We start from the raw sequence: 54,500 nt of genomic DNA, 5'->3' as shown, positions 1-54,500 counted from the left end.
TATTAAATTAAAGAAGTAGGACAAAAAATAAAAGTAAAGAAACTAATTATACATTTTTAAAATTTTTAAAAAAAAACCTCTCCCAACGAAATTTAGCTAGCACAGGTCTATGCCTGTGAAATTTCCCGGATTAAATTTTCTTTTTCAAAAGTATAGCCGATTGGCTATACTATTTACATATTTTTTTAAAAAGTGGGGCCCAACGCCTAGGTGCCACGTGTCAAAACCGTAAAGCCGCACGGCTATACAATTTTTTAAAACAAATTCGGAAAAAACTACGTATAGCCGTGCGAATATACCATTTTTTAAAATATATATTATTTTTATTCAATAATATGTGAGAATTATGTGTATAATACGTGAATTTTGTGTGTCTTATGCAATTTTTGTAAAAAATACGTGTAAACATGATAAATACGTGCGTACGTGTATAATACATTATTAAACATGAAAGCACTAAAATCTTTATACAGGTAATAACTCTGAAAAAGTAAAAAATCAAAAAGGGAAAATAGATACTCTAGTAATGGCCTAAAAGTAACAAATAGGGCTCTTGGGCTATGTAAAAATTTAATTAAGACGCCCAAACAAAAGACTTAATAAATAGAAATGGATTATTTTGTGGACATTTTCTTTAATTTTTAAATATTAAATAATAATTAAAATATAATTACTAATTAAAGTAATTCAAAAAGGCTAGGATATTACTTAATTCCATATATTAAATTACAGAAGTTGGCCAAAACCTCTCCCGTCGAAATTTCATCGGCATAGGTCTATGCCGGCAAAATTTCCCGGATTAAATTTTCTTTTTAAACTGTATAGCCCTTCGGCTATACTATTTATATATTAAAAAAAGGAGGCGCCTAGAGATTAGGTGCCACATATTTAGAAACACTAAAGCCGCACGGCTATACTATTTAAAAAAAAAAATTAGAAAAACTGAGTATAGCCGTTCTGCTGTACCATTTTTTTAAAATATATATATTATTATCATTCAATAATATGTGAGAATTATGTGTATAATGCGTGAATTTTGTGTGTCTTATTGAAATTTTTGTAAAAAATACGTGTATTAAACATGAGAAATACGTTCATACATGTATAATATATTATTAAACGTGAAAGCGCTAAAATTTTTATACGGGTAATAACACTGGAAAAGTAAAAAATAAAAAAAGAGACAATAGATACTCGAATAATGGCCTAATAGTAACGGTTAGCCCTTGATTTCCCACTCAAGTTGAGAGCTGAAGCCTCTTTCGGACTCAAGCTTGACGTCGAAGTACTACCCAGACTCAACTCCTGAGAATTCTCATGGGAATGTGAAGCAATATTGGAGTCCTCTCCTGAGCAGTAACTACTTGAGCTCTGTCTGTTGGGGCCTGCTTTGCCATCTTCTTCATTGTACTTTATAGATATTAATTTGCTGGCTTAAACATATCCAGAGTAGATATTAATCGACCACTATATAATATTTTAGTATAATTTTTATAGAAAATTTGGCATAAGTCCAATTTATGAGGAGAGATTTTGGGTGCAATCCACGCAGAAATTGTTGTTGATCCAAGTCCTTTAACTTTTGCGCCACATAAGATTACATGCCTATTTCAATTTATTGATATTTACTTTTTTTTATTTTTTGTTTTTTGTTCCAGTTATGCACCTAAAACATAAATAAGGTAAATTATGAATTCCTAAAACTGGTAAGTTATTGATTTGTAGGATATTAATTATCATATTTGATTTGAATTTAATTACAAATCTATTTATTGAATTCTGAAATTTTCCCAAGGTATACCGACATCAAATTTTTTAATAAGAGTTCATAAAAACTTCATAACTTAACAATAGGTAAGGTACCTATGCATGCACCTCGTATGCAGTATACAGGTAATTAAACCCATAAATTACCTCCGTTCCAGGTAATTAAATCCATAAATTACCTCTATTCTAGGTAGTTATACCCTTTAGTCCAGCTAATTGAACTCATATAATATCTTGGTATGGATCTTTAAACTCAACTGAGATAAAAATCCATACAAAATTTCTTTGGAAAACAAAATATATACTATTACATGGAAGACATGTACGTATGTATATAAATATGAACCTCCAGACAAAATTGCTTAAGAAAACTCAAGAAAAAAACACTTACCTGTAAGGTAGGTACATATATACTTGTATGTATTAACATTATTTACCTGTATGTCAGGTATATAATTTAATGTGGGTGCTTGTCTGATCGATTGGTATAATATGTGAGTCTTTACTTTTTATTGATTAAATTATATTTTATCTATATATTAGGAATATTATCAAGGAAAAAAAATTCAAAATTCAAAATTTGGAATTCAATTTCAAGGAAATAATGCATTAAATTTAGATTTTCAATGTATTTTCCTTATTTACCTTAAAAGGTAAAATCGACACAACAAAAAAGTAATAAATGTCAAAGGACCTACATCTAAAACCAAAAACACGAGGACTAGACCCAATGACAGCTAATATTTTAGTATAATTTTTATAACATATATTATTCTTATTCAATAATATGTGAGAATTATTTGTATACGTGAACTTTGTGTGTCTTACTGAAAATGTTGTAAAAAATATGTGTATTAAGCATTAGAAATACGTAAGTACATGTAGAATACGACCATTGTACGTTTGCTTTTTAAAAAACGGTAGACGTGTATAGAATACAAATGCATTATTGAAAAATACGTACATGTATATATATAAGACTATAGCCGTTGTTGGGCTATGGGGAAATTTAATTAAGACACCCAAACAAAAATAAGTAAAGAAACTAATATTATATTTTAAAAAAAATTTAAAAAATAACATAAACACTTCTCCCGACGAAATTTCGTCGGCACAAGTCTATGCCGACAAAAATTTGTCGGATTAGGTTTCTCCCGACGAAATAATCTCTGCCGACGAAATTTCGTCGGGAGAGGTCTTTAAAAAAAAAAATATATATATATATATATAAACTTAGGATGTTTATATTTATTAACCATTAGGATGTTTATATTTTTTAACCATTAGATTAGGCTACAATGAATGGTTAAGATTAAACAAACTAATTCTTTTTCTTTAAATAATTATTTGTTGAAATTAATTTTAATTAACTTACTATAAAATTTTATCTCTCTTCATTTATGTTTCCCAACTTCCTAAAAGAAGTAACATTTTCTCTCCCGTCATCTTCTTCTTCATGTCTTTACTTCTGTTTTTTCTTCTTCTTCCGATTCTTCTTTCTGGCTTTGACAATTTCTCTATCATTACCACCACTAAACAACAAGTAGTTCTTCTCCCTCCCATATTTCACATGTTGGCCATTCTTTTTTTTACCCTAAGATTTCAATCAATATAATAAATGATCTAATTCTCTGAGTATGATTTTTTTTTTTTTTTTTCTGAACCTCTTTTTTTTATTTTCGTTTGGGGTTGGTTCAACTACTGTCTCTCTCTATCTAGCAGCAAAATTTGGAGAGGTTAATCTTGCAGTCTTGTATGTTGATTCTTTTGTTATTTTCTTGAGCTTTGAGTCTCTAAATCCTTGGATTACTTTCTGTTCGAATTTCTTTTTCCTCTTACATTTGTGGATTTCTTAATGTCTTTTACCATGAGAAGTTCAAGTTCATTCTCAAACAGTTTAGCATCTAACTACAGCAAAAAGTATCCATTGCGTGTTTGGAGATCAACTCAGAACTTTGTTTCCAGATAAAGGAAAAAAAATTAAATTAGAAAAAACTTCAAACGAGAATAAATGAGATTGGAGGAGATGGAGAGATTTTAGCCTACATTTATGTTACCTTGAAAGGTGGTGAGTTTAATATTTTATTTTATTTGTTATGTTATCGAAATAAAATAAATAAATAATAAAATCACATTTAATCTTAACCCTTGAAAGTGCTTGCATCTAAAGGCTATAAAATTGTGTCAAAACTTGTGTCAAATTTGTGGTGCCACGGATTCGCCCCCTAGGATGTTTAGGTTAATTAATTTTTAAAAATTATACTTTTAGTAATTAAATAATATATTTTCCTGATTGAATTAGTTAAATTAGTAATTATATTTTAATTATTATTTATTTAGTGAATAATTAGTATTAAATATTATAATTAACTTCATGAATTATATTACTTAGTAAATTGTAATTCAATCTTTCGTTTTTTTTTTTCCCTTTAGTATTCACTAAGTAAATAAGAACTAAAACATAACTACTAATCAAAGTAATTAAAAAAGAGAAATACATGTTATGCTACTTTAAAGGGTGTGTGAAATAGTATAGCCGTACGGCTGTACTATTTTTATATATAAAAAAGGAGGACCCCTTGCATTAGCCTCCACGTGTCAAGACAATTCTGCTTTTTTAAAATAATTATAAACACAGAGTGTAGCCGATCGGCTGTACCATTTTTTTTTTTAAAAGGGACCCTCCAGCGATTAGACGCCACGTGTCACTGTACTATTTTTGAAAAAAGATCGTAGTATAGCCGGCTATACTATTCTAAAAGGTCTATCTATACTATTTAATAAATTAATTAAAAAAAGAAAAAAGGACCCTCCAAGTTTCATTAGTTTGTACTTTAAAGATATTAATTTGCTAGCTTAATCGTATCCAGAGTAGATATTAATCGGCCACTATATAATATTTTAGAATAATTTTTATAACATATATTATTCTTATTCAATAATATGTGAGAATTATTTGTATAATACGTGAACTTTGTGTGTCTTACTGAAAACTTTGTAAAAAAATATGTGTATTAAGCATTGGAAATACGTACGTACATGTACAATACGACTATTGTACGTTTACTTTTAAAAAAATGGTAGACGTGTATAGAATATGATTGTATTATTGAAAAATACATACGTGTGTGTGTATATATATATAGGCTTTTTATCACAAAACGTCCATGACGTTTGCGAATCTATCAAATTGCATCCTTAAAGTTTTTTTGTATCACTCTTAAATAGTCCCTCTATCAAAAAAACTGTTAAATTCAGGGATATAATCGTCAAATCAATCCAAAATTATAAGATATATATATATATTTTTATTTCCATCCTTCTCTCTTTCTTTCTTTCTTCTTATTCTTTCTCTCTTTCTTTTCTTCGTTCTTTAAGAATATCTTTTGTTAACAAAACGACTTGAAAATTTCTTTCCAACTCTATTATGCTGTCCCTGAATTTCATTAAATGCAAGCACCGACTGTTCTGACCTTTTCTTTGGTCTCGGAGAGATTAATAATTCATAGCAGCAAAAGTAGCAGCCATTAGTGTACAAGGAGGAAGGGAAGGAGATGCAGCCTTCTACCTCCAAACTCAACTTTATATCATTCTGCATTAGTTTCTAACGATTTTTCCTTCCAAATTTTAGAATTTAAACAGATTACAGTGAAAATAAATTGGACCTCATGTTTTCCAGTGGAGACCTTGACATGCTCATGATACAAACTGGGCCACGGCACCGCCCATATCTGCCTAATCCAACATCTTACCTCTGCATCAAGGACTTAAGCAAAAAGAAAAAACAGATTTGCAATCAAAACATGTACATGTATCCTTAAAGTTCCATCTAGTCAAATCGAAAATGTATTGAATGAAATGCATTAAGAATGGCCCAAAAAGGTAGCTAGCGAAAGCACTTCTTTCAAATCCAAGTTGCATCAAGAAACATAATACAGATTCATGTTATACCTGTCTCTGGCCAAGGTAAATGAAACACAATTGTGAAATCAAAACCAAATGAAAAAGAATAATACGTGAATGGTCAATGACCAAAGCAAATATGATAGAGTGGTCACAGACAATTTCTCCTCAATTTTCCATCGAAGACAATTCCCACGGGAGCCACCACACATAGTGATCATGGCGATCTGCAAATTGCAGATCTACATGTGAGTGTGGCGGTCCGACTGTGCCAGAGACGGAGAAACATAGAAAACAGAGAATAAGAGAAACAAAGAAACTAAAAAACTGAAACAGCACTTCGATTCATCTCCGTATATTGACGTTCTTAATCAAAGTTGCGATACTAAAACCCAAAACCAAAAGGTGGAATAGTTCTGCAGTTGGTGGAATTGGGAAGGCAATGGGTGGTTCCCGAGAGGATAAGTCTGTGTCGAAACTTCTTTGGGTTATCTGTTGTTGTTCGGAAATCTTCTTTAAAAGTTAAATCTTTGAACACACTGTCACTCATATTGTTAATATTACTGAATAAATGGCCTAGGCGGACGCTAGGCGGGCTAGGCAGTCTAGGCGGGCGCTAGGCGGGCTAGGCGGGCTAGGAGGGTCTAGGCGGTCGCTAGGCGTTCTAGGCGGTTGCTAGGCGGCCTAAAGAAAAAAAAAGCCATTTTGGAATCTCCAAGGTCAGGGACGAGATGACGATGGTGCTTTGAGCGAGAGAGAGAGAGAGAGAGAGAGAGAGAGAGAGAGATGAGGATTGAAGAAGAGAGGTCGCCGGTTATGTCTGAGCGAGAAAAAGGGGCTAGAAGACGGCTCGCTTTAGGGTTAGGGTTTGAGAAGGAAAATTGCATTTATATGCACATAACTATTCAAATACCTGCCTTTTTCCTCTTATATATGTAGTAGGTATTAGAAATCAATTTATTATATACAGATGTATTTTTCTAGGATCCTTTTATAGAAAACTTATTTGTAGAAATATTTATGGTGATAAATAAAAAGAAAATATTAATGTAAGAGATGTGATAATATAATTATTGGAAATTCGTTCAAGTCGATTGCCATCAACTGCAGCCTAGGGTTGCCCCACGATCAACTTCCCCAGGGTTTGGTTTTCATTTCCATTTGGCCATCTAACGGTTCTAGTCCATTGCCATCTAGTGAGCTCAAGGCAACAATAGGGGATGCTTACCCCCAACCTAGGAAATGGGTGTTACCACACGATGCGCTAACCATCTCAGGCAACACCTACCACCAACGGCAATAGGGCCATGACAAATACTTTATTCAAACCATCTAATGGTGCAAATGCCAGTTTTGAATACCAATATACCAGATTTAAGTTTCATTGGAGAAGCCTATCCTATCAAGTTAGAAGAACCAAGAGGCAGTACTATGGTCTAGCTAGAAGACAAATGGAAGTGGGGCAGAGTTCAAACTCTGCATCATCAGCCAAATGCAAAGAGGTTGTTGTTTCCTATGAAAAGGGCAAGGGGCATGAAAGCACTGCTCAAAATGGCCAAGACAGGAAACAAAGTGAAGATCAAGGAACCAGCAACCATCAAGAGCCCGTCATGGAAAATTATAGGTATTGGTTTGTACCAGACCATTGGCATGGGGTGTAAACCTTCCAGCTCATCTGGTCATTATTAAGGCAAGGCAAAATTTGTACCAGACCTCTGCCCTCCATACTGCACATAAAGGTACTCTTTTGGAGATGAGGATGGGGGCAGGAATTTGTAAGATTTTAGGTATGTCTGATGTTGGGGGTGAAGGCATGTCTTTTTTTTATATAGAGAATAGTAAACATCAGCTATAAGAAGCCAAATAATATCAAGGTCGATAGATGCAAGACCTTGAAAGGCATTTACAAATGCATCACGAAGACCTTGAAGGGCTTTAAATATATTTTCACATTGCACCAACAATAAAAAATATAGATTTCTCTGTAGGCCTATCTTTTGAGGTGCCCTTTGTGAAAATCCCACATTAAAAATCCACACTCCTATAAAGGTGTTTATAAACAAAGCACTATGATGGTTAGGTAAGTGTGGTTAACATTGGAGAGTTGGGCCAATTGGCTTGGCTATAGACTTGGTTTGGAAAATCAGGGAGAAAAAATTTAAAATACAAAAAGGCACCCATTAGATATTTAAAGAGTATAGGTGCGTGGCTATACTATTTATTTTATTTAAAAGGACCCTCATAGCGCCTAGGAGGCCCAATTTATTTATTTATTTATTTATTTATTTAACGAGTATAGCCGGGCGGCTATACTCTACAAATAGAGTATTTTAAAGGTACAACCACGCGGCTATACGCTATAACCATTATCTGAAATTCTCTTTTGTAATTAGTTTAATTATTACTTATGTTTTAATTATTGTTTACTTAGTCAATAATTAGTATTTAAGAATTTTATCAAATTCAAAAATTTTAAAGACTAAATACTATTTATTGAGTACTATCATTTATGATGTTAATTAAAATATTTAATACTAATTATTCACTAGAGAAATAATAGTTAGAACATAATTAAGAATGAAAGGAATTAAATTAGGCTAAGATATTATTTAATTACTGAAAAGAAATTTTTTATAAAAAAAAAATATATTGTTGACTTAAAGAATACATGTAATTATAATTTTAAATTTCCTCGGGAGAGGTTGTTTTGCTTTCTTTTTTTAATTTTTAATTTTAAATATTTTAATTTTAAAATTTTAAAATATAAAATTACTTTCTGTACTTTTTTTTTTTGGCAAACTTCTTTAATTTAATACATGTAATTAAGTAATACCTTAGCCTTTTTTTAATTACTTTAATTAGTAATTATTTTTTAATTATTATTTCTTTAGTGAATATTTATATATTTTACTGATTTCGTAAATTACTTGGTAAATAGTAATTAATTGTTTTGAATTATTTTGTGGACTTTGTTTTTTGTTCTTTGATATTAAATAATCATTAAAATACGTGTATTATACGTTTGCTTTCATTCTACCGAGTCTTTAAGACATATACAAAAAACGGAAGTATTATTGAAAAATACGTATGTAAGTGTATAATATGAGTATTAAATGGGAAAATGCTAAATTCTTTATACAGGTAATAACTCTGGAGAAGTAAAAAATCAAAAGGGGACAATAGCTATGCCTTGGTAATGGCCTAAACATAATGGATAATGCTCTACACTAGTCTTATCTACAAAGGAAAATCAGGGAGAAAATATTTAAAATACAAAAAGGCACCCATTAGATATTTAAAGAGTATAGGCACGTGGCTATACTATTTATTTTATTTAAAAGGACCCACATATCACCTAGGAGGCCCAATTTATTTATTTATTTATTTAAAAGGGTATAGCCGCTCGGCAATACTCTACAAAAAAAATATTTTAAAAGTACATCCGAGCGGCTATATTCTATAAACACCATTATCTGAATTTCTCTGTTGTAATTACTTTAATTATTACTTATGTTTTAATTATTGTTTACTTAGTGAATAATTAGTATTTAAGAATTTTATTAAATTCAAAAATTTTAAAGACTAAATACTATTTATTAAGTAATATCATTTATGATGTTAATTAAAATATTTAATACTAATTATTCACTAGAGAAATAATAGTTACAACATAATTACTAATGAAAGTAATTAAATCATGCTAAGATATTATTGAATTACTGAAAAGAAATTTATAAAATAAAAAAAAAATATTGACCTAAAAATACTAAGTTTATATTCAATTTTTTAAAAAAGCTCTGTGTCAAATAAGTAAAGCCGTTCGGCTATACTTTTTTAAAATAAAAATTAGGAAAAAACTGAGTATAGCCGTTCGGCTGTACCACTTTTTACAATATATATTATTTTTATTCAATAATATGTGAGAATTATGTGTATAATATGTGAATTTTTTGTATCTTATTGAAATTTTTGTAAAAAATACATGTATTAAACATGAGAAATATGTGCATACGTGTATAATACATTATTAAACGTGAAAGCGCTAAAATCTTTATATGGGTAATAACTCTAGAAAAGTAAAAAATCAAAAAGGGATAGTAGATGCTCGAGTAATGGCCTAATAGTTTGAGCAAAAAAAAATAAAAGGCCTAATAGTAACGGATAGGGCTCTCGGGCTACGGAGAAATTTAATTATGACACCCAAATGATTTCACAAAAGACTTAATAAATAGAAATGAAATATTTTGTGGACTTTTCCTTTAATTTTTTATATATTAAATAATAATTAAAATATAATTACTAATTAAATTAATTTAAAAATGCTAAGATATTACATAATTCCATATATTAAATTAAAGAAGTAGGACAAAAAACAAAAGTAAAGAAACTAATTATACATTTTTAAAATTTAAAAAAAAAACCACTCCGGACAAAATTTAGCTACCACAAGTCTATGCCCGTGAATTTTTCCAGATTAAATTTTCTTTTTAAAAAGTATAGTTGATTGGCTATACTATTTACATATTAAAAAAAAAAAGAGGGGCCCAGCGCCTAGGTGCCATGTGTCGAAACCGTAAAACCGCACGGCTATACAATTTTTTTAAAAAAATTAGGAAAAAATTGCGTATAACCGTGCGAATATACCATTTTTTAAAATATAAATTATTTTTATTCAATAATATGTGAGAATTATGTGTATAATAAGTAAATTTTGTGTGTCTTATTGCAATTTTTGTAAAAAATACGTGTAAACAAGAGAAATACGTGCGTACGTGTATAATACATTATTAAACGTGAAAGCACTAAAATCTTTATACGGGTAATAACTCTGAAAAAGTAAAAAATCAAAAAGGGAAAATAGATACTCTAGTAATGGCCTAATAGTAACGGATAGGGCTCTTGGGCTATGTAAAAATTTAATTAAGACGCCCAAACAATTTACAAAAGACTTAATAAATAGAAATGAATTATTTTGTGGACTTTTTCTTTCATTTTTATACATTAAATAATAATTAAAATATAATTACGAATTAAAGTAATTCAAAAAGGCTAGGATATTACTTAATTCCATATATTAAATTACAGAAGTGGGCCAAAACCTCTCCCAATGAAATTTCGCCGGCATAGGTCTATGCTGGCAAAATTTCTCATATTAAATTTTCTTTTTAAACTGTATAGCCCTTCGGCTATACTATTTGTATATTAAAAAAAGGAGGCGCCTAGCAATTAGGTGCCACGTATTTAAAAACACTAAAGCCGCACAGCTATACTATTTTAAAAAAAAATTAGAAAAACGGAGTATAGCCGTTCTGCTGTACCATTTTTAAAAAATATATATTGTTTTCATTCAATAATATGTGAGAATTATGTGTATAATGTGTGAATTTTGTGTGTCTTATGGAAATTTTTGTAAAAAATATGTGTATTAAACATGAGAAATACGTTCGTACGTGTATAATATATTAATAAACGTGAAAGCGCTAAAATCTTTATACGGGTAATAACTCTGGAAAAGTAAAAAATAAAAAAAAGACAATAGATACTCGAATAATGGCCTAATAGTAACAGTTAGGGCTCTTGGGATATGGAGAAATTTAATTAAGACACCCAAACAATTTCACAAAAGACTTGATAAATAGAAATTAATTATTTTGTGGACTTTTTCTTTAATTATTTTATATTAAAATATAATTACTAATTAAAGTAATTCAAAAAGGCGAAGATGTTACTTAATTTCATATATTAAATTAAAGAAGTAGGTCAAAAAAATAAAAGTGAAGAAACTAATTATATATTTTTTAAAATTATAAATAAATATATATTAAAAAAACTTCTCCCAAAGAAAGTTTGCTAGCACAGGTCTATGCTGGCGAAATTTCCCGAATTAAATTTTCTTTTTAAAAGTACAACCGCTCGGCTATACTATTTATATATTAAAAAAGGGAGGCGCCTAGCGCCTAGGTTCCATGTATAGAAACCGTAAAGCCGTTCAGCTATACTATTTTTAAAAAATTTAAGAAAAAACAGTATAGCGAACGGCTATACTATTTCTCAAAAAAAAAAAATCAAAAGAAATGCGGCTATACTATATATATATAACCGAAAGGCCGTGCGGCTATACTATTTTTAATTATTTTTTGAAAAAAGAGTATAGCCGCTCGGCTATACAAAGTTTTTTAATTGTTTTTAAAAAACTGAGAGTAGCCGTGCGGCTATACATTTTTTAATATTATAAATATATATTATTTTTATTCAATAATATGTGATAATTATGTGTATAATACGTGAATTTTGTGTGTCTCATTGAAATTTTTGTAAAAAATGGGTATTAAACATGAGAAATACGTGCGTACGTGTATAATACATTATTAAACGTGAAAGTGCTAAAATCTTTGTACGGGTAATCATCGATTCGATCAATTTTGTTGACCATATCGGTCATGTTGATATCCTTTTGTAAGTAGCGTGTTTCATCAAAAACTGAATAGGGACATATGCTATGAAAAACTAAGAACAAGAGCATTTACAAGCAATTGAAATTGCAATGCATTGCCACCCATAGTTGGGGCCCATCCAGGACCACCTCATGGTTTAGACCAAAAAAAAAATTGCAATGCATTATGATTTGAGGAGAAGTCTGGATGTGAATGTGAGATCTCAATAACACCCTATTTATATAGAATTCTTAGGAAATATGCTAGAACATGGGGTGTGTTTGCGGATTGGCAATGACACATCAATGAAACACCAAACATTTGTCCATGTGTCACTTTTAGACAATTGTCAAATTCGAATAGGGACTAACACTCAAAGTTACTAGTTTTCATTGACAAATGTCGTTACTGGATTGGGTTTTACACATCGATTTATAACAAATTAAAATTGTTTTCCTTGGGTGTTAGGTACCAACTTACTTGATCCAAACATCATGTTTATTCATCAATATTCATTCTGAAGTACAAGAATATAAACTGCAGAAAGGGAACAAATTTTTTACATGTTTAAGACAGGCGACAAGCAGGATCTATAGCCTATAGGAACTTACCCTTGCATAGAGGCTTTGGGGATCAGTGGCTGACCCCCTTCTAGCCCTTGATTTCCCCTCAAGTTGAGAGCTGAAGCCTCTTTCGGACTCAAGCTTGACGTCGAAGTACTACCCGGACTCAGCTCCTGAGAATTCTCATGGGAATGTGAAGCAATAATGGAGTCATCTTCATTGTTTCTGTTATGATCTGCAGGCTCTTTTTCGACTTTATGTTCCTCCTATTCATCTGAACCCACATTGAATTTATGATCAGAGAAAGAACATAAACATTCTGTAACCAAGTAAAAAGTTTGAGTGAAGGATAAGAAAAATATGCTTATGCATCTACTCACATTTTCTGAAATTTGAGTTCCTTTCATAGAATTCTTGGAGGGGTTACTTTTATCATCCATGTCTGGTTCTTGTACTGTCATATCATATTTCCTCTTCCCCAGAACCACAGCTTCAGGCTGGTTGCCACCATACTCTTCTGCATTTCCTTCACTAGTGTTTGATTTACCTCATTGCCATGATTCTTACAAAATGTGTTCATGATCATGTGTTGCAGGTTTTGGTGATTGCATCTATGCTTGAGTCTGAACAAACGGAAAATGGTATTTGAATTTACTCATGAATGGGATGGAGTGGAAGAGTTATAAAAACCAACTTGATCGTTCTGTAAGAAAACAAATCTAATTTTTATGCAAGAAACCTCAACTGGTGCAACAGAAACAGGGAAACGTTAGATGTCTTTAAAAAGGAAGAAAAGTTTGGATGTCTTCACATCTCTTTCCACCAACTCTCCAACTTTTCTCAGAATCCAAGGTTGACAGTTACAACCTCCCAAAAAAAATTAATGGAGAATTCTGACCAAAGAAAGCTCAAGCCCAGACACAGAAAAGTGTTACACTCTCTGAAATTTCTGTTTAACTTGAATTTGGAATTATATGACAGGGAAGACTGGAATTAATTGAACCTTGGTTGTAAGTTATAACCAACCAAAGAAGCTGAGGATATTCAAAGGATAGTTTTGATAATGGGAGCTTAAATTCCCTTCCACAAAAGTAGGATTCAGTTTCCCAACAATTTCAAACTTGCTAAACATGAAGAAGAGACTAAAAGAAAGTGGCTGCAGAAGAAAATGTGCCTGCAATGACACAATATTGCTGGGGTCAAAAGGTGGTGCATCTGATACAGTTCTTGCTCGAAATATCGGCTTCAAAGAAGAATCGCTAGGCAGTAGGCTTAAAGAACAAAATAACAGAACCAGACCAACCCTGGCACCCAGATCCGCCTAGCACCGCCTAGACCCGCCTAGCGCCGCCTAGACCCGCCTAGACCGCCTAGACCCGCCTAGCGCCGCCCAGACCCACCTAGCCTCGCCCAACCCCGCCTAGCCTCGCCCAGCCCCGCTTAGCACCGCCCAGTCCCGCTTAGCACCGCCCAGACCCGCCCAGGCCGCATAGGCTGATTTTTCGTAATGCAGAGTATGGATTTTTCGTCATCTAGAACCCTCTGCTTTTCATCTGCTACAAGTACATACACCTGCAATGAGAGAGAGAGAATTAATATATGTTGACAGATTTTCTTCTCATTTCTTGCCGCCGCTTCTAACAACTTTAAACCCTTACCGCGCAGCAGCCTCCTCCGCCCACCCAAAACCCATCGCATCACCATCCCTACTCCCCACCCTCTCTCTCTCTCTCTCTCTCTCTCGTATGTGTAGCCATGTGTTTCCTACGTGTGTGTGGTGAGGGTGCAATTTTGTGATTTGCCCTATTCCTGGACTCATATGGCCTTTTATAATTTTCAAGGAAGAGTTCGACATCTCTTTAATATCGCAAATAGTGTAGCCGCATGGCTATACTGTCCTCGAGCATTTTACAAAATAGCATAGCTCCGTCACTAAAAAAAAATAAGTATAGCCGAGCGGTTATACTTGTTTTTACACATTCGTGCTCCGGCGCTAGGCCAGTCCCTTTTATAAATTTATAAATAGTATAGTGGGCATATATATTTAAAAAGGTATAGCCGATTGGCTTTACGCAAGTTTTTTTTTAAAAAAAAAAAATGATCTAAACTACTCGAATCAGTGCCTAAGCTCCCTACCATCAATTTCTCCATTGAAGTGTTCATTATCATGTGTTGCAAGTTTTGGTGATTGCATCTATGCCTGAGTCAGTCCGAAAGGAAAATGGTATTTGAATTTACTCATGAATGGAGAATTCATGACCAAAGAAAGCTCAAGCCCAGACTAAGAAAAGTCTTACACTCTCTGAAATTTCTGTTTAACTTGAATTTTGAATTATATGATAGGGAAGACTGGAATTAATTGAACCTTGGTTGTAAGTTATATCAAAATGATTTCAAATGCTTAATTAATGTGTTGGGTTTACAGGATACTTGGTCCGTGCCTAAGCCAGAACCCCAGACTCTGCATTACAGAACATCATAAACTTCACTTGTGGAATATTAAAAGAATGCAGTGAAATAAAAGAACATGGTTCATGCTACTTTACAAATACCCTCATAAACCATGCCTCATTTCCCATGAATCTTTACTATAAGACCGATGGACGCTACAATGTGATTTCAATGGCGTTGGCCTTATCGTTGCCACTAATCCAAGTAAGCCAATTTGTTTGATATAATGCACTGCAAAATCTTATGTTTTCTTAACACAAATTTAGCAAACAAAGTGTGCTTATTCTTGTATATGTTGCAGGTTTTGGTGATTGTATCTATGTCTGAGTCTACCCAAAAGGAAAATGGAAACTGTAATTTGATGATGCATCATAATAATAAGTTTATTGTAATAATGTAATTTCCATCTGATGGATGATGAAGAAGGTCCATATTGTCTTTTGTTATCTAATCTAATAAATTTACCCCATTGAGTCTGATGAGTTTGTGTCGAGTTGGCTTTGTATGAGACAAGCTAATGTAAGATTCGGTTTGACTTGACCTAATAATCAGTATTTAAAAACAAGATATAAATATAAAAACAAAATTTAAAGGGAAACAAGTAACAAAGAATCTAAGTACATAACCAAATGGAAGCATCATATATACTCATACTTGGATTCCAAAACAAATTAAATATTAATGTTTTGATTGGGATGTTAAAAAGGCTAACAAGTCAAGCTTAGCAAATGAATTGTGATCACACTTATGACAAGTTTGTTTGCCACAATTTTAAGAGAGTTCGACATTGTGGTGCATCGATCAATTCAACATTGTTGGACCTACTCAAGGCCAATTGTGGACATCTGCCCACATCTCATTGAATTTGTTAAGCTTTGGATGCTAAATTTATAGATCAAACTAGGTTTAGAGTACTACTTATTAACAACTTCAGCCCTCACAGAGTTCCACTTAACCCACTAAATAACAATAATTAGTTTATGCAATTAAATCAAAACCACGCTTCTACTAAACAAAATATTGAGTATATGACGGTCGATTAGCTCATTTTATTCTCTACATTAGAGATTTTTTTTTTTTTTTTTGTTGTAAAGTTTAATATGTTGGTCATTTCTCTTGAGTTGTATCAAGTCCACTTGAATTTATGTTATGGTAATATACAACTCATCCGACCATTGTTTCTTTGTGGGTAAAGTGTGATACAAATTATATATTATATATAGGCCTTGCAACTTTTGTCAATTTATGAAAGGAGTGGTTAGAATTAATATATGTTGACAGATTTTCTTCTCATTATAGTCATTGACTCATTGCTGAGAGAATTATCTCAGATGAAAATGGAAGTATATTAAGCTCCATTATACTTACAGAGTTAAGGTTGAAATTAGAGCTCTATGTATGCAAAACATTGCACTGGTACAGGATCTTGTTCGAGGATTTCCTTTCCTGTAATTCCATTTTTCAAAGTTTTAAAGTAAACATTGTAGTCCTTCTCTGGGGGTGAATTTTGTGGGTCCACTGTAAATGGCTCACTAAATGGCACAACACTTTTAACTTGCAAATGAGTTTATAAGCATCTCAGAATCTGCAAAAGCTTTTAACTTCCAAAAATAGCAAATTACAGCCACAGCACACAGCACACAATTAAGGGACATAAGTCGGGCTGTGACCTCAAATGTCTTGCCAGATGCATAGGGGCTTTCCAACGCAGCAACACAAATCTGAGCAACCTCCTCTCTTGATATCTTACCCTGCATATATATAAATACTATAAATCATAACATTCGGATACTATTACTATTATAAGGGAAAGAAAGAGCAATACATGTCATCACACGCTTCAGATTTATTGAAGAAGTTCAAAATGGACCTATGCAATTTGCAAACCTTGTCCTACACCTTTGCTTTCCTCTCAACGGCACTCCACCATGCGTATTTGTCGACATTATTTCCACCCTTCACATGGCTGCAAATCCAGTCTTCCACGTTGGCACGTGTTATATTGAAATTGATTATCATTTTGTTAGTGAATTACTGGCGCATGGAGTTCTTCGCACACATTATGTCTCTTCCCAACATCAATTAGCCGATATTTTTACCAAAAGTCTCTCCAGAGAACGGTTCTCCTTTCTTTCTGGCAAGCTCAATCTCCACTTGGTTCTATTTCGCTTGAGCAAGGGGTGAAGAGAACGACAATCCCACTATCTCAAGTCAACCTCCCATCACAACGTGATTGGTACAATTTATGTTCAAAAATCCTTGTAATCATGTATTTTCCTCTTTTGTTATAGTTGACCACCGCTAGCATCCTGTATATATGGTGTATCTCAACATGATCAAAGTATCGAGTGATTCAACCCAAACTTCTCTCTTGTCTATTTTTCTACACTCTCTTGATATCTTACCCTTTATATATATATATATACTATACATCATAACATTCAGATACTATTACTATTATAAGGGACAGAAATTGCAACACATGTCATCACAGGCATACAACAAAGAAAGTAGTGATCTTCTATTTGATTATATACCATTATATTGTCTCTCCTTGGTCAAAAATGAGATTTGCTCCGGCAGGCTCCTCAGTTAATGCACAAGGCCTCACAATTGTATATGGTATTCCACTTTCCCGTATTAAATCCTCCCCCTGCTCCAAAACTTATCAATGTACAAAATCGAAATAGCTAAATCCGACCCAAAAAAAGAAAAAGAACATAAAAGAGCTAAGAAGTGGTATTTTGATACACTGATTATGTATAAAAATATCAAACAACTTGCACTGAATTAGTATGAAAACCTTCAACTTGAATGTCAGGATAAAATCCAATTCCTTGCTTAAGCGAACATCAGGAGGTTGTTTACTTAGATCAAGTCCAGGCCTGTCAGGTCAGGTAACTCCTCTAGAACCTATGTGTACGAACCTACAAGGAACACAAGCAAAGAGATTCTTTAAAGACTAAAACAAAAAGTGCACCTAGCAGATCAATTATGTTTAGTCATAAGAAGATAATCCAACAAAATGAAAAGAATGTGAAATCTAGGAGTTATAGGCTCTTTTAGATATGCTCGTATGCTTGAAAAGTAGGATTCAGTCTCCCATCAAATTCAAACTTGCTAAACATGAGCTGCCATAATTTTGAATCCCATCAATAAACATAGAAGAAAATGAAGTGAAAGAATAGACTAAAAGAAAGTGGTTGTAGAAATGTGCCTGCAATGACACAATATTGCTAGGGTAAAAAGGTAGTGCATCTGATACAGTTCTTGCTCGAAATGTCAGCTTCAAAGAAGAATCGCTAGGCAGTAGGCTTAAAGAACAAAAGAAAAGAACCAGACCAACCCTGGCACCCAGATCCGCCTAGCGCCGCCTAGACCCGCCTAGACCCGCCTAGCGACTCCTAGCCCCGCCTAGACCTGCCTAGCGCCGCCCAAACACGCCTAGCGCTGCCTAGACCCTCCTAGCTCCTCCCAGACCTACCTAGCGCCGCCCAGACCCTTCAAGCTGTAAATTGAAAACCTTTACAGCAACATGTATCCCGCCTGAAATTGTACCTTTATAAACAACTGGGCCAAAACCACCAGTGCCAAGTAAGTTGCTTTCATCAAATCCATTTGTCGCCCTCAGAAGTTCAAGGTGTAAAACTCTTCTCCAAAGAAGTCGAGGTAATAAGGCAGTCTCTGTTGCAACTTCCACTTTCTTTTTCCTGCGCAGTATGAACATTGATACACAGGCCACCAGGAGTATTGCTGATATGATCCCTGGAATAATATATTTCAAGTTGGATGGTCTAGCTTTCCTTGAATTTGTTTGAACATGGAGTCGGGCTTCACCACAGAGCGCACCATTCGATACCTTTTAAATATAATATATTTACATAGTATAGCCGAGCGGCTATACCAGCCGCACGGGTATAAGACTTGCCCTGACGAAACTACCTCTCCCGACGAAAGTTCGTTAGGGGAAGTCTAATCCGACAAAATTTTGCCGGATAAACCTATGCTGACGAAATTTTGTCGGGAGAGGTTTTCTAGCCATTTTTTTAAAAAAAAATTATTATTTTAATTATTTTAATTTTAAACCTGTAAAATTAGTTTCTTTACTTTTATTTTTTGGCCAACTTCTTTAGTTTAATATATGTAATTAAGTAATATCATAGCCTTTTTTTTAATTATGTTTAACTATTATTTCTTTAGTGAATATATAAATATTTTACTGAATGAATAGTAATTAATTCTTTTTTCTTTTTTTGTGGACTTTGTTTTAAATTTTTGTTTTCACAAATTTAGTTTGTGTAAATCCAAGTCTTGAACCAAAAACCCTAGCTTCCGATATTGTTCCCAAACCTTTTTCAAGGCTAAAATCCATTCCTGGAATGCTAAAATATTTTGGGTACTAAAACTAAATTTCTATTTTTATTGAAATATTTAATGCTAATTATTCACTAAAGAAATAATAATTAAAATGTAATCACTAACGAAAGTATTTAGAGAAGGCTAAGATATTATTTATTGAATAAAAAAGAAAATTTTAAAAAGTATAGCCGCCCGGCTATACCCTTTGAATAGCATAATCTTGATTTCTCTTTTTTAATTACTTTATTTAGTAGTTATGTTTTAATTACTATTTACTTAGTGAATAATTAGTATTTAAATATTTGATTAAATAAAAATAATAATTACCATTCATTAAGTTAATTAAAGTATTTAATTATTCACTAAAGACATAATAATTAAATAAGTCTAAGGTATTATTTAATTACTAAAAAGAAAATTTATTGGACCTAAAAGATACTAAATTTATATTTACTTTGAATAAAATCTCTCGCAACGAAATTTCATCGGCACAAGTATAAGACTTGCCTCGACGAAACTACCTCTCCCGACGAAATTTTGGGGAAGTCTAATCCGTACGGCTGTACTATTTTTTATATATAAAAAAGGAGGACCCCAGGCATTAGGAGCCACGTGTCAAGACAATTCTGCTTTTTTAAAAAAACTAAAAACACAGAGTATAGCTGCGTGGCGGTACTATTTTTTTTTTTAACAAGGACCCTCCCGCGATTAGACGCCATGTGCCACTGCACTATTTTTGAAAAACAATCGTAGTATAGCCGCACGGCTATACTATTCTAAAAGGTCTATCTATACTATTTAATAAATAAATTAAAAGGAAAAAAAAAAGACCCTCCAAGTTTCATTAGTTTGTACTTTATAGATATTAATTTACTGGCTTAAACATATCCAGAGTAGATATTAATCAACCACTATATAATATTTTAGTATAATTTTTATAACATATATTATTCTTATTCAATAATATGTGAGAATTATTTGTATAATACATGAACTTTGTGTGTCTTACCGAAAATTTTGTAAAAAAATAAGTGTATTAAGCATTAGAAATACGTACGTACATGTAGAATACGACCATTGTACATTTGCTTTTTAAAAAACGGTAGACGTGTATAGAATATGAATGTATTGTTGAAAAATGCGTACGTGTATATATATAAGACTATAGCCGTTGTTGGGCTCTGGGGAAATTTAATTAAGACACCCAAAAAAAAATAATAATAAAGAAACTAATATTATATTTTTTAAAAAAAAATTAAAAAAATAACATAAACACTTCTCCCGACGAAATTTCGTTGGCATAGGTCTATGTCGACAAAAATTTGTCGGATTAGGTTTCTGCCGACGAAATTTCGTCGGGAGAGGTCTTTTAAAAAATATATATATATATATATATATATATATATATATATATATATATATAAACTTAGAATGTTTAGGTTAATTAGTTTTCAAAAATTATACTTTTAGTAATTAAATAATATATTTGCCTGATTGAATTAGTTAAATTAGTAATTATTATTTATTTAGTGAAAATTAGTATTAAATATTATAATTAACTTCATGAATTATATTACTTAGTAAATAATAATTCAATTTTTTGTTTTCTTTTTTTCCTTTAATATTCACTAAGTAAATAATAACTAAAACATACCTACTAATCAAAGTAATTAAAAAAGGGAAATACATATCATGCTATTTTAAAGGGTGTGTAAAATAGTATAGCCGCGCGGCTATACTTAAAAAAACCGAGTATAGCCGTATGGCTGTACTATTTTTTATGTATAAAAAAGGAGGATCCCAGACATTAGGCGCCACGTGTCAATACAATACTGCTTCTTAAAAAAATTACAAAAAACACAGAGTATAGCCGACCGCTGTACTATTTTTCTTTTTTTAAAAGGACCCTCCCGCGATTAGACGCCACATGTCACTGCACTATTTTTGAAAAACAATCGTAGTATAGCCGCACGGCTATACTATTCTAAAGGGTCTATCTATACTATTTAATAAATAGATTTTAAAAAAAAGAAAGAAGGACTCTCCAAGTTTCATTAGTTTGTACTTTATAGATATTAATTTGCTGGCTTAAACATATCCAGAGTAGATATTAATCGACCACAATATAATATTTTAGTATAATTTTTATAACATATAATATTCTTATTCAATAATATGTGAGAATTATTTGTATAATACGTGAACTTTGTGTGTCTTATTGAAAATTTTGTAAAAAAATATGTGTATTAAGCATTAGAAATACGTACGTACATATAGAATACAACCATTGTACATTTGCTTTTTAAAAAACGGTAGACGTGTATAGAATACGAATGTATTGTTGAAAAATGCGTATGTGTATATATATAAGACTATAGCTGTTGTTGGGCTCTAAGGAAATTTAATTAAGACACCCAAACAAAAATAAATAAAGAAACTAATATTCTATTTTTATAAAAAAATAAAAATAAAAAAAATAACATAAACACTTCTCCCGATGAAATTTCGTCGGCATAGGTCTATGCCGATACCAATTTGTTGGATTAAGTTTCTCCCGACGAAATAACCTCTGCCGACGAAATTTCGTCGGGAGAGGTCTTTTAAAAAAAAAAATTAATATAAACTTAGGATGTTTAGGTTAATTAATTTTTAAAAATTATATTTTTTGTAATTAAATAATATATTTGCCTGATTGAATTAATTAAATTAGTAATTATATTTTAATTATGACTTATTTAGTGAATAATTAGTATTAAATATTATAATTAACTTCATGAATTATATTACTTAGTAAATAGTAATTCAATTATTTTGTTTTCTCCTTTTCCTTTAATATTCACTAAGTAAATAAGAACTAAAACATAACTACTAATCAAAGTAATTAAAAAAGGGAAATACATATTATGCTACTTTAAAGGGTGTGTAAAATAGTATAGCCGTGTGGCGATAATTTAAAAAAAAAAAAAAAAAACCGAGTATAGCCGTACGGTTGTACTATTTTTTATATATAAAAAAGGAGGACCCGAGGCATTAGGCGCCACGTGTCAAGACAATACTGCTTTTTAAAAAAAATTAAAAACACAGAGTATAGTTGCGCGATGATACTATTTGTTATAAATAAATAAAAAGGACCCTCCAGCGATTAGACGCCACGTGTCACTGTACTATTTTTGAAAAACAATCGTATTCTGAAAGGTCTATCTATACTATTTAAAAAATAAATTAAAAAAAAGAAAAAAGGACCCTCCAAGTTTCATTACTTTGTACTTTATAGATATTAATTTGCTGGCTTAATCATATCCAGAGTAGATATTAATCGACCACTGTATAATATTTTAGTATAATTTTTATAGAAAATTTGGCATAAGTCCAATTTATGAGGAGAGATTTTGGGTGCAATCCATGCAAAAATTGTTGTTGATCCAATTCCTTTAACTTTTGCGCAACATAAGATTACATGCCTATTTCAATTTATTGATATTTACTTTTTTTTTTTTTTTTGTTCTAGTTATGCACCTAAAACATAAATAAGGTCAATTATGAATTCCTAAAACTGGTAAGTTATTTATTTGTAGGATATTAATTATCATATTTGATTTGAATTTAATTACAAATCTATTTATTGAATTCTGAAATTTTCCCAAGGTATACCGACATCAAAATTTGTAATAAGAGTTCATAAAAACTTCATACCTTAACAATAGGTAAGGTACCTATGAATACACCTCGTATGCAGTATGCAGGTAATTAAACCCATAAATTACCTATGGTCCAGGTAATTAAATCCATAAATTACCGCTAGTCTAGGTAGTTATACCCTCTAGTCCAGTTAATTGAACTCATATAATATCTTGGTATGGATCTTTAAACTCAACTGAGATAAAAATCCATACAAAATTTCTTTGGAAAAAAAAAATACTATTACATGGAAGACATGTACGTATGTATATAGATATGAACCTCCAGAAAAAACTGCTTAAGAAAACTCAAGAAAAAAACACTTACCTGTAAGGTAGGTACATATATACCTGTATGTATTAACATTATTTACCTGTATGTCAGGTACATAATTTAATATGGGTGCTTGTCTGATCGATTGGTATAATATGTGAGTCTTTACTTTTTATTGATTAAATTGTATTTTATCTATATATTAGGAATATTATCAGGGAAAAAAAATTCAAAATTCAAAATTTGGAATTCAATTTCAAGGAAATAATGCATTAAATTTAGATTTTCAATGTATTTTCCTTATTTACCTTAAAGGGTAAAATCGACACAACAAAAAAGTAATAAATGTCAAAGGACCTACATCTAAAACCAAAAACACGAGGACTAGACCCAATGACAGCTAATATTTTAGTATAATTTTTATAACATATATTATTCTTATTCAATAATATGTGAGAATTATTTGTATAATACGTGAACTTTGTGTGTCTTACTGAAAATTTTGTAAAAAATATGTGTATTAAGCATTAGAAATACGTACGTACATGTAGAATACGACCATTGTACGTTTGCTTTTTAAAAAACAATAGACGTGTATAGAATACAAATGCATTATTGAAAAATACGTGCGTGTATATATATATATATAAAAGACTATAGCCGTTGTTGGGCTCTGGGGAAATTTAATTAAGACACCCAAACAAAAATAAGTAAAGAAACTAATATTATATTTTAAAAATTTTTAAAAAATAACATAAACACTTCTCCCGACGAAATTTCGTCGGCACAAGTCTATGCCGACAAACATTTGTCGGATTAGGTTTCTCCCGACGAAATAACCTATACCGACGAAATTTCGTTGGGAGAGGTCTTTTAAAAAAAAATATATATATATATATAAACTTAGGATGTTTATATTTATTAACCATTAGGGTGTTTATATTTTGTAACCATTAGATTAGGCTACAATGAATGGTTAAGATTAAACAAACTGATTCTTTTTCTTTAAATAATTATTTGTTGAAATTAATTTTAATTAACTTACTATAAAATTTTATCTCTCTTCATTTATGTTTCCCCACTTCCTAAAAGAAGTAACATTTTCTCTCACGTCATCTTCTTCTTCATGTCTTTACTTCTGTTTTTTCTTCTTCTTCCGATTCTTCTTTCTGGCTTTGACAATTTCTCTATCATTACCACCACTAAACAACAAGTAGTTCTTCTCCCTCCCATATTTCACATGTTGGCCATTCTTTTTTTTCCCCTAAGATTTCAATCAATATAATAAATGATCTAATTCTCTGAGTATGATTTTTTTTTTTCTTTTTCTGATCCTCTTTTTTTTATATTCGTTTGGGGTTGGTTCAACTACTTTCTCTCTCTATCTAGCAGCAAAATTTGGAGAGGTTAATCTTGCAGTCTTGTATGTTGATTCTTTTGTTATTTTCTTGAGCTTTGAGTCTCTAAATCCTTGGATTACTTTCTATTCGAATTTCTTTTTCCTCTTACATTTGTGGATTTCTTAATGTCTTTTACCATGAGAAGTTCAAGTTCATTCTCAAACAGTTTAGCATCTAACTACAGCAAAAAGTATCCATTGCGTGTTTGGAGATCAACTCAGAACTTTGTTTCCAGATAAAGGAAAAAAAATTAAATTAGAAAAAAGTTCAAACGAGAATAAATGAGATTGGAGGAGATGGAGAGATTTTAGCCTACATTTATGTTACCTTGAAAGGTGGTGAGTTTAATATTTTATTTTATTTGTTATGTTATCGAAATAAAATAAATAAATAATAAAATCACATTTAATCTTAACCCTTGAAAGTGCTTGCATCTAGGCTATAAAATGTGTCAAAACTTGTGTCAAATTTGTGGTGCCACGGATTCGCCCCCTAGTATGTTTAGGTTAATTAATTTTTAAAAATTATACTTTTAGTAATTAAATAATATATTTTCCTGATTTAATTAGTTAAATTAGTGATTATATTTTAATTATTATTTACTTAGTGAATAATTAGTATTAAATATTATAATTAACTTCATGAATTATATTACTTAGTAAATAGTAATTCAATTTTTTGTTTTCTTTTTTTCCTTTAGTATTCACTAAGTAAATAAGAACTAAAACATAACTACTAATCAAAGTAATTAAAAAAGAGAAATACATGTTATGCTACTTTAAAGGGTGTGTGAAATAGTATAGCCGTGCGGATGTACTATTTTTATATATAAAAAAGGAGGACCCCCATGCATTAGCCTCCACGTGTCAAGACAGTTCTGCTTTTAAAAAAAATTAAAAACACAGTGTAGCCGCGCGGCTGTACCATTTATAAAAAAAAAAGGGACCCTCTAGCGATTAGACGCCACGTGTCACTGTACTATTTTTGAAAAAAGATCGTAGTATAGCCGCACGGCTATACTATTCTAAAAGGTCTATCTATACTATTTAATAAATAAATTAAAAAAAAAAAAACAGACCCTCCAAGTTTCATTAGGTTGTACTTTATAGATATTAATTTGCTAGCTTAATCGTATCCATAGTAGATATTAATCGGCCACTATATAATATTTTAGTATAATTTTTATAACATATATTATTCTTATTCAATAATATGTGAGAATTATTTGTATAATACGTGAACTTTGTGTGTCTTACTGAAAACTTTGTAAAAAATATGTGTATTAAGCATTGGAAATACGTACGTACATTTACAATACGACTATTGTAAGTTTACTTTTAATAATTCATAGCAGCAAAAGTGGCAGCCATTAGTGTACAAGGAGGAAGGGAAGGAGATGCAGCCTTCTACCTCCAAACCCAACTTTATATCGTTCTGCATTTGTTTCTAACGATTTTTCCTTCCGAATTTTAGAATTTAAACAGATTACAATGAAAATAAATTGGACCTCATGTTTTCCAGTGGAGACCTTGACATGCTCATGATACAAACTGGGCCACGGCACCTCCCATATCTGCCAAATCCAACATCTTACCTCTGCATCAAGGACTGCAAGCAAAAAGAAAAAACACATTTGCAATCAAAACATGTACATGTATCCTTAAAAGTTCCATCTAGTCAAATCGAAAATGTATTGAATGAAATGCATTAAGAATGGCCCAAAAAGGTAGCTAGCGAAAGCACTTCGTTCAAATCCAAGTTGCATCAAGAAACATAATACAGATTCATGTTATACATGTGTCTGGCCAAGGTAAATGAAAGAGAAAAAGAACAAGGAACCTATACTTTTGAATTTCTAGCTGGAATAATTAGCTTATACTTGTTCTGCTAGATTCAACCAAGGAAACCACAAGAAATAATCTCACTGGTTGAAGCCTCCAGATTCCTTATAATTTTGGATTGATTTGACGATTATATCCCTGGATTTAACAGTTTTTTTGACAGAGAGACTATTTAAGAGCACCCATATTAACGTTAGGGACCATATATAAGTGATACAAAAAAACTTTAAGGATGCAATCTGATAGTTTCGTAAACGTCAGGGACGTTTTGTGATTAAAAAAACCATATATATATATATATAAAAGACTATAGCCGTTGTTGGGCTCTGGGGAAATTTAATTGAAAAAAATAACATAAACACTTCTCCTAACGAAATTTCGTCGGCACAGGTCTATGCCGAGTATAGCCGCTCGGCTGTACTATTTTTATATATAAAAAAGGAGGACCGCCAGGCATTAGGTGCCACGTGTCGGGAGAGGTCTTTTAAAAAATATATATATATATATATAAACTTAGGATGTTTAGGTATTTTAGTAATTAAATAATATATTTGCCTGATTGAATTAGTTAAATTAGTAATTATATTTTAATTATTATTTATTTAGTGAATAATTAGTATTAAATTTTATAATTAACTTCATGAATTATATTACTTAGTAAATAGTCATTCAATTTTTCTTTTTCTTTTTCTTTTTCTTTTTTTCCTTTTAGGAGTGTATATAAGGAGAAATTATAGAATGGTACCGTACCACCACGTCGACTGGTGATACTCCCACTCAAAATATGCCATGTGTCTTAATTTTTTAACAACTCAAACTTTATTTTACAGTTGGACTTATTTTTATCCACTCAAATAAAATTAGAAAAAAAAAAAAAAACTTAAAGGAAAAAAAGAAAAGAGAATATCTCAGCAACCCAACCCCTACCCCCACGTCACCCAGATCTTCCTCTTCCTCTACTTGCGAGTAAGCCAAATCTCCATAGCCCAATAAATTGTTGCAACCAGGAAACTTCATAATCGTTGTCAATGTATCACAAAGAAGATTAGGTATTGTATTGGATCTAATAAGCATTTGGATGGTGACATGATAAAGCATGATTGACAGCCCCTCAAGACTCAAGTTGGGGTGTATCGTTCATGAGAGATGAGACAAAGGGCGTTGGGGGGTTTAAGGTATTGTGTTAGGGTTTATAAGTAGCCTCTTTGTGATACACCCACCTCCCATCCCAATCTTCTTCTCGAATCACATCTGCTAGGGAGACCTTCATCAACGAGAAAATATGTATGGATCTAGGGGATAGTCACTGAAAGGTTGAGAAAGTTAAAGAAGGGCAACAGAGAGAGAGATGGAGGGAGAGAGATAAAAGATAGGGAGGGGACGCCGACCAAAGCAGGCTGCGCGGGGTAGGCGTATTGGGGTGGGCGGTGGCTCTGCTCTTTTTTTTTCTTTTTTTCGATTTTCTTTTGTTCTTAATTTTATTTTAAAGGGTAAAAATTAGGTTGAATTCCAGCTGTAAAATAAACTTTGAGTTGTTAAAAAATCAAGACACATGCCATATTTTGAGTGAGAGTATCACTAGCTGACGTGGTGGTACGGTACCAGTCTTTAATTTCTCATATATAAGATAGCACTGAAAATAGCCAATACTATCTAAAATCCAAACATGAGAGACAAGGACAAATGCGTAATTTTTTTTAAAAAGACTCACACCTGAACAACTCGATGGGGAAAAAAAAGAGAATAAAGAAGAGGAAGCTTCAACATCCCCTCAATATCTACTGGACAGCACTAGAAACTTGAAGCCTACACCAAACACAAATATATATATATAAGACTATAGCCGTTGTTGGGCTCTGGGGAAATTTAATTAAGACACCCAAACAAAAATAAGTAAAGAAACTAATATTATATTTTTAAAAAAATTAAAAAAATAACATAAACACTTCTCCCGACGAAATTTCGTCGGCACAGGTCTATGCCGAGTATAGCCGCTCGGCTGTACTATTTTTATATATAAAAAAGGAGGACCGCCAGGCATTAGGCGCCACGTGTCGGGAGAGGTCTTTTTTTAAAAAAATAAATATAAACTTAGGATGTTTAGGTTAATTAATTTTTTTAAATTTTATTTTTAGTAATTAAATAATATATTTGCCTAATTGAATTAGTTAAATTAGTAATTATATTTTAATTATTATTTATTTAGTAAATAATTAGTATTAAATATTATAATTAATTTCATGAATTATATTAATTACTTAGTAAATAGTCATTCAGTTTTTCTTTTTCTTTTTTTCCTTTTAAGAGTGTATATAAGATAGCACTGAAAATAGCCAATACTATCCAAAATCCAAACATGAGAGACAAGAACAAATGCGTAATTTTTTTTAAAAAGACTCACACCTAAACAACTCGATGGGGAAAAAACAGAGAAAAAAGAAGAGGAAGCTTCAACATCCCTTCAATATCTGCTGCACATAGCACTAGAAACTTGCAGCCTACACCAAACACAAATTCAGAACAACAAGGAAAAACGAGATAAAAATTAAAATAAACTAAAAAACACAAATGAACAGTAAGAAAAGAGAACTAGCCATACTACTACAAAAACCACTTTGCGCGACGAATGATTTTTGGTCGCGCAAAGGAAAATTTCGTTGCGCAAAGTTTGCGCGACGAAATTTTGGTCGCGCACGTTCTGTCGCGCAAAACTCGTGGAGAAAGGGTTTGCGAGACGGCCAAAATTATTCGTCGCACAAAGCCACTTTGCACGACGAAGGATAACAACTTGCGCGACGAATCATGACGACTTTGCGCGACGAAAATAACAACTTTGCGCGACGAATATTAATTACTTCGCGCGACGAATCCTGAAAACTTTGCACGACGGACAATAACAACTTTGCGCGACGAATATTAATTACTTTACGCGACGAATATTATATACTTTGCGCGACGAAAGTTAATGTTGCGCAAGTGTACTTTGCGCGACGAATGTGAACGTCGCGCAAATGTTTGCGCGATGAAATATTCATTTTTTTTAATTTTTGTTTTTTGAAAATTTTAAACTAAAATAAACTAATTTAATAGTTTGCGTGACGAAATATTTTGTCGCGCAAGGTTTTTGACATTTTTTATTATTATTTCTCTTATATCAATTTCATTATATTAATTTTTTTAAATTTAATTTAATTGTATGATTTTATTTTTCTTAATTACTTTAATTTAAATTGACATATTCAAAATAAAATTACATAAGAAAAATAGTGGTCAAATTATCCAATATACATAATATTCAAAATGTACACTTAAATTAACAAAGTACAATAATAAAATCTACAAGCCTCTTATATCAAATCCTCAACTTTAGCCATCAAAGCCTCAACAATTCCCTACAAAAAAAAAAACAAATATTGTCAAATAACAAAACAATAACATAAAATAATGACAAATAATTGGCATAAACTCAAAACTAACTCCAAAAACACATATTAATGAAAAAAATTTAAAATTTACAGAGAAGTGAGTGTGAGAGAATTAGAGAAGATAGTGAGAGAGAGAGATGAGAGAGTGAGTGAGAGTGAGAGATGATGAAAAGAGAGATGAGAGAGAGAGAGAGAGAGAGAGAGAGAGAGAGAGAGAGAGAGAGAGAGAGAGAGAGAGAGAGAGATAGTGAAGAGAGAGATGAGAGATTAAGTGAGAGGAGTGAGTGTGAGAGAAATGGTAGGATTTGGGGAGTGGGAAAGAGAGAAATGGTAGGATTTAGAAGACATTGAGAAAATGGTGGAGGAGTTATTTTGCTTTTAAAGAACGTATCACTTTGCTCGATGAAACAATATATTGGTCGCGCAAAGTGTTTAAAAAAAATTTTAAAAAAAATTCCCATTTTCGGTGCCCGCCAAATTTTTTCAGTTTTGCGCGACGAATTTCTGGTCGCCCAAACTTTTGCGCGACCAAAATATTCCCGCGTCCCATTTTTGGTGCCCGCCAAATTTTTAGAGTATACTTTGCGCGACGAATATTTATATATTGGTCGCGCAAAGTCGAAATCCTTTTTTTAAACATCCCATTTTTGGTGCCCACCAAATTTTTAGAATATATACTTTGCGCGACGAATAATTATATATTGGTCGCGCAAAGTCGAAATTTTTTTATTATTTTAAAAATCCCATTTTTGGTGCCCACCAAATTTTTAGAGTATACTTTGCGCGACGAATATTTATATATTGGTCGCGCAAAGTCGAAATTTTTTTTTTTTAAATTCCCATTTTTGGTACACGCCCAAATTTTGAGAGTATACTTTGCGCGACGAAATACTAATTGGTCGCGCAAAGTCTTAAAAAATATTTAAAGCTAGTAATAAATACATATACTATTCAATTTCTTAAGTGTTATACGTACAAAATAAATAAATTTAAAGCTACTCAACGATCCAACCGTCAAACTTGTTTGTTTATACTTCGAGATCATATACACCAAAATTCAGAAAAAATAAACATTAAGAGATCAATTAATGGGACAAAACATTTCGACGGTTATAAACGAAAAATCATATTTAACGGTTATTTCAACCCTGATTTTGATGATGTTTTACAGCTACACTCCTTGACCCTGTATGAATACAATGATTGCATTCGATCGTCAATTTAAAATATTTACACTAGTAGATACCACAAAATCGTATGTTATATTTAATAAAAGTATAAATAAACTCTTATTTGTTAGTGAATATATTGTTTTCATGGCATACGCATTCTACGAAACTAGTTTCAACGATCCAACCGTCAAATTTGTTTGTTTACACTTCAAGATCATATACGCCAAAAATCGGAAAAAATAAACATTCAGAGATTAAGTAATAGGACAAAACTTTTCGACGGTTATAAACGAAAAATCACGATTCAACGGTTATTTCAACTCTGATTTTCATGATTTTTTACAACTACACTCCTTAACCCTATATGAATACAATGATTGCATTCGATCGGCAATTTAAAATATTTACACTAGTAGATACCACAAAATCTTATGTTATATTTAATAAAAGTATAAATAAACTCTTATTTGTTAGGGAATATATTGTTTTCATGGCATACGCATTCTACGAAACTAGTTTCAACGATCCAACCGTCAAATTTGTTTGTTTACACTTCGAGATCATATACGCCAAAAATCGGAAAAAATAAACATTCAGAGATTAAGTAATAGGATAAAACTTTTCGACGGTTATAAACGAAAAATCACGATTTAACGGTTATTTCAACTCTGATTTTCATGATTTTTTACAGCTACACTCCTTGACCCTATATGAATACAATGAACCACTTCGATCGTCAATTTAAAATATTTACACTAGTGGATACCACAAAATCTTATGTTATATTTAACAAAAGTATAAATAAACTCTTAATTGTTAGTGAATATATTGTTTTAATAGCATATGTATTCTATGAAACCAATTTCAACGATCCAACCGTCAAACTTGTTTGTTTATACCTCGAGATCGTATACCCCAAAAATCGGAAAAAGTAAACATTCAGAGATCACGTAATGGGACAAAACTTTTCGATGGTTATAAACAAAAATCACGATTAAACAGTTATTTTAACTCCGATTTTGATGATTTTTTACAGCTACATTCCTTGACCCTATATGAATACAATGAACCAATTTGATCGTCAATTTAAAATATATATTTTCTAACAAAGACCCAATCCGAACTACAATAATATATTTTTCTAACAAAATAATTTTTTTATTTTATATTTAATTTTAGTAAAGACTTTGCGAGACGAAGATTATTATTTCGTCGCGCAAAGGCATCCAAAAAATTTTTTAAATAATTTTTTATTTATTTATTTTTGTAAATACTTTGCGAGACGAATCACTATTCGTCGCGCAAAACTCTGTGCACCGAATTCATTATTCGTCGCGCAAACTTACTTTTCGCGACGATTCGTTGTCGTCACGCAAAGTTTTGTCGCGCAAAGTGACTTTGTGCGACGATTTGTTTTTCGTTGCGCAAAATTGAGTCGCGTAAGACTTTGAGCGACAATGATTTATATTTGTCGCGCAAAGTGACTTTGTGCGACGAATTTTGTTTGGTCGCGCAAAGTTTGGTCGCGCAAGGGGTTTTTTTTAGTAGTGCCAACAAAACCCACAAATCCACAAAACAAGAAAAATAAACACAATGACACAACAAAAGGAAAACAAAAGTAACAAAGAAAACACCAAGATGATCGTTCTAAATGTAACAACATAACATGGCAAACAAGGCAAAACTTATCTGGTGTTGTAGTAACCATCAAACCACAAGAAACTACTCCAAACTTATCTGTTAACGTTGAAAACACCCAATAAAACCATTAGTAACTGCTTCCAACTTTGGAAGCGCCAAAAACTGCTCCCAACTTTGGAACTGCCAAGGCTTGTATAGGGGCAAAAACCATGCAACAGAAAGGGAGGCTCCGAAAAGGAGGCCACAACAAAGCAACTCTAACAGTAAAATATGAAGAAATGTGCAGAACAAAATCCCATACCACTAATGGAAGAGGAACCAATTAGATGATGTATGATCATCGACAATCACAAGCAACAAAAATATCGTACGTAAAGAACATTCATGCGAAAATAAAACTTTTAGATGTTATGCTGCCCAAACAAGGACTTAGAGGGGACCAATAATATCCTCTTACGAAACTGTGAAACAAGAGCATGAAATAAGAAACACAATTGTGAAATCAAAACCAAATGAAAAAGAATAATACGTTAATGGTCGATGACCAAAGCAAACATGATAGAGTGGTCGCAGACAATTTCTCCTCAATTTTCCATCAAAGACAATTGCCACGGGAGCCACCACACATAGCTATCATGGCGATCTGCAACTCGCAGATCTGCATGTGAGTGTGGCGGTCCGACTGTGCCAGAGACGGAGAAACATAGAAAACAGAGAATAAGAGAAACAAAGAAAATAAAAAACTGAAACAGCACTTCGATTCATCTCCGTATATTGACGTTCTTAATCAAAGTTGCGATACTAAAACCCAGGCGGATAGGTGGAGGCCGACGCTAGGCGGAGGCTAGGCGGGCTAGGCGGTCTAGGCGGTCGCTAGGCGGGTTAGGCGGGCTAGGCGGTCGCTAGGCGGTCTAGGCGGATAGGTGGAGGCGGACGCTAGGCGGATAGGTGGAAGCGGACGCTAGGCGGAGCTAGGCGGGCTAGGCGGTCTAGGCGGTCGCTAGGCGGGCTAGGAGGGGCTAGGTAGTCTAGGCGATCGCTAGGCGGTCTAGGCGGTTGCTAGGCGGCGGTTGCTAGGCGGTCAGGGACGAGATGACGATGGTGCTTTGAGCGAGAGAGAGAGAGAGAGAGAGAGAGAGAGAGAGATGAGGATTGAAGAAGAGAGGTCGCCGGTTATGTCTGAGCGAGAGAAAGGGGCTAGAAGACGGCTCGTAAGAAGAATTAACAGACTATATCAATTTATTATATACAGATGTATTTTTCTAGGATCCTTTTATAGAAAATTTATTTGTAGAAATATTTATGGTGATAAATAAAAAGAAAATATTAATGTAAGAGATGTGATAATATAATTATTGGAAATTCGTTCAAGTCGATTGCCATCAACTGCAGCCTAGGGTTGCCCCACGATCAACTTCCACAGGGTTTGGTTTTCATTTCCATTTGGCCATCTAACGGTTCTAGTCCATTGCCATCTAGTGAGCTCAAGGCAACAATAGGGGATGCTTACCCCCAACCTAGGAAATGGGTGTTACCACACGATGCGCTAATTACCATCTCAGGCAACACCTACCAACAACGGCAATAGGGCCATGACAAATACTTTATTCAAACCATCTAATGATGCAAATGCCAGTTTTGAATACCAAAATACCAAATTTAAGTTTCATTGGAGAAGCCTATCCTATCAAGTTAGAAGAATCAAGAGGCAGTATGGTCTAGCTAGAAGACAAATGGAAGTGGGGCAGAGTTCAAACTCTGCATCATCAGCCAAATGCAAAGAGGTTGTTGTTTCCTATGAAAAAGGCAAGGGGCATGAAAGCACTGCTCCAAATGGCCAAGACAGGAAACAAAGTGAAGATCAATTATGCAGCAACCATCAAGAGCCCGTCATGGAAAATTATAGGTATTGGTTTGTACCAGACCATTGGCATGGGGTGTAAACCTTCCAGCTCATCTGGTCATTATTAAGGCAAGGCAAAATTTGTGCGGTATCTTTTTCATTTGGTTCCTATATTTACAAAGAATGGAAGTCAACATCAAAACCATAACTCTGCCCTCCATACTGCACATCAAGGTACTCTTTTGGAGATGAGGATGGGGGCCGGAATTTGTAAGATTTTAGGTATGTCTGATGTTGGGGGTGAAGGCATGTCCTTTTTCTTCAGAGAATAGTAAACATCAACTATAAGAAGCCAAATAATATCAGGGTCGATAGATGCAAGACCTTGAAGGGCATTTACAGATGCATCATGGAGACCTTGAAGGGCTTTAAATATATTTTCACATTGCACCAACAATAAAAATATAGATTTCTCTGTAGGCCTATTTTTTGAGGTACCCTTTGTGAAAATCCCACATTAAAAATCCACACTCCTATAAAGGTGTTTATAAACAAAGCACTATGATGGTTAGGTAAGTGTGGTTAACATTGGAGAGTTGGGCCAATTGGCTTGGCTATAGACCTGGTTTGGAAAATCAGGGAGAAAAAATTTAAAATACAAAAAGGCACCCATTAGATATTTAAAGAGTATAGGTGCGTGGCTATACTATTTATTTTATTTAAAAGGACCCGCATGGCGCCTAGGAGGCCCAATTTATTTCTTTATTTTTTTAAAGCGTATAGCCGGGCGGCTATACTCTACAAACAGAATATTTTAAAGGTACAACCGCGCGGCTATACTCTATAAACACCATTATCTGAATTTCTCTTTTGTAATTACTTTTGTTTTAATTACTGTTTACGTAGTGAATAATTAGTATTTAAGAATTTTATCAAATTCAAAAAAATTTAAGACTAAATACTATTTATTAAGTAATATCATTTATGATGTGAATTAAAATATTTAATACTAATTATTCACTAGAGAAATAATAGTTAGAACATAATTAAGAATGAAAGGAATTAAATCAGGCTAAGATATTATTTAATTACTGAAAAGAAATTTTTTATAAAAAAAAAATATATATATATATATATATATATATATTATTGACTTAAAAATACTAAGTTTATATTTATTTTTTTTAAAAACCTCTTCCAACGAAATTTCATCGGCATAGGTCTATGTTGGCAACTGTTTGCCGGATTAGGTTTCTTCGGACGAAATTTCCTCGGGAGAGGTTGTTTTGCTTTCTTTTTTAATTTAAATTTTTAATTTTAAAAATATAAAATTAGTTTCTTTACTTTTGTTTTTTTGGCAAACTTCTTTAATTTAATACATGTAATTAAGTAATACCTTAGCCTTTTTTTAATTACTTTAATTAGTAATTATTTTTTAATTATTATTTCTTTAGTGAATATTTAAATATTTTACTAATTTCGTAAATTACTTGGTAAATAGTAATTAATTGTTTTGAATTATTTTGTGGACTTTGTTTTTTGTTCTTTGATATTAAATAATCATTCAAATACGTGTATTATACGTTTGCTTTCATTATACCGAGTCTTTAAGACATATACGGAAAACGGAAGTATTATTGAAAAATACGTATGTACGTGTATAATATGAGTATTAAATGGGAAAATGCTAAATTCTTTATACAGGTAATAACTCTGGAGAAGTAAAAAATCAAAAGGGGACAATAGCTACCTTGGTAATGGCCTAAACATAATGGATAATGCTCTACACTAGTCTTATCGACAAAGGAAAATCAGAGAGAAAAAATTAAAAAAACAAAAAGCACCCATTATTAGATATTTAAAGAGTATAGGCCACGTGTCGAAACCGTAAAGCCGCACGGCTATACAATTCTTTAAAAAAAATTAGGAAAAAACTGGGTATAACCGTGCAAATATACCATTTTTTTAAAATATATATTATTTTTATTCAATAATATGTGAGAATTATGTGTATAATACATGAATTTTGTGTGTCTTATTGCAATTTTTGTAAAAAAATACGTGTAAACATGACAAATACGTGCATACGTGTATAATACATTATTAAACGTGAAAGCACTAAAATCTTTATACGGGTAATAACTATGAAAAAGTAAAAAATCAAAAAGGGAAAATAGATACTCTAGTAATGGCCTAATAGTAACGGATAGGGCTCTTGGGCTATGTAAAAATTTAATTAAGACGCCCAAATGATTTCACAAAAAGACTTAATAAATAGAAATGAATTATTTTGTGGACTTTTTCTTTAATTTTTATATATTAAATAATAATTAAAATATAATTACTAATTAAAGTAATTCAAAAAGGGTAGGATATTACTTAATTCCATATATTAAATTACAGAAGTAGGCCAAAACCTCTCCCGATGAAATTTCGCCGGCATAGGTCTATGCCGGCGAAATTTCCCAGATTAAATTTTCTTTTTAAACTGTATAGCCCTTCGGCTATACTATTTATATATTAAAAAAAGGAGGCGCCTCCTAGCGATTAGGTGCCACGTATTTAGAAACACTAAAGCCGCACGGCTATACTATTTTTTAAAAAAAATTAGAAAAACGGAGTATAGCCGTTCTGCTGTACCATTTTTTTTAAATATATATTATTTTCATTCAATAATATGTGAGAATTATGTGTATAATGCGTGAATTTTGTGTGTCTTATTGAAATTTTTGTAAAAAATACATGTATTAAACATGAGAAATACGTTCGTACGTCTATAATATATTATTAAATGTGAAAGCGCTAAAATCTTTATACGAGTAATAACTCTGAAAAAGTAAAAAATAAAAAAGAGACAATAGATACTCGAATAATGACCAAATAGTAACGGTTAGGGCTCTTGGGCAATGGAGAAATTTAATTAAGACACCCAAACGATTTCACAAAAGACTTAATAAATAGAAATTAATTATTTTGTGGACTTTTTCTTTAATTATTTTATATTAAAATATAATTAATAATTAAAGTAATTCAAAAAGGGGAAGATGTTACTTAATTTCATATATTAAATTAAAGAAGTAGGTCAAAAAAATAAAAGTAAAGAAACTAATTATATAATTTTTTAAATTATAAATAAATATATATATAAAAAACTTCTCTTGAAGAAAGTTTGCTGGCACAGGTCTATGCTAGCGAAATTTCCCGAATTAAATTTTCTTTCTAAAAGTATAACCGCCCAGCTATACTATTTATATATTAAAAAAAGGAGGCGCCTAGTGCCTAGGTTCCATGTATAGAAACCGTAACGCCGTACGGCTATACTATTTTTAAAAAACTTAGGAAAAAACAGTATAGCCGAACGGCTATACTATTTCTCAAAAAAAAGAAAAAAAGAAATGCGGCTATACTATATATTTAAAACAGAAAAGCCGTGCGGCGATACTATTTTTAAATATGTTTTGAAAAAACGTGTATAGCCGTGCGGCTATACATTTTTTTTGAATATATATCATTTTTATTCAATAATATATGAGAATTATGTGTATAATACGTAAATTTTGTGTGTCTTATTGAAATTTTTGTAAAAAAATGTGTATTAAACATGAGAAATACGTAAGTACGTGTATAATACATTATTAAACGTGAAAGCGCTAAAATCTTTGTACAGGTAAGCATCGATTCGATTAATTTTGTTGACCATATCGGTCATGTTGATATCATTTTGTAAGTAGTGTGATTCCTCGAAAACTGAATAGGGACATATGCTATGAAAAACTAAGAACAAGAGCATTTACAAGCAATAGAAATTGCAATGCATTATGATTTGAGGAGAAGTCTGGATGTGAATGTGAGATCTCAATAACACCTTATTTATATAGAATTCTCACGAAATATGTTAGAACATGGGGTGTGTTTGCGGATTGGCAATGACACGTCAATGAACCACCAAACATTTGTCCATGTGTCACTTTTAGACAATTGTCAAATTCGGATAGGGACTAACACGCAAAGTTACTAGTTTTCATTGACAAATGTCGTTACTGGATTGGGTTTGACACATCGATTTATAACAAATTAAAAATAATTTCCTTGGGTGTTAGGAACCAACTTACTTTATCCAAACATCATGTTTATTCATCAATATTCATTCTGAAGAATATCAACTGCAGAATAATCAGTATGTCAAATCAATCATCTCATCCCATGTATGAGATAATACATCACTTGCTCAAACCCACTCAACCCAAAATTGGTAAATTGAAGAATAATTTTGGTTTGTGGAGCTCACAGCACAGTCATGTCTGTTTGTTACATTATAAAAAGAATTTATGGAAAATGCTGCAGAACCTAAACTTTTCACCAACATTTTTCTCAACTTTCTTGCATAATTTGAGAGTTGAGAAAAGATTTGGGTTCCAAAGCAAGTTTTCTTTCTATGATTGCTTTGGTGAGGTGAGCTTCAGATCAAGTCCCAGGTCCATTCCATTGTAACAGATGGGAGCATACATCCACATATCATCAGAGCTTAACAGCTGCAAAGATCAAACAAGGGGGGAAAACAACAATATCAGCAACCGATTTTCAGATATGTAGATTTCGATTGGAACATTCGAAAACTTATTGCTCATCATGGGTTAATTTTCTTGGTTATTACCTTAATTTGGAGTTGTAAGAACTTCACATAATGGACAGCTTCCTCAAGCATTGTACTAACATCAACCTGCAATTCCAAATAGATAAATTTGAGAATTTTGCATCAACCTCCTGGGAAAAGAAGATTGTTTCACAAGGCATACTGCCTACCTTTGTTCCATTGGGGACAATGTTCTGCAGAACTCTGACTCTCATTTATTTTCTCTCTTCTTTTCTGCAACACAAAAAGGATAGAAAAATTAGTTGATCTTTCATATCTATAGGGAACAAAGTTTTTACATGTTTAAGACAGGCTACAAGTAGGATCTATAGCCTATAGGAACTTACCCTTGCATAGAGGCTTTGGGGATCAGTGGCTGACCCCCTTCTAGCCCTTGATTTCCCACTCAAGTTGAGAGCTGAAGCCTCTTTCGGACTCAAGCTTGACGTCGAAGTACTAACTGGACTCAGCTCCTGAGAATCCTCATGGGAATGTGAAGCAATATTGGAGTCATCTCCTGAGCAGTAACTACTTGAGCTCTGTCTGTTGGGGCCTGCATTGCCATCTTCTTCGTTGTTTCTAGTTATGATCTGCAGGCTCTTTTTCGACTTTATGTTCCTCTTATTCATCTGAACCCACATTGAACTTATGATCAGAGAAAGAACATAAACATTCTGTAACCAAGTAAAAAGTTTGAGTGAAGGATAAGAAAAATATGCTTATGCATCTACTCACATTTTCTGAAATTTGAGTTCCGTTCATAGAATTCTTGGAGGGGTTACTTTTATCATCCATGTCTGGTTCTTGTACTGTCATATCATATTTCCTCTTCCCCAGAACCACAGCTTCAGGCTGGTTGCCACCATACTCTTCTGCATTTCCTTCACTTGTGTTTGATTTACCTCATTGCCATGATTCTTACAACATGTGTTCATGATCATGTGTTGCAGGTTTTGGTGATTGCATCTATGCCTGAGTCTGAACAAAAGGAAAATGGTATTTGAATTTACTCATGAATGGGATGGAGTGGAAGAGTTATAAAAACCAACTTGATCGTTCTGTAAGAAAACAAATCTAATTTTCATGCAAGAAACCTCAACTGGTGCAACAGAAACAGGGAAACGTTAGATGTCTTTAAAAAGGAAGAAAAGTTTGGATGTCTTCACATCTCTTTCCACCAACTCTCCAACTTTTCTCAGAATCCAAGGTTGACAGTTATAACCTTCCAAAAAAAATTAATGGAGAATTCTGACCAAAGAAAGCTCAAGCCCAGACAAAGAAAAGTGTTACACTCTCTGAAATTTCTGTTTAACTTGAATTTGGAATTATATGACAGGGAAGACTGGAATTAATTGAACCTTGGTTGTAAGTTACAACCAACCAAAGAAGCTGAGGATATTCAAAGGATAGTTTTGATAATGGGAGCTCAAATTCCCTTCCACAAAAGTAGGATTCAGTTTCCCATCAAATTCGAACTTGCTAAACATGAAGAAGAGACTAAAAGAAAGTGGCTGCAGAAGAAAATGTGCCTGCAATGACACAATATTGCTGGGGTCAAAAGGTGGTGCATCTGATACAGTTCTTGCTCGAAATATTGGCTTCAAAGAAGAATCGCTAGGCAGTAGGCTTAAAGAACAAAAGAACAGAACCAGACCAACCCTAGCACCCAGATCCGCCTAGCGCCGCCTAGACCGCCTAGCGCCGCCTAGACCCGCCTAGCGCCGCCTACACGCCTAGCGCCGCCTAGAACCGCCTAGCGCCGCCTAGCACAGCCTAGAGCCGCCTAGCGCAGTCCAGACCTGCATAGCCTCGCCCAGCCCCCCTAGCGCCGCCCAGTCCCGCCTAGCACCGCCCAGACCCTTCTAGCTCCTCCCAGACCCGCCCAGGCCGCATAGGCTGATTTTTCGTAATGCAGAGTATGGATTTTTCGTAATCTAGAACCCTCTGCTTTTCATCTGCTACAAGAACATACACCTGCAATGAGAGAGAGAGAGAGAGAGAGAGAGAGAGTTAATATATGTTGACAGATTTTCTTCTTTTTTCTTGCCGCCGCTTCTCACAACTTTAAACCCTTAATAGCAAATAGTGTAGCCGCATGGCTATACTGTCCTCGAGCATTTTCCAAATTAGTCTAGCCGACCCCGTCATTTAAAAAAAAAAAAGTATAGCCGCACGGCTATACTTGTTTTTACACGTAGGTGCTCCGGCTCTAGGCCAGTCCCTTGTATAAATTTATAAATAGTATAGCGTAGGTGCTCCGGCTCTATGTATAGCCGTGCGGCTATACTCGGGTTTTTTTTTTTTTAAAAGGTATAGTTGAGCGGCTTTACGCAAGTATTTTTTTTTAAAAAAAATGATCTAAACTACTCGAATCAGTGCCTAAGCTCCCTGCCATCAATTTCTCCATTGAAGTGTTCATTATCATGTGTTGCAGGTTTTGGTGATTGCATGTATGCCTGAGTCAGACCGAAAGGAAAATGATATTTGAATTTATTCATGAATGGAGAATTCATTACCAAAGAAAGCTCAAGCCCAGACAAAGAAAAGTCTTACACTCTCTGAAATTTCTGTTTAACTTGAATTTTGAATTATATGATAGGGAAGACTGGAATTAATTGAACCTTGGTTGTAAGTTATATCAAAATGATTTCAAATGCTTAATTAATGTGTTGGGTTTACATGATACTTGGTCCGTGCCTAAGCCAGAACCCTAGACTCTGCATTACAGAACATCATAAACTTCACTTGTGGAATATTAAAAGAATGCAGTGAAATACAAGAACATGGTTCATGCTACTTTACAAATACCCTCATAAACCATGCCTCATTTCCCATGAATCTTTACTATAAGACTGATGGACGCTACAATTGTGATTTCAATGGCGTTGGCCTTATCGTTATCACTAATCCAAGTAAGCCAATTTGTTTGGTATAATGCACTGCAAAATCTTATGTTTTCTTAACATGAATTTAGCTAACAAAGTGTGCTTATTCTTGTATATGTTGCAGGTTTTGGTGATTGTATCAGAATAATGGAAACTGTAATTTGATGATGCATCAGAATAATAAGTTTATTGTAATGTAATTTCCATCTGATGGATGATGAAGAAGGTCCATATTGTCTTTTGTTATCTAATCTAATAAATTTACCCCATTGAGTCTTATGAGTTTGTGTCGAGTTGGCTTTGTATGAGACAAGCTTATGTAAGATTCGGTTTGACTTGACCTAATAATCAGTATTTAAAAACAAGATATAAATATAAAAACAAAATTTAAAGGGAAACAAGTAAAGGATCTAAGTACATAAACAAACGGAAGCATCATATATACTCATACTTGGATTCCAAAACAAATTAAATATTAATGTTTTGATTGGGATGTTAAAAAGGCTAACAAGTCAAGCTTAGCAAATGAATTGTGATCACACTTATGACAAGTTTGTTAGCCACAATTTTAAGAGAGTTCGACATTGTGGTGCATTGATCAATTCAACATCAGCGGACCTACTCAAGGCCAATTGTGGACATCTCTACCCACATCTCATTGAATTTGTTAAGCTTTGGATGCTAAATTTATAGATCAAACTAGGTTCAGAGTACTACTTATTAACAACTTCAGCCCTCACAGAGTTCCACTTAACCCACTAAATAACAATAATTAGTTTATGCAATTAAATCACAACCACGCTTCTACTAAACAAAATATTGAGTACGTGACGGTTGTTTTATTCTCTACATTAGATATTTTTATTTTTATTTTTTTTGTAAAGTTTAATATGTTGGTCATTTCTCTTGAGTTGTATCAAGTCCACTTGAACTTATGTTCTGGTAATATACAACTCATCCGACCATTGTTTCTCTGTGGGTAAAGTGTGATACAACTTATATATTATATATAGGCCTTGCAACTTTGTCAATTCATGAAAGGAGTGGGTATGTGGTTAGAATTAATATATGTTGACAGATTTTCTTCTCATTAGTCATTGATTCATTTATGAGAGAATTATCTCAGATGAAAATGGAAGTATATTAAGCTCCATTATACTTACAGAGTTAAGGTTGAAATTAGAACTCTATGTATGCAAAACATTGCACAGGTACAGGATCTTGTTCGAGGACTTCCTTTCCTGTAATTCCATTTCTCAAAATTTTAAAGTAAACATTGTAGTCCTTCTCTAGGGGTGGATTTTGAGGGTCCACTGTAAATGGCTCACTAAATGGCACAACACTTTTAACCTGCAAATGAGTTTATAAGCATCTCAGAATCTGCAAAAGCTTTTAACTTCCAAAAATAGCAAATTACATCTCAGAATCGTCAGGGGAAGTCTAATCCGACAAAATGTCGCCGGGATAAACCTATGCCGACGAAATTTCGTCAGGAGAGGTTTTCTGGCCATTTAAAAATAAATTATTATTGTCATTATTTTAATTTTAAACATGTAAAATTAGTTTCTTTACTTTTATTTTTTGGCCAACTTCTTTAGTTTAATATATGTAATTAAGTAATATCATAGCCTTTTTTTAAATTATGTTTAACTAGTATTTCTTTAGTGAATATTTAAATATTTTACTGAATGAATAGTAATTAATTGTTTTATATTTTTTTTGTGGACTTTGTTTTAAATTTTTGTTTTCACAAATTTAGTTTGTGTAAATCCAAGTCTAGAACCAAAAACCCTAGCTTCCGATATTGTTCCCAAACCTTTTTCGAGGCTAAAATCCATTCTTGGAATGCTAAAATATTTTGGGTACTAAAACCAAATTTCTAGGATTTTTATTACAATATTTAATGCTAATTATTCACTAAAGAAATAATAATTAAAACGTAATCGCTAACGAAAGTATTTAGAGAAGGCTAAGATATTATTTATTGAATAAAAAAGAAAATTTTAAAGAGTATAGCAGCCCGACGATACCCTTTGAATCTTGATTTCTCTTTTTTAATTACTTTATTTAGTAGTTATGTTTTAATTACTATTTACTTAGTGAATAATTGGTATTTAAATATTTGATTAAATAAAAATAATAATTACCATTCATTAAGTTAATTAAAGTATTTAATTATTCACTAAAGAAATAATAATTAAATAAGTCTATGGTATTATTTAATTACTAAAAAGAAAATTTATTGGACCTAAAAGATACTAAATTTATATTTATTTTTGAATAAAATCTCTCCCGACGAAATTTCTTCAGCACAGGTCTATGCCGACAACAATTTGTCGGATTAGGTTTCTCTCGACAAAAGAACCTCTGCCGACGAAAATTCGTCGGGAGAAGTCTTTTAAAAAAAATAAATATAAACTTAGGATGTTTAGGTTAATTAATTTTTAAAAATTATATTTTTAGTAATTAAATAATATATTTGCCTAATTGAATTAGTTAAATTAGTAATTATATTTTAATTATTATTTATTTAGTGAATAATTAGTATTAAATATTATAATTAACTTCATGAATTATTTTACATAGTAAATAGTAATTCAATTTTTCGTTTTCTTTTTTTCCTTTAATATTCACTAAGTAAATAAGAACTAAAACATAACTACTAATGAAAGTAATTAAAAAAGGGAAATACATATTATGCTACTTGAATAAAATACTATAGCCGGGCGGCTATACTTAAAAAAAAAAAACAAGTATAGCCGTACGGCTGTACTATTTTTGTATATAAAAAAGGAGGACCCCAGGCAAGACAATTCTACTTTTTGAAAAAAGTAAAAACACAGAGTATAGCCGCGCGGCTATACGTTTTTAAAAAAAAAGAACCCTCCCGCGATTAGACGCCAGGTGCCACTGCACTATTTTAAACGTACAGCCGTTCGGCTATATATATCAATACCATAATCTGAAATTCTCTTTTGTAATTACTTTAATTATTACTTATGTTTTAATTATTGTTTACTTAGTGAATAATTAGTATTTAAGAATTTTATTAAATTTGAAAAATTTTAAACAATAAATACTATTTATTAAGTAATATCATTTATGATGTTAATTAAAATATTAAATACTAATTATTCACTAGAGAAATAATAGTTAGAACATAATCACTAATGAAAGTAATTAAATCAGGCTAAGATATTATTTAATTACTGAAAATAATTTTTTTATTAAAAAAAATTATTGACCTAAAGATACTAAGTTTATATTTATTTATTTTTTAAAAAAACCTCTCCCGACAAAATTTCGTCGAGACAAGTCTATACCGGCAACTGTTTGCCGGATTAGGTTTCTCCCGACGAAATTTCATCGGCAGAGGTATATGGGCCTGTGCCGACGAAATTTTGTCGCGAGAGGTTGTTTTGCTTTTTTTTTTCTTTTTTTTTAAAATTTTAAAATAAAAAATTAGTTTCTTTACTTTTGTTTTTGGGCCAACTTCTTTAATTTACTTTTTTTTAATTACTTTAATTCGTAATTATGTTTTAATTATGATTTCTTTAGTGAATATTAAATATTTTACTGATTTCGTAAATTACTTGGTAAGTAGTAATTAATTGTTTTGAATTATTTTGTGGACTTTGTTTTTTGTTCTTTGATATTAAATAATCATTAAAATACATGTACAATATGGGTATTATACGTTTGCTTTCATTATACTAAGTCTTAAAGACGTATACGGAAAATGGAAGTATTATTGGAAAATACGTACGTATGTGTATAATATGAGTATTAAATGGGAAAATGCTAAATTCTTTATACAGGTAATAACTCTGGAAAAGTAAAAAATCAAAAGGGGACAATAGCTATACCTTGGTAATGGCCTAAACGTAATGGATAATGCTCTAGACTAGTCTTATCGATAAAGGAAAATCAGGGAGAAAAAATTTTAAAAACAAAAAGGCACCCATTAGATATTTAAAGAGTTTATGCGAGCGGCTATACTATTTATTTTATTTAAAAGGACCCGCATAGTGCCTAGGTGGCCCAATTTATTTAATTATTTAAAGAGTATAGCCGCTCGGCTATACTCTGTAAATAGAATATTTTATGGGTATATTTACGTATCAGTAATGGAGAAAGTAAGGAATCAGAGAATTTAGGAATCGGGGAACTATTGAATCGGTATGGGAAGAATCATTTCCATTAAGCTGTTTACTAAACATATGGAATTAGCAAAGAAATGGGGTTGATTCCCATTGTTATTGTTTACTAATTTTCATGAATCAGAATCCAAATTAATTTGATTACTAAAATGCCCTGTACATTTTCACTACAGCACATATATAATTCTCAAATTGGCTAAGAAGACCAAACTAATCCTGCAGCAAACCAATAAGGTGGTGTAAATATGAGGAATCAATATGTTGTACAAGATGAACAGCAAGAGCCCAGTTCAATGATAATGTTAATAACACCTTTGTCCAGAGCCAATTTCAAACGAAAAAATAAACTCCAATAAATATATATCTTTCACCTACGTAACTAGTAAACAATCAAATAATAATAATAACCTGCATAATCTTCATACGATTAAATACATAATCTTCATACTACCAAAAAAAGATATATATAATCTCCACAAAAGTCTTTATCCATGACCGTACTTTGTTTTGTGATGAATGTGAAGACATAAGATAGAAGAAGAAGAAGAAGATAGATAGATAGAATGACTTACATAGCACAAGACGTTGCTGCTGCTTCTGGGAGGTTGTCTCTACAACGCTAATGTGAAAAAGAAGTTGGAGCGTCTTGGAACTTCTTGGCGTGAGTTTTTTTTAAAAAATGTTTTTTTAGGGTTTGGGATGTTTTGGAATTATGGTAAAGTGGTAAGGGTATTTTTGGAAGTTAATAAGAGAAAACAGGAATGGGAATCGTATCGACTACTCCCCCCTAGTTAATCTGATACCTAGTTTTGAGAAGATGTGATTACGGATTTTGAGGTGGAGCCCACTTATTTTTTCATTCCTGATTGCAAGTAAATGCAGGGGAAGTCAGGAATGGAAATCATTCCCTTTCCTCCCATACCCATTACTGATATGTAAACATGCCCTAAAAGTACAGCCGACTGGCTATACTCTATAAATACCATAATCTGAAATTCTCTTTTGTAATTACTTTAATTCTTACTTATATTTTAATTATTGTTTACTTAGTATTTAACAATTTTATTAAATTCAAAAAATTTTAAGACTAAATACTATTTATTAAGTAATATCATTTTTGACGTTAATTAAAATATTTAATACTAATTATTCACTAGAGAAATAATAGTTAGAGCATAATTACTAAAAAGAAATTTTTTATAAAACAAATATTGACCTAAAGATTCTAAGTTTATATTTATTTATTTTTTAAAAACCTCTCCCGACGAAATTTTGTCGGCACAGGTCTATGTCGGCAACTGTTTGCCGGATTAGGTTTCTCCCGAAGAAATTTTGTCGGCAGAGGAGAATTTCGTCGGGAGAGGTATATGGACCTGTGCCGATGAACTTTCGTCGGGAGAGGTTGTTTTGTTTTTTTGTTTTTTTAAAATTTTTAATTTTTAATTTTAAAAAATATAAAATTAGTTTCTTTACCTTTCTTTTTGGGCCAACTTCTTTAATTTACTTTAATTCTTAATTATGTTTTAATTCGTAAATTATTTGGTAAATAGTAATTAATTGTTTTGAATTATTTTGTGGACTTTGTTTTTTGTTCTTTGATATTAAATAATATTTAAAATACGTGTATTATACGTTTGCTTTCATTATAGAGTCTTTAAGATGTATATAGAAAACGGAAGTATTATTAAAAAAATACATACATATGTCTATAATACGAATATTAAATGGGAAAATGTTAAATTTTTTATACGGCTCTGGAAAAGTAAAAAAATCAAAAGGGGACAATAGCTATACATTGGTAATGGCCTAAATGTAATGGATAATGCTCTAGATTAGTCTTATCGACAAAGGAAAATCAATGAGGAAAAATTTTAAAAACAAAAAGGCACCCATTAGATATTTAAAGAGTATAGGCTCGCGGCTATACTATTTATTTTATTTAAAAGGACCCGCATAGCGCCTAGGCGGCCCAATTTATTTCTTTATTTATTTTAGAGAGTATAGCCGTGCGGCTGTACCGTTTTAAAAATATATATTATTTTTATTGAATAATATGTGAGAATTATGTGTATAATACGTGAATTTTGTGTCTTACTGAATTTTTTGTAAAAAAATTCATTTATTAAACATTAGAAATACGTGCGTACATGTATAATACATTATTAAACATGAAAGTGCTAAAATCTTTATACGGGTAAATAACTCTGGAAAAGTAAAAAATCAAAAAGGTACAGTAGATATTTGAGTAATGGCCTCATAGTAACGGATAAAGCTCTTGGGCTATGGAGAAATTTAATTAAGACACCCAAACGATTTCACAAAAGACTTAATTAATAGAAATTAATTATTTTGTAGACTTTTTCTTTAATTTTTTATATATTAAATAATAATTAAAATATAATTACTATTTAAAGTAATTCAAAAAGGCTAGCATATTACTTAATTCCATATATTAAATTAAAGAAGTAGGCCAAAACCTCTCCCAACAAAATTTCCCGGATTAAATTTTCTTTTTAAAATGTCTAGCCTCGGCTATGCTATTTACATATATATAAAAAAGGACGCCCATAGCCTAGGTGCCACGTGTCAAAACAGTAAAGCCAGATGGCTATACTATTTTTTTAAAAAATTAGGAAAAAACTGAGTATAGCCGTCCGGCTGTACCTTTTTTACAATATATATTATTTTTATTCAATAATATGTGAGAATTATGTGTATAATACGTGAATTTTGTATGTTTTATTGAATTTTTTGTAAAAAAATACGTGTATTAAATATGAGAAATACGTGCGTACGTGTATAATACATTATTAAACGTGAAAGCGCTAAAATCTTTGTACGGGTAATCATCGATTCGATCAATTTTGTTGACCATATCGGTCATGTTGATATCATTTTGTAAGTAGTGTGTTTCATCGAAAACTGAATAGGGACATATGCTATGAAAAACTAAGAACAAGAGCATTTACAAGCAATAGAAATTGCAATGCATTATGATTTGAGGAGAAGTCTGGATGTGAATGTGAGATCTCAATAACACCTTATTTATATAGAATTCTCACGAAATATGTTAGAACATGGGGTGTGTTCACGTCAATGAAACACACAACATTTTTCCATGTGTCACTTTTAGACAATTGTCAAATTCGGATAGGGACTAACACGCAAAGTTACTAGTTTTCATTGACAAATGTCATTACTGGATTGGATTTGACACATCTATTTATAACAAATTAAAAAGGCATGTCCAAATATTTTCCTTAGGTGTTAGGAACCAACTTACTTTATCCAAACATCATGTTTATTCATCAATATTCATTCTGAAGTAGAAGAATATCAACTGCAGAATAATCAGTATGTCAAATCAATCATCTCATCCCTTGTATGAGATAATACATCACTTCCTCAAACCCACTCAGCCCAAAATTAGTAAATTGGAGAATAATTTTGGTTGTGGAGCTCACAGCACAGTCATGTCTGTTTGTTACATTATAAAAAGAATTTATGGAAAATGCTGCAGAACCTAAACTTTTCACCAACATTTTTCTCAACTTTCTTGCATAATTTGAGAGTTGAGAAAAGATTTGGGTTCCAAAGCAAGTTTTCTTTCTATGATTGCTTTGGTGAGGTGAGCTTCAGATCAAGTCCCAGGTCCATCCCATTGTAACAGATGGGAGCATACATCCACATATCATCAGAGCTTAACAGCTACAAAAGATCAAACAAGGGGGGAAAACAACAATATCAGCAACCGATTTTCAGATATGTAGGTTTCGATTAGAACATTCGAAAACTTATTGCTCATCATGGGTTAATTTTCTTGGTTATTACCTTAATTTGGAGTTGTAAGAACTTCACATAATGGACAGCTTCCTCAAGCATTGTACTAATATCAACCTGCAATTCCAAATAGATAAATTTGAGAATTTTGCATCAACCTCTTGGGAAAAGAAGATTGTTTCACAAGGCATACTGCCTACCTTTGTTCCATTGGGGACAATGTTCTGCAGAACTCTCAGCCTCTCATTTATTTTCTCTCTTCTTTTCTGCAACACAAAAAGGATAGAAAAATTAGTTGATTTTACATATCTATAGGGAAATTTTTTTTTACATGGTTAAGACAGGCGACAAGCAGGATCTGTAGCCTATAGGAACTTACCCTTGCATAGAGGCTTTGGGGATCAGTGGCTGACCCCCTTCTAGCTCTTGATTTCCCACTCAAGTTGAGAGCTGAAGCCTCTTTCGGACTCAAGCTTGACGCCGAAGTACTACCTGGACTCAGCTCCTGAGAATTCTCATGGGAATGTGAAGCAATATTGGAGTCATCTCCTGAGCAGTAACTACTTGAGCTCTGTCTGTTGGGGCCTGCATTGCCATCTTCTTCATTGTTTCTAGTTATGATCTGCAGGCTCTTTTTCGACTTTATGTTCCTCTTATTCATCTGAACCCACATTGTATTTATGATCAGAGAAAGAACATAAACATTCTGTAACCAAGTAAAAAGTTTGAGTGAAGGATAAGAAAAATATGCTTATGCATCTACTCACATTTTCTGAAATTTGAGTTCCTTTCATAGAATTCTTGGAGGGGTTACTTTTATCATCCATGTCTGGTTCTTGTACTGTCATATCATATTTCCTCTTCCCCAGAACCACAGCTTCAGGCTGGTTGGCACCATACTCTTCTGCATTTCCTTCACTTGGTTCTTGGTTCAAGCATTGATCATTTACTTCAATCAGATAGGAATTGAGGTTTCTGATCCCATCCCCAGAACCAAAATCAATAGACATGGAACTATTGCTTGTCACCAATATGGGGTGAGAATCACTACTCAAGTAGTAGCTTTCATTGCTTGAAGTGGGAAAAAGAATCCTATTGCTGCAATCAGAAATAGAAGTTTCTGATGAATAATGTGAACCTTCATGGTTGCCTGACATGTTCATTGTAAGTGATTCATCCCCGGGCCAGAAAGTGTCCGGGACTCTCATGCTTGATGTGCCACTTGGATGGTTTGAAGATGAAAAATTTCCAAGCAACTGAGCCATGAAATCTACCTCCTCAGCAGTGCACATCCCACTCAGAGTGGTCCATTCTCCCTCTGCAACAACTCCAATATGCTCCATATTGCCTCTTTGAAGCCTAATTAAGGAACAAAAAGGTTTTATTGTACTCTAATTAATAACAATTAAGAGATTCTCATATATGATGCTCTGTGAATGAGTGGTGTGGGAATGAAGCTAAGTGGCATATTTATACCCCAACTATGAACAATGCCACAAGAAACTCAGAAATCATTTATAAATTTAAACAATGGGATTATCTCATTAATCATATTCTAGATAAACAATTAATTTGTACAAATACAGTAAGAAGTCATCTAAGGACAACTCAGATGGGACCAAGTTCAAAGCAATGATGGATTAAAATAACATAATAACCTTTAAAAAATCACAGAAATACTGTTCAAGAGAGATGCTTGAGAGAATGATATTTGGTGGAGAGAGAGAGAGAGAGAGAATTTACACCTGGCAAACAAGACAACGTGGGGGTAATCAACAAGCATAATATTTTGGTTTCAACTCATACTGATAAGGACATCAATAAATAGGCGGCAAGATCATGTAAAATGGTCTAACATTTTCTCTGAAATGTTCTTGGAACCAGACAGTAATATCTGCAGATTGGATTGTTGTCCCCTCTCCCAATGTTCTTATAAAGTTATAATCCAATTACAATCATCCACAAAGTGTTGGGAAAATATTCCATAACTGCCATCTGCCCATCTTACCTAACAAAAACAATGATCTCATTATGGACAAGTATGGAGTTCAGTTGAGGCATAACTCTGTATTGGTGCAAAAGCAGAAACTCATTGACTAAAATTCCTCTCTGGGGTTGGATCTGAATTCTGGTTAGGTCATTGACTTCTTGGGACAAACCTGGATTAGCATTTAGCTTGTTCCATGCCAAAATTGTTAATATCATATTACATTATTGTAGTTTCTTCTGATGAGGGCTAGTTTTGTAGACTATCTGTTATGATTTGTAAGAATAGGTCAAATTAGCTGCCTAAGTTTTCCTGCTTAGGCATTTTAGATGAAAGTGACCCTTTTATTATGTTACAATATGCTTTTTGTCTGGAAATATGTCTATTTAAACTATTGGGACCAAGCATTGGACAAGGGTGTACTCAGAATTAGCTGCATTAACTAGTAAATATGGTTTGCCTAGAGGTTCTTTTCTTGAGGACCTTGGTCTGTGTTTGTGATGTTTGCCAAACTCAATTTTTATTTATTTATAGGAAGACAACTCATTCCTTAAACTGGAAACAATACATCATCATCTAAAGATGATAAATTTTAAATAAAATAAAAACCAATCTGACCCTTTGGAGTGCAAATCTAACTATAGTATAAGAAAAATTTGTAAAACCATTATACCAAAATCATCACGATGACATTGTAAGTTTAACCACTTAAGGACACTTTCATGTCTCGGGTGCGTATCCACTTGTGTCTGCCCATGACGAGAGATGTATACACTCGTGAGAGACAAGTTTATCAGTCTACTAAACAGAAGGGGGGCAAAACCATCTTTGTCATTTCCTTCCTAATCATACCGTTGGATCAAAATCATGAAACATGAGATGCAATGGTTCATAATCTCAGCCTAAAACTTAATAATAAGAAGGAACTTCAAAAATGAGTTGTATTATGGGCAATCCCAAAATACTTGGCAGTGGCACACGTGTGAGTGAAGAAGAGAACTAGTCATCAAGACTCAAAATTCTTTCCAACTAAGATCCCGGCGAAGTTCACGCTCATTCCACGCGTAAAAACGAGCACTTCCATATTATTGTAATGCATAATGCATGCTCTGCAATGCCGCCCAAAATTTGCACGACATGAGTTTTGAATTTGAAAAATTAAGGAACAAAATCTTTTAATTCTCTCAACAATTATATTCCTTTATTTCTATAAATAACATAAAAATAGTACAATAATATTACAAAAAAGTATTTGAAACCCTTTTAAAATCCGATTTCCTTCTCTGCATGAAAAACATCCCTCATATTTTTCTTTAATTTCTAACATTCTTGGGCGGTTGGGCCACCATTCTTTTTTCCTGAAAGAGCTGGAAGTTGGTAGAGCCAGCCAGCCCTGCACTGCATGCTCATGGCCATTCACACTTCACAGAGGCCAAGAGGCAAGAGCTCGTTTGTCACGCGTAAATTTATACGGTTTTTTTTTTTCAAACTTAGAATAAATATTGTTTTAAATGTGTTTATTTGTTAATTATCAAGAACAACGAAGCTGAATTCTTCTCAGGAAGACTAACAATATACTAGCACTTGATCATTTTGTTATGATTCTGAGTGCATAACACCCCGATTTCGACGAATTTGATTTAAAGAAGTTCTTAGTGCCCATATATATATGGCATGTGTAAATTATTGCTAATTAAGTAAGAATTAAGTCTTGGTGTTCTAGATTGCAGCAGCAGCTCCAGGACTTTTTTGTTGGTGCCTTGTTTTTTTTTTTTCCTTCCCATCCCCTAAGCATAGTTGTAGCTGTGACACAGTTAGGGTCACATTTTTACTTATTTGTTTTCTTAGGGACATGTGCCTGAAACCTCGGAGTGTAACCCTAAAAATTAAACTTTGAAATGACGACTACGCCCTAAAACAACCAACCATAAATTTCTAGGTAAACCCACATAAAACATACTAAAACCATGCACATTGAGCCTCTCTACTGATTTTTGGGTTGGATACTTCAGCAACTTCACCTTGGCAGATTCATTCTATTTTTCCCTCATATATCAAGTTCCTCCTCCTATCCAAGATCAATTGTAAGAAATTGGTTATGGTAATGCTCTGTTGAATATCGGTCACTATTATAAGATTGCTGATTTTATGTCCATGGAAAACTTCTCTTTCCTCCTCTGTTTTAGTTGGCAAGCATTTTTCTTTTCCTTGTTTAGTTTTGACCCTAATTGGTGAGGGAGGATGTGAAATGTGTTAGGATTAAGATATATCGGTACCATTTGATCATGTTTCTTTTCTTATGTAC

At 32.5% G+C, this 54,500-nt stretch overlaps 1 protein-coding gene and 2 pseudogenes across 4 annotated transcripts; all 3 read right to left on the bottom strand.

The window, feature by feature from the left end:
- Window positions 1-16,502: 16,502 nt before the first annotated feature.
- On the bottom strand, window positions 16,503-41,276 carry LOC148292546 (uncharacterized; annotated as a pseudogene). The gene is made up of 7 exons (XR_015826362.1): window positions 41,242-41,276; window positions 40,812-41,009; window positions 18,141-18,215; window positions 17,922-18,045; window positions 17,666-17,771; window positions 16,761-16,877; window positions 16,503-16,672 (listed from the first exon to the last, which is right to left on the bottom strand). The product of XR_015826362.1 is annotated as an uncharacterized LOC148292546 (transcript).
- LOC110763680 (transcription factor bHLH84-like) lies at window positions 38,930-40,822 on the bottom strand (annotated as a pseudogene). The gene is made up of 5 exons (XR_015826295.1): window positions 40,119-40,822; window positions 39,731-40,012; window positions 39,554-39,617; window positions 39,405-39,470; window positions 38,930-39,282 (listed from the first exon to the last, which is right to left on the bottom strand). The product of XR_015826295.1 is annotated as a transcription factor bHLH84-like (transcript).
- An 8,615-nt stretch (window positions 41,277-49,891) lies between the features above and the next one.
- LOC110763669 (transcription factor RSL2-like) lies at window positions 49,892-51,551 on the bottom strand. Of its 2 annotated transcripts, none has more exons than XM_021966501.2 (5): window positions 50,976-51,551; window positions 50,588-50,875; window positions 50,409-50,474; window positions 50,260-50,325; window positions 49,892-50,136 (listed from the first exon to the last, which is right to left on the bottom strand). In XM_021966501.2, exons 1-5 carry the CDS (start codon window positions 51,549-51,551, stop codon window positions 50,038-50,040), a joined length of 1,095 nt encoding a protein of 364 aa, XP_021822193.2. In that variant the 3' UTR covers window positions 49,892-50,037. The 2 variants fall into 2 exon arrangements, with proteins under 2 accessions (XP_021822193.2, XP_088101059.1); XM_088244933.1 differs by having other exon boundaries at window positions 50,588-50,869.
- Window positions 51,552-54,500: the final 2,949 nt, after the last annotated feature.

The sequence above is a fragment of the Prunus avium genome, chromosome 8 (assembly GCF_965620075.1).
Source record: "Prunus avium chromosome 8, drPruAviu1.hap1.1, whole genome shotgun sequence".
NCBI lineage: Eukaryota > Viridiplantae > Streptophyta > Magnoliopsida > Rosales > Rosaceae > Prunus > Prunus avium.
Note: the sequence above shows the minus strand (reverse complement) of the source record. Positions and strands in the feature narration are given on the sequence as shown.

Bases quoted from the DNA above. Each gene is read 5' to 3' on its own strand.
- LOC110763669 (XM_021966501.2), bottom strand. From the start codon at position 51,551: ATGGAGCATATTGGAGTTGTTGCAGAGGGAGAATGGACCACTCTGAGT. The intron at 50,876-50,975 runs GTGAGTAGATGC...AATACAATGTGG, and splicing joins GAACTCAAATTTCAGAAAAT to GTTCAGATGAATAAGAGGAA. The intron at 50,475-50,587 runs GTAAGTTCCTAT...TTTGTGTTGCAG, and splicing joins CCCAAAGCCTCTATGCAAGG to AAAAGAAGAGAGAAAATAAA.